The sequence below is a fragment of the Ammospiza nelsoni genome, chromosome 6, assembly GCF_027579445.1.
Source record: "Ammospiza nelsoni isolate bAmmNel1 chromosome 6, bAmmNel1.pri, whole genome shotgun sequence".
NCBI lineage: Eukaryota > Metazoa > Chordata > Aves > Passeriformes > Passerellidae > Ammospiza > Ammospiza nelsoni.
The window spans coordinates 61,180,950-61,252,228 of record NC_080638.1 but is presented as its reverse complement, the minus strand read 5'-3'; the positions used below and the strand labels follow the sequence as shown (position 1 = coordinate 61,252,228).

At 45.5% G+C, this 71,279-nt stretch overlaps 1 protein-coding gene across 1 annotated transcript; it reads left to right on the top strand.

Annotated features, from left to right (window-relative positions):
* The first annotated feature begins 26,244 nt into the window (after nucleotides 1–26,244).
* Nucleotides 26,245–60,961, top strand: TMEM260 (transmembrane protein 260). Its single transcript, XM_059474921.1, has 16 exons — nucleotides 26,245–26,452; nucleotides 31,755–31,786; nucleotides 32,635–32,783; nucleotides 45,172–45,349; nucleotides 47,256–47,369; nucleotides 49,133–49,312; nucleotides 51,609–51,649; nucleotides 52,008–52,094; nucleotides 52,464–52,581; nucleotides 52,822–52,997; nucleotides 54,573–54,744; nucleotides 56,465–56,613; nucleotides 57,507–57,683; nucleotides 58,387–58,440; nucleotides 58,827–58,917; nucleotides 60,016–60,961. The coding sequence occupies exons 1-16, from the start codon at nucleotides 26,245–26,247 to the stop codon at nucleotides 60,286–60,288; spliced, it is 2,199 nt and encodes a 732-aa protein (XP_059330904.1). The 3' UTR covers nucleotides 60,289–60,961.
* The last annotated feature ends 10,318 nt before the right edge of the window (nucleotides 60,962–71,279 follow it).

Genomic DNA, 71,279 nt, shown 5'->3' with positions numbered 1-71,279 from the left:
CTTTCTTACACACTTTCTGTAAATACCTTATTGTTTTGCATTGTTTTTTGGAGGAGGAGAAATTTGATAGACTGTTGGTTTGTCCAGTGTCATTGGAGACGTGGCACTGTCATCCTCCAATCCACTGCTGCTTTTGGAAATGGGGAGGAATAAATGCTGGAGTCAGAAAATAAACTCCCCTTTTTACCTTGAGAACAGCAGCATGTCCATGTTGTGTTGTTTCGTGTCTTATTATATTGACATCCCCTGGTCCTCTCCCTATCTGTCAGGATCTCTAGCTGGTCAGAGTGACCCTGAGAAAAGTTCAAAAGTCTGTTTTCCCAGCCTGGAGCTTGAAGAAGGAGTCAGGGTCTTCATTTCTTGGTCTCAAGGTTGTTTATTGTTCCTTATCTATAAAATATTTTCTCCTGCCCTGCCAAGGTCCATCCAGCAGGACAGTTCCAGGCACTCTACCTGCCCCTGGGGTGGTGTTATGTCTGTATACTAAAAACTACCTGTACAATGTTTACAATTGATTCCCAATACCTATCACTATGTTAGACAGTGAGCTTCTACTCTAAACCAATCCAAAAGTGCCAACATCACAGCAGAAGATGGAGGCCAAGAAGGAGAAAGGCTGGACATGCCCAGATCCCTCCATCTTGCCTCCTGAACCTCCATTCTAGAAACCCCCAAAATCTACTTTTTCACCTTGTGATAAATTCACTGTCATTCTACTTAATTTGTCATGGCTTGCAGATCTTCATCTAAGGTTGGTAACTTGCTCCATGGGTCATAATCAAACCCACAGGGGCATTTTGGGCTCTGTGCCAGGGTCTCTGAGCCCCCTGGCAGGGGTCTTGGCTGCTCAGCACAGCCAGAGGGATGTCCTGGGTCCTGACACCTATCTGCTTGTGTAAAAAGTCAATCTCCATGTTCATCTCCATGCTCATGGTTATATCCATGCCCTTTCCCACATCTGTCCATGGTCAGTCTCAGCAGGAGCAGCTCAGCACGAGCCCCTCCCGTGATTCCAACTCTTCCCTCAGACAGGAACAAGGACTCAAAAGGCCACCTCACCCAGGTGAGATCAGCAGCCTCCAGACTGGAGAGATGTTTGTCACTGGCTCATGAGACCCCACCACATCCCCTGGGCACCCAGCCAGGCTTTGCTGCCCTTCCAAGGACTCTGTCCTTGGCTGTCCTTTGGCTGGACAGTGCTCAGGCACAAAGGGACCGGGTTGACAGCAGGCTGGACATGAGCCAGCAGTGTGCTTTGGTGGCCAAGAAGGCCAGTGGCCTGGTCTGGATCAGGAATGGTGTGGCCAGAAGGACGGGGAGATCATTCTACCCCTGTACTCGGCACTGGTGAGGCCAAACCCTGAGTGCTGTGTCCAGTTCTGGCCCCTCAGTTTGGGAAGGATGTTGAGATCCTTGAGCACATCCAGAGGAGGCAACGAGGCTGGAGAGGGGCTGGGAACACAAACCCTGTGGAGAACCACTGAGGGAGCTGGGGCTGTTTATCCTGGAGAAGAGGAGGCTCAGAGGTGCCCTCATTGCTCTCCACACCTTCCTGAAGGGAGGCTGCAGACAGGTGGGGTCGGTCTCTGACAGAACCAGAGGACACAGACTCCAGCTATGGCAGGGAAGGGATAGGTTGGATATTAGGAAGAAACTTTTTACCAAAAGAATAATAAAGTACTGGAATGCTCTTCCCAGGCAGGTGGTGGAATCACCATCTCTGGATGTGTTTAACAAAAGACTGGACATGGCACTTGGTGTTATGGTCTGGTTGAGGTGTGAGGGCATAGGTTGGACTTGATGATCTTAGAGATCCCTTCCAACCTCATAATTCTGTGATTCTGTGATTCTGTCCTGGCTGTAGCTCCCGTTGGTTGGGTTTTCCCTGGAAGCTGTGTTCAGGGTGTGCTGAGGTCACGGCAGGCAGGAGAGAGGGGCGTTTCTCCTCCCACACCTGACACCCTGATCCAGCAAAGCTCTTAAGAGCCCTCATAAATACAACCAGATAAACACCCCCTTTGAGTCGTGGCATTATTCCTCTGCTTGCCTTAAAGCAGGCGCTTAAGGACTTTGTTGGATTGGATTTGAAATGCTTTAGCCCTCGTCTTTATCTGCCTTAAAATCAGTCTTGGAATAAGGGCTGTCTTGTATTTGTTATTCCTTTCAAGACATCAGCAATCCCATCAATGTTTCCTCCTTTTTGCAGAAATTGAGGAACGCTGTGGCATCACCCAACTGTGAGGAGCTGAGGGTACCATGAGAGATAATTGTGAATTTCACCTGCTGCATCCACCAACTGGAAAGAGATTATTTTTCTCGATGCTGAGCTGACTTTTCTGACCATTTCCATGTAGACCTGGAGCCAAGTGTGGGGTGGCAGGAGGGAAAGGGATGGGTGATTCTTGTTTCACACATCTGAGAGCACAACGTGCCCCAGCTGAGAACTTCAATCCACTTAGTGCCAGATAAAATGGCAGCTGCGTTAGATTGATAAAAAATAATAATCCTGATGAAATAATAGGATTAATATGCCAGCTAGTGCTGTTTAACCAAAAGGTCATTTTGACAGAGGTAACTTTTATCAGGAAGCATCAAAATATCAGATTCATTTTTGCTTTTTTTGAGGAGAGGGCACTGAGAAGACAAAGTGGGGATGTTGAACGTGCCAGGACTTTTCTGGGCTGTGGCATTTGGCTGGAAGCAGCTCCCAGTCTGCAAAGAGCAGGTTCTCAGCTCCAGGGACATTGTGGCCAAAGCTCAGCCATGATCAGCACCAGGCTCTGTGTCCCAGCTGAGAAACTCACCCTCAAACCACATTTCTTAGGGTGAACTCTCAAGGGTTTTATTTTTCTCTAATTTCCTGAAACTGTGGGGTTGTTTCTGATTTCTCCACTAACAAACACCTTCCTGCTTGTCTTGGAAACCCAGTTCAGCATCACTCCAGTTCCCACCTGCCCCTGCTGGCCTGTCTGGTCCTCGTGGGCAGCTTTGGCTCTCCAGGGACTGCTCAGGTTATGCCAGCACTGACAGCTCTGCTTTCCTCCCTCAACTGGCTTAGTGCCCATCCTAAGGATGATGGGGCTAAAAAACATACAAATGAAAAAGAAAAAAAAGGTTGTAAAGCTCTGCTCCTTGCCTGGGGCTGTGGCAGAAGGAGAAAAGTCGATTGGGAGGAATAAATCTAACTTGTGTGTCTCCCTTCTGCTGGTGGCTTTGCTGGACCTCCACCTCTCTGCTTTCCCACCATGCCTGTCCTGCAACCCTGGATTTGCCCAGGGTTGAGTCTCATGTCCCTCCTGGAGGAGGAATCTTGCTGCCAGGGGGCTCTGGGCTCTCCATCTGTCCTTGTTGCACTGTGTTCTGTGTTTTTCCCCTCCTCTGAAGGCCAGGGTGGTGTCCTTGAACCTCCTGTGCCATGGGCACTGTGTCCAGAGATGTCACTGCTGGCTTCCCCACACCATGAGCAGCCTGGTGAGCTGGAGCTGTGTGGTGTTTGTGAGATCCCCAGGATGAGGTGAGAGATGAGAATTTGACTCCTTGTTCTCAGAAGGCTGATATATTATGTTATGTTATGTTATGTTATGTTATGTTATGTTATGTTATGTTATGTTATGTTATATATTATATTATATTATATTATATTATATTATATTATATTATATTATATTATATTATATTATATTATATTATATTATATTATATTATATTATATTATATTATATTATATTATATTATATTATATTATATTATATTATATTATATTATGCTATACTAAAACTATACTAAAAGAAAGAGAAAGGATACACCAGAAGGCTTAACAAGAATGAATAATAAAAGCCTGTGACTCCTCAGAGCCTCGACACAGCTGGACCATGCTTGGTCATTATTTTAAAACAATTCACATGTTCAGATAAACAATCTCCAGACAACATTCCAGAGCACCAAAACCTGTTGAAGCTGAAGCTTCCCAGCTTCCCAGCAGAAGAAATCCTGGTGAAGGGATTTTTCAGAAAATATCATTGTGACAGAGGTGTCCCTCCCCATGGCAGGAGGGCTGCACTGGGTGATCTTTGAAGGTCCTTTTCAACCTAAGCCTTTCTGTGATTATATGATTCCATGCCTAGCTCTGCCAGTCTCAGGCCCCACATTTTTGGGAGCTCCTTGGCAATCCAGGAGCAGAGCTGAGAGGCTGTCTCCTCCTTTCCTGCTACACCTGCCGCCTCCTGCTGCTCAGGGTGCTTTGTGTCTTGTACCCAGTTAAAACCAGAGTACGCCAGTGCAGCAAGCAAGGGGTGGAATTGCTTTATTTTTACCTTTGGAAGCCAGAGGTGGTTTCCAGCAAAATCCAGAAGTGGGTTTTCCCCTGGATTTGGCTGCTGAAGTGTGGGGCTGCACTGTTTCCATCCCAGGAGCTGCTCTCCCACTGCTCCCATATCAAATGCAAACAGGAGCGGTGGGAGGCCAGCCCGTCTCTAACTGCGTGAATCCATCTGAAGGGAAGAGACAAAATCCCCAAATCTCAAAATAATGAAAACAAAGATATCCAAGTAATAAAATCTGCGAGAAGCACAAAGACAACATAACTCAGATCTCAGCTGGCTCAAAGAAAGTGTCCATTAACAAGGGATTAGCAGGAGGGAAGTACACAACCAGTCAATAGGAAGTGAAAACACACCACACAGTCACCCAATATCACAGCCCAGTGCAGGGTTAGGATGAAGGATGTGTTGGTGAAGTCAGAAAAACAGCTACTCCAGAATCTATCAAACAATAAAAACACATAAGTGCTGTCAAACCTGGCTTTGCCGTGGAGCTTGGCTCTTAAAAACCCTTGAAAAAGAGAGATTTGGGGTTTTTTTCTTCTTTTTTTTTTTTTTGGTTGTTGTTGAGGGTTTTTTTGTTTTGTTTTTTTTTTTTTTTTTGTTTTGTTTTTTTTTTTTGGGGTTTTTTTTGCTTGTTTGTTTGTTTTTGGGGTTTTTTGTTCTTTTTTTGGGGGGGGGGGTTGGGTTTGTTTTTTTGTTTTTTTTTTGGGACTATCTCCTCACAAATTTGGACCTTTGGGGCGCCTTCTTCACACAAATAGAAATCAAAAATCAGTGAGATTGATTATGTTCTCCCCACTGCTGTTTTTCAGCTAACCCAAACTCTTCCTTCCCGAAATTGCATTGTAATCACTTGTTTGAAAGGCACTGGTGGCTTGTGGAGTATTTCTTCCAAAGCAGGGCAGGAGCAAGTGCTGTGTAATTAGATATGCAGAGAGCGTAGCGTGTGTGGGTGATCCATTCATTTGGAGTCATTCACACACTTGCACTTCCATCGTTATTTAGAGATTAAAGCAGTTCAGCTCCCTTAGTGCTCACATCTGCCCAACACCCCCGCGGACTGCAGGCACTGGGGTACCTCCTGAAGCCACAAAATATTAAACCCCATCCCAAAATGCTGCTCTGACACGAGTGTTCACAAGCAAAGCCTTATTTTAGTAACTCTGGGTTTCAGCTGCTCTGTGTCAGGAGAGGCTGGGTGGTGCCCAACACCCCTCCCTGGTGCTTCACATCCCACCCTGGGGGGGTCAGCCCAGCTGCATGGGAAACAGGGCCAGGTTCTAAATAGGGGCTTAATCTGAGTTAAAATTAAATGGGCTTGATCTGGTCTTAATCTGAAATAATACCTCCGGTGTTCTGGATGTGTCGGCGGCAGAGGGCTGGCAGGAGCAGGCACCGTCCTTCAGGAGCCCTGGGCACTGCTGCCAGCCTGGCACCCTGCTGCCTCCCAAAATGACCTCTGGGTCTCTGTGGCCACCAGCAGTAGTGGTCATCACACCCTCAACCTGATACCCTCTGTAGAATGGAGACTCCTGAGTGCAAGACAGAAATCTGTTGGGTTTGTAGGATTGTGAATGCCCTCACAGGCCTGCCCTGGAGTCTGTAGAATTCCTGAAGCAGTGCAGGTGCTGCTGATGTCTTAAATATAATTTTTGAAGGAATAAATGTACTAGTTTTGATGAATTAATGGAATTTAGGTGTGCAAAGTTAGCATGAATTAGTTTCACCTATTTCTGTTGTGGCACAGAGCTGTGGGCTCAGCTGTGTGGGTTTGGCACGTGTTGTCAGGGTCCCCTCAAGGCCATGGAATGGGAAATGGAGCCCTGAGATAAAGACTGTGGCTGAGCTGCCCGTCCTGCTGGATGCAGGTGAAAGCATCCACCTGGGCCTGGGAGAAAAGGAAACTGCAATGGGCACAGCAGGGAGGATGGGAAGTGTGACAGGCCTCAGGGACAGGGTCACATTGGTAGGACCTTGGTGGGGCTCAGCCCATCCCTAGATCAGACACCTGCACTTCAAACATGAGCAAAAATAGCAAAAGGTTGCTTCAGGAGCAGATGGGAGGCTCTCCCAGCACCAAAATCCATACATTCATAGGAGATCCTGAGCTGGAAGGGGACCACAGGGATCACTGAGAGCAGCTCCTGGCCCTGCACAGACACCCCAACAATCCCATCCTGTGCCTGGGAGCAGTGTCCAAACACTCCTGGAGCTCTGGCAGCCTTGGGACTGTGCCCATTCCCTGGGGAGCCTGGGCAGTGCCCAGCACCCTCTAAGTGAAGAACCTTTCCTGAAATCCAACCTAAACCTCCCCTGACTCAGCTTGATGCCATTCCCATGGCCAAAACCCAGTGAAAGCAAAAGGGGAGCTTTTAATTTCTTTATTGGAGCCCTTATCCACCCCAAAGCCATCTCAGCACCCATCAGAGGGGCCAGCAGCTCCTGCTAGAAACCTTTCCCAGCTCTTCCGGCATCCCCCAGCGTGGATAGAGTGTGCACCCAAAGCCTTGCAGGCCTTGCCAGAGGATTTGGGCACCTCCAGCTCAGAGGTTTCTGCTCCCTGGGTTTGCAAACTTAAAGCAAAAGTGTTTTTCAAGACGTGTGCCCTGAATCCTGCTCCAGCCTGATGGATTTAGGTGAGCATTGGTGTGAGTGGCATCATCTGACACGAACTGGCACCTCTGGCAACAGCTCCTGGGCTGGGGGAGAAGTTTCTCAGCTTTGCTTTGCTTTTTGCCTGGCAATTGGCATGCAAACACCCTCTCCCCAGAAAATAATGTACATTGTCCTGAGGATTTATGTGTTGCCAGCTGCAATTTATGAGATTCTGCAAGCTCTGCTGGTAGCTTTGTATACTGGAGGTTTCATTTGAGAGTCATCAGCCACAGATTATGACTGCAAGGGGTGCCTGTCTTTAATCTCATTTTTGAAGGAATAAATGTTATTAGTTTTGATGAATTAATGGTATTTAGGTGTGCAAGGTTAGCATGAATTAATGTCCACCTATTTCTGTTGTGTGCCTGACTATTGTAAAAGGACTCTGGTAAGCAATCTTTACACAGTCTCTTTTTTTCCTTCCCCTTCGTTCTTTTCTAATGCTCTTTTAGGAGCTTAAAAATAATGTTTGAGAATTCTTTTTTTCCTCTTTCTTTTTAAGTAAAAAGAAATATTGAAGATTTTCCCCTGGGTAGAGCTGACATTAACTTAGCCACTGCTGAGTCACGGAAGGCTAACAAGCATTTGGGAGCCCAACCAAAAGGCTCTGATTTATGGATGCTGCAGGTGGAGGAATAATTCATGGCACAGCTCAGCTTTCTGGGGAGGGCTGGCATTGCTGAGGGTTGTGGATTTACTGGCTGATGGAAGAGCACCAAGAGAGGCGTTGCAGGGAACCTGCCACCTCCAGAGTGGGTCACAGGAGTGCAGGGCACTGGGATCTGCTGCCCCATGGAGCCAGGGGCCACAATGCCCTTTATGAGCTGCTCACCTGTCTCTTTCTCGGCTGTTTTTATGGCCTGGAAAGGCTCGGGATGGCCTTGGACAGCCCGCGCTCCAAAGGACGAAAAGAGTCTTCAGGTTTTTTCTCGGTCTTCAGTGTTTATTAGTTTTTTATCTACAAGATTTTCTCTCGGCCCGACAGAGGTCCGCACAGCACGCTAGTTATGAGCACACTGTGAGTTCTCGGGGCGGTCACTTATCTTTATACCCAAAACTATGTATACAATATTTACCTATTTTCCCCAATACCTTTCACCCTTATTGACCAGTGCACTTTTAGTAAGAACCAATCCCAAAGTGCCACCACCACCACAGAAGATGGAGGCCAAGAAGTAGAAGAAGAAGGACAGGACACGCCCCAGTTCCTCCATCTTACTTCTCTAGACCCCCCTGTACAGAAATTCTAAACTTTATGTCTCACACTCTAATTAACTTATCCCTTCACCATTTATCCCAGTGAAATCCTCCCATCCTCATACAGGTATCGTCTCCCGTGCAGGATCCAAGTCCAGCCACCAGACACTTCTGGCAACATTCCAGGACCTCCGAGCCCCCCAAGGGTGGTCTCGGTGACTCGGCACATCAGTCCTGAGGTGCTGAGATCCCACACTCACCCTCTGCTAAAACCATTTTGTTTTAATTTTACCTTAGAATTGTTGAGCCACAGAATGGTTTGGGTTGGAAGGAACCCTAGAGACCATCCCATTCCAAACCCCTCCATGGATAGGGATGCCTTCCACTATCCCAGGCTGATCCAAGCCCTGTCCAGCCTGGCCTTGGGCACTTCCAGGGATCCAGGGGCAGCCACAGCTGCTCTGGGCACCCTGTGCCAGGGCCTCACCACCTTCACCCTCAGGCAAGAATTTTTTCTGTATATCTAATCTAAATTTCCCCTTTTTCAGTTTAAACCCATTACATTCTTCTTAAACTCCCATATTTTCTTCTGATCAGAATCAACCAGCCCTGATAATTACAAAATCTCATTTCCTTCATTTCCCCTGGCTGATTCATGATCATTGTAACCTGGATTGTTTGTGCTTCACGCTGTCCATCATACCAAGGCAAGCGCGCTGCTTCTGCTTGTTTGAGATGATTCTCTAGAATAACATCACTTTCATGGTGGGGAACAAAAAAAATCTGTACAAAAATTGGATATATCATGTTCCAAATGGTTGTGACAAGTCATGTTTTGAATTTCTCTGCGTGGGCTGAGAAGGTTTAACTCTGAAATGGGTAGACAGTGTGTTGAAGGTCCTCACTGCCACTCCATCCTTCAAAAGTAAGGACAGAGGGATGTATCTGGCTTTTTCTTTGCCCACCCTGCAGAGAGCTTGGCATGGGCATTCACAAGGTTATGAGGAAAGAACAGACTGGTCTAATAAGTTTGGCCTCTTAGAAGGAGGCTCAGCACAGAGGGTTTTGGTGGCAGCTTTGTACCTGAGAGTGCAAACAGCCTTTCTGAAAACAGGCAGCAATATTCACTTCCAAACCTTGAGGAATAATTCTACCAGAAAAAATAATTTTCTGGCATAAAATCAGCATAAAGTTGGGTTCCAAATCAATGTGCCATGAACACCTAGACCAGATATTTATTTATAGATCCCTGGCAATGCTCAAGGAAGGTTGGAGAGGCTTGGAACAACCTGGTCTCGTGGAAGATGCCCCTGCCCATGGCAGGGGGTTGGAATGAGATGGGCTTTAAGGTCCCTTCCAACCCAAATAATTCTATAATTCAAAGATTGTCAACAACCTGGGCACTGAGAATATTGATCATTAAAAACCCAGAGATTTCTCTGCCTTCCCCTGGTCCCATCAACTGGGGACTTGCTCTGTTAAAAGATAATAAGATATAAGATCTGGCAGTATTATCTGGATGCAAGGAACCTTTAATTGAGGATTTTTTTGCTTTATTAATGAGAGTCTCCAGGAGCAGGCAGGGAATGCCTGTACTGCTGGAAGGATCCAGGTTTTGTCGTGCTTGCCTTTATGAAATTCTGTGTTATCTGATGACAGCTACAGAGCCTTCCCCAAAATTGGGTTTGTTACAGTGCCTTTGCTGAAAAAAATTGCACACAAAAGATCTGAACCCCTTTACAAGGGAAGCACCTGTAGTATGTGATAGGCTTCTTTCTCCCATATAGGTATATTTAGGAATAACAAAAAGTCTGTGTAAAAATGCCTTGAGCTGTTCTTTAAGTTAATTATCACTTCTTTGGGTACTATGAATGGCTGTTCAATGACACTGTCAGCAAGTGGAATGAACCAAATTACTTTAATTATGGAGTAATTGCACAGAGTGATGGTAATTAAATCTTGATCAGTTTAAGTGAGTGAATTAATTGCTCCAGCTTGGAATGCACACGGCAGCAAGAGGAGTTAGTTTTGTTTTGTAGTTTAATTAACACCAACCACTAAATTCTTATCATATCTAAAATGCAGACAATTAATGAGTTTGATTCTGCTCTCACCTTAATAGGAACTAGGACAGAACACATGCTGAGAAAGGTAGCTGTGGTAGCAAAATGACAGAAAACTTAATATTCCTGTCAGCGGTGGAGATACATTAGCTATACTCTGCTTTGCCTTGCAGTGAAATGTGCAAATAGAAATATTTCCATATAATTAGCTCCTGGCCCCATTTTGTTTCAATACTTGCTGATCAGGAGACATTGCCAAATTTGTTCATGTTTCCAGCTTCAGCTGCCTGTGTTTCCAGGTGATTTTTGGCCTTTTCTCTTGGGTGCTGCTCCCAACCTGGATGAACGAGCTGCTCTTCCCTTGTGCCACGTGCCAATGGGCTGCCATGGTTTTGGGTGTGTGATGGTCACACAGACCCCTCCTTAATGCAATGCCCACCCTCTGCCTCACCCGACAGCCTCCCAAAAGTGACTCCTCTCATGGGAAAGTCACTGCTTCTCTTCTTTTCACCATGATAACATCTTCCTGAAGGGTCAGGGGACATAGAGGTTGGGGTGTTGACATGTTGACAAAAGGGAGGAAAGCTGCAAATGCAGCCCACGAGTGCTTGCCATGCTGGTGACACTGCTTAAGGGACACTTAAATGTATAGAAGAAGGGATTTCCCAGCAGATGACATGTCTGTGTGTTCAGAGTATTAATTTTTAGCCTAATCATGCAGATCAGAGGAGAGGGGAAACTCCCTGGATTGATACCAAATGAGGAACTTGGTAAAATCACTTAAAGGTGCTTTTAAATAATAAAATTTCTGTCCTGAACACCTTCCTGGGGCACTTTCACACAGACAAACATACAGCTCCATCTTTCACTAACAAGAAGTGATAATTTACTCTGCAGGGAAGCTGGCGGAGGTGTGACCCTGAGCTGGAGCTGCCATTCATGAGGTGACAGCAACCACCATCCCATTGTGGAGGGCAGGGGCCACAGTGGGAATGCCACAGCTTCGAGGTTCTACTGGTGTCAAGTGTTTAATTGGAATTTGCACCCCTGAAGCCTCTGAATTTGACCAAAACCAGTAAATTTTCCAGCACAGAGAAGCACCCAGCGGTGTGGCCAGGGACAGTGCCCAGCTGGCAGTGCCAGAGCAGCCGCCTCCTCGTTAGCTCTGATTTCTGCCTCCTCTTTAATTGGTGCTCAGAGCCAGCCCTGCCGTGGATCTGCAGCGCTGCTCTGCCCAAGGCCAGCTCTTGATCAAATTTTCCACATCTCGTCCCGACCTTGGTCACATTCCCTCACTCCTTCCACACCCCCACTCAGCTCCATGTCACGGACACAGGCACAGCCCCAGGAGATAATTCCCTGCTGAGTGATCTCTCCTCTGATTTGAATTGCTGTCAGTGGCAGAACACCATCTTTTGGAAGCAAAAGAAAGAACCTGCTGAATTAGAGGTATTTCTCCATCCATTTGCTAGATTTCATGGAGTTAATTTGAATGCATGGCTCCTGTGGCTGCCATGACAAAATCAGAGCCTTAGAGATGGCCAAGGAATTCCCATTTTCAGGGATTTTTGATCCCCTGAGGCAGGCTCAGCTTCTGCTAAGGACTCAAGCCACGTAAAGGGTTTAGATAGCAGCTGCCTTCTCTTCTAACACCGACTCACAAAATATTTATTCATTATTCATTCAAATATTTTTATTCATTTATTTGAAAGCATCTTCCTACTCTTTTCCTAAAATAACATGGTAGCACAATATCTGGGGCTCACTACCCAGCATCCTAGAATTTATTTTTAATTTTTTTCTCTTCCTTCTTTGGTGACTTTGCTTGTGAATTGGTGCACGATATTTGCCTGGGTTATGTCCTGAAGATATTTGAAGGCAAAAGGGTTTTTTCATTCTGAAATCTGAGCCTCTTGAGTGAAAGGCCCTGTTGTTTGATTTTTGTGGTGCTGGAGGCCTTCATCCCCTTTGGGACCTTCATTCCACTTTGCCTTTCCCCACAAAGCACCACCTTCATTTTGGCACTGGAGAAGAAGCCACACTGTGATAATTTATTTGTGGGGAGTTTTGAATAAGTTAGAGATGGGATTTTTGAGTTGTTTTTTATGATGTGGTTTATTTTTTATTTTTTTACAAAGGTAGGAAGGGTGAGTTTGGTTTACATTGTTACAGTATGGTTTAGAAAGTTATCAGACTTTTAGTTATTAGATTTTTAAAGGAGTTATTAACGAATAAAATATTGTTAACAAAGATATTTATGTTTTTAACTTTAAATATTTAGTCTTATAGACTCATACTACAGTGTAAATTTTCTTAATCATGTTATGACACACAAACCTACAGTACTACATTCTAATCTTTTTATTTACCTTTGTAACTACTTTTATTTTTTCTATATCTTAAACTCAAAAACTCTAAACTTTCCTTAACTTAACTCTAAACTTTCCTTAACTTAAATGTGTCTCTACTTTAAACTATAAATCCACATTCTCACTTCTAGCACTTAAGTTTAGAAGCTTTTCCCGAAGTCTCAAATCAAATCTTGTATTTAATTTGAAGCTTTAACTTACAACCCTAAAATTCTAAAAATTCCTTACATTTCAAATTCCAGCACCACAAAACCACTCCACACAGGGTCCCTGTGCCTTTGGGCACCTGCCTGGAAGATCCATCCCAATGTTTGCCTAAAGAAAGAGAAGGAAGGAGGAAATTGCTTGTTTTTACTCTAGGGAGGGTCTGGACCCACTTAGACCTGGATTTCTTCCAGCTGCCCATCCCTATGGATTGTCTGCTACTGTCCTGCACCTCCTGCCTGGGTCTTGCATGGTGCCAACCCTCCCCAGTGCCACTGAGATAAGGATGACCAGGAGTGACTTGCAGTGATGGTGGACTCTTGGGAAGGATGAAAGTTTGACAAGAAAGTCTCACAGATATGTATGCTTAGCAGAAAGATTTTTGAATGTAGAGTCTGATGAAGGAATAGAGATGGAAGCAAGTTTTGATATAGAAGGAAAGAATTGCTGAGCCAGTCTTACTGGATAACCAAGGAGGCAAAGGGTGTGTGAGTTAGAAGGGGTTTTTATGACTTAGAGCAGAGGATAAACCCACCCCAAACAAGATGCTTTTACCAAGCAGAAAGATAGCATGGGCAAACTAGTCAGCATATGTTGCAAGTAGAATAAAGGTCTCAGAATTTTCCATTTTCACTGCAAGAAAATGGAAAAGCAACTTCTAGCTTAAACTGTAATGTATTAACTTTTAGTGATTGGAGAACGGTAACATGAATATGGTAATATGGTAATTATAGTAGTTCTGATAGGCTATAGATAAAAGTTAAGGTATAGATTGGTTCTTAAGATGCTCAGCAAAGAAAAGTATATAATGTATTTGTAACCTAAACTAAGGGTGTCCAGGCCTGCCTGCAGCTGGAGCTGACAGCTGTGGGCACAGCTCTGTTCACCCACAACCCTGGACTGGTGTAACATCTTGGATGGAATAAACTGCATTTTTGAAGAGCCACCTGGAGTCCCACATCCCTCATTCAGGCTCTCAGTGGACAGGTTTGAGCAGCCCCCACTCGCTGTGCCCTCAGCAATCCATCCCTCCTGCAGGACCCTGGCTGTCAGGAAATTCTGCTAATCCCATGCAGCCATGGAGAGCTTTTCTCCCATTTGCTGGATGTACGAAATCCATATGTCATCAATCTCTTTCTGGTGGCTGGAGCCTGCTCATGAAGCTTAAATCTCTGGCATGTGGCTGGGAGCACGAGGGCCAAGTCCTGGTGCCTGCCAGCACAAGCTTCCCCCTCCCACATCTCCTGCTGTCCTCTGCTCTCCCTCCTCTGGCAGCCAGCACCCCCTGCAGCCCCTCTTGGATCCATTTTAGGGGAACCAAATGGTTTCTGCATAAAGCTGGAGGTGGAGCAGCCCAGATGTGCTGTTGGAGCAAGGAGGAGGCAGAGATGGGCATCTGGCTGCGTGCTTTCCCCTGGGAGGGCATCACCAGTGCTCCAAAATCTTCTTCCCAAACCACCTGCCAGCTCTCTAGCTGCCAAAAAAGCAACAAATGAAGTGCAGCAGGGTCAGCTGCCTGGCCTCCACCAGCACTGGGGAGCTGAGGCTGCTTAAAAATGATGGCATTGCCAAATTTGGAGGCAAAAATCAGCCTTTTGTCGATACTGTCTTTGCTTCAGCTCCCGGCTTGGGCTTTCCAAATTCCTCTCCAGAGGCTGGGCAAAGGAAATGGGCAAATCTGGGGAACAACCCAGCCCTCCAGAGTGGGTGGAAGGGGTCCTGCAGTTGGCAGGGAGGAGCTGGCAGAGGCTGGGCGCCGTGGAGAGGTGACAGACCCGCTGGTGGGAACAGGGTGCCAGGAACGCTGCCCCAGCACCGCCAAGCTGCCCCTGAGCCCCAGGCACAGAGCAGATGTGGGAGGATGGGGAATGCTGCCACAGAGAGGTGCACAAGAACAGGGAATGAGGCCCAGGAGCAGCTCAGGGTTGGGATAAGGGGAGAATTCACATGGGGTCAGAGGCCTTCTCCTTTTATCTTTGGGAGATTTGGGTAGCTTACTTTATTTTAGTCCCTTGCAATACATTTACATAAAGCTGCTTTGGGCTGAGTGCTTCTTAGTGCTGGTCTCTGCTCTATTTAAACATAAATGTTTTAAAGTGCACAGATAGGTTTTTAACAGGGGGAAAAATTGCATGTGAATTACATTTATTTCTTGTTTACCCATACGGCTCCAGCCGACACTTATCGACAGATTAACTTTCACTAAACTTTCCATGTAATATGTTTTAAAAACCCACTTCAAGTACAGATTCTATTAGTTCCTGACCTTATGTTTTTAAGAGGAAGAAAGTGGCTTTACACCACATGAAATGTGTTAATGCATGGATAGAAGTCCTCTTATCCTCCTGCTTACATTAGGTCCAATCAGGAGAATGGATTATGTTTTTTAATAATCTGACATTAGTATTAAAAGTAATATTTAAGGCATTAGGAGGATCCATAACTGCTGTGGTGTGTTCAGAGCTTTCTCTTTGTGTGTGTGCACACAGGGCTGGGCTAAAACATATGTTTATGAAACAATGCATTAGCCCAAAACCTCCCCAAATATATGGGGATAAATTGGGGCAGCAGATTACTGTTGACATCACTTTTTCAATTAGAGGCAGAGGGAAGATTTGATGGCCATTTTAAAACTGATTATGGAGGGCAGGGATTAGAGGCTGTTAGGAACAGGAGGTCTTGCTCTCCCCTCAGCCTTGGCCTTCTGTGGACTTCAGGAGTGGGTGCTGCTTTATGGGGTGGAATAAGGCCAGAGGCACTGGTGGCACTGGTTCTATGTACAGGTTATCTGTACATGGGGCTGGGCCTCTCAGCCTGTCTTGGAAACATTCCATAGGACAGGACAAGAAATTTGGAGTCCTTATCCCTAAACTGAATGTTTTAGGGGAAAGCCAAATATTCCCAGCTGGTTTGGGTGGGTAAACACTGAGCCCTGCTAGGCTGAATCTCTTCTCTCTGTCTTCACTCATGGCTGGAGGGACATTCAAGTCATCTCAAGCCCTGATGTCCCCTGCATACCCTGGAAAAGACAAAAGGGAGCTGGAAAAGAAACAGGGAACACCAAGAGGAGAAAATGGTGTGTGTGGCCATCACCATGCAGAGGAGTGGACTAGGATCTGCCATCCCAGCCAGATTTCTGCAGTGTTTAATTCCCTCCACCCAGAACCTCACCTCTAGGTGTAGTTTGTCTAATTGCAGCTTTTAGCACTTCAGGCTCACTTCAGCTTTGTCTGCTCAATTAATCATCCTTCCAGAATCAGAAATCTTCTCCTCATGGGGCACTCACAGCCCATGGCCACACTACTGCCCACCCTCCTCTCTGCTAAGCTGTAGATTGCTCAATGGAATTACAGAGGGTTTTTTTGCACCCCTACTGGTGCTCACAGTGAATTTTAGACCTGTCCTATGTTTTAAGAATCCTCCTTGGGAAGCCTAACCGGAGCCTAATGCTCCGATCAGGGCTGGACGCAGATGTAACTCCACAACTACTGTTGGTAAGAATTGGAGATCAAAATGCTTCAGCTTTCACTCCTCAGCTGCTGGGAGAGCATCCTCCCTTATTTTCATACACACCTTTCTCTCCCACATCTCCTGGACAGCAGGAATTGCAGGGAGCCTCTGCCTTTCCCCCCTTCTGATGGCAAACAAGGCTTTATCTTCCCAACATATGTGCAGTAACTGCTGTTTGGTGGCAGAAGGGAAATCCACAAGCTATCCAGCCACTGCACCTGCCTGCTTGGACCGAATTCCCTTACTTGTGTTTGTTGACTGGAGTTAAGCAGGTCCTGGGCTGGGAGACCAGCTGGGAAATGCAGTGATTACAGGCACAAACAAACGAGCGAGGGGCGGGCACGGGCAGCCGCTCCTGTGTGACCACCACCCAGGGAATTTGGCAACACACCATTCTGACTCTTTATTTTAATTCCAGTCGGGGGAAATTGGAGCCAGCCAAAGGAGGTGGGAGACAGGATGTCCCCCACCCTCCAATCTGGACTGGTGGCATGTTTTGTCTGGGGGAACGCAGCGGTTCGAGGTGGCCACCCTGGGCTCTGCAGACTGTCCTGCCTTCCTCCTGCTCTGCCACGGCCTTTTCTGACACTGAGGGGGTGTCTGAGCAGAGCCTCTTTGTCTGCAGCTTCCAGACACAACAGCTGTTTCAGAGGGCCCTCCTGGCAGCCTCTCACAGGTGTGGTTTTGGCCAGCACAGGGGTATGAAGTGCCAGGTGAAAGGATGGGTTGTGCAGAGCTATTGGTGTTTAGCTGGAAACTTCCTTCCCCAAAAGAGCTGCAGAGCTGGGGCATTTCTGGAGCTGACTTTGGAGCTGCATCAGTTTCCAACTGGAATAAACTGGTCATTTCTGGATAGGTAAGAGATGAGACGCCACAGATATCTCCATGCTTGGAGTGACTCCTTGAACTAACCCCCCAATGGATTTCATCCATATGTAGAGAAATCAAATGAAATTTAAGGTTTTTCTTCGTTTTTCTGGTGTCCTTTCCAGTTGGTCAGCTACAGGGGACAAAAACCCAGCCCAGATAAACTGATATTCATGAATACCAGTGGATATTATTCTGCAAAAGCTTTGTTTGGGAAGGTCAAGTAATACAGCATTATCTCATATTTACCAGTGGAAAAAATCCACAAGGTTCCTAGAAAACAGGAAAAAAGGCTTCAATTGCCTCCTGTATTGCAGAAGAATTATCTGTGCTGATTAAGCTGTTGCTCATTAGCTCACCAGGCTTATCAAGGCCCCAGCCCACAAGGCCTTTGACTCCAGCAGAAATGATAGCACAGAACATTTGGACCACCTTGGGTCATTTTACACCCATTTTGCCTTTTTTTGCTGCTAATATCATGTGTAAATATATGCACAGCTGACCCTGCTGGAGAGTCCCCTGTCCCCTGCAAGAGGCTTCAGTTCCCCTGTGCTTCCTTTAGCAGTGTAAGTTCAGGCAGATTTGTGGAAAGCAGGAGATTTTGTTTGCGCCTAAATCTTTTTGTAGGATTTTCCTTAAAGGCCTTAATGCCATGGAAAAACATCAAGAGGCAAATTCTGCTTTGGGTTACACCAAAAGGGGAGTAAGGCAGCTGAAGGCAGCGAGGGAAGCTGGATTTATCCCAGTGGAGGCAGAAGCAGAGCTCAGCCCCTTGCACTTTGCTATTTTCTGCACCAGCAGTTCTGGCCTTTGAAAAATGAGATGCATTTTTGTCCTTGTGCCTTGAGAGGAGCCTGCAAATGCCAGATGACAGAAAGCAGAGGAGGAGAAGTCTGAGGCTCCTAAATTAGAAGCTGTGGCAACTTCAGGCACTGTCCTATAGAAGCTGCCCTTGGCTTTATGTTAAATGTTGTTTTCTTGTGATTGCCAGCATTTGGTGTTAAAGACATGCTCAGGGAAGGCTCATTTTACCTCAAATCTATGATTGGGCAGTGCCAGATTGGAAGATTTGTCTCTTTATGGGATGGGATTTGGAGCAACTTGGCTTAGTGGGAGGTGTCCCTGTCCATGGCAGGGTGTGGAACGAGATGGGCTTTAAGGTCTCTTCCAACCCAAACCATTCCATGAAGATTTTGGGGTCCTTCCCACAACATCTCCCACAAGGCAGCTGGTTTGGGTATGGATTTCCCATGGAGTGCTCTGGCCACATGGGTGCTGAGCATCTGGTGATGTGAAGGGGCAAAGCCAGGTCTGGGAATACGCCAGGATTTAATCTGGATTTAATGTAATCCATTTAATCTGTTTCCTAGCCTGGCCTTCCACAGGAAATGGGAGATGGAGCCAAAGTATCCTGATTCTGTTTTTGTGCTTCCTGACCTCTAAGGAGAACAGCTGCAGGACCTGTGCAGACCTTGAAACCAGGGCATGGAGACCTTTCAGGAGATTTGATGGATGATTCAGGACTCAGGAGATCCTTGATGCATGGAGGGTAAAATTCCACATGAGCTCTGGGGACGCTGCTGAGCTGGGACATGCTCCTGTCAGCCACCAGCATGCTGAAGGAAACATGCCTGAGGTTTGGGTTGTTTTTTGAGGCTATGGAGAATCCCACTGTCCCAGCCTGAATTTTTGGTGAGGTTTATGCTTAAATGGTTCAGCCAATTATTGTAAGTGTAAAAGAAGAATATTGTGTTCTGCTCCTGTGTAATAAAAACAGCAGCTCTGGGACTGTCACCCCCTGGGACAGGAACTAGGGCTGAGCCAGGGATCAGCCAGGGAAAAACAAATCAGCCCACTCAGCCTAGCTCAAAATCCTGTCCATGGGTTGACTTCCCAAATCTCTTCCCTCCAAAAACTTTATTTATTACATTGGAGCTCTCCGGGAATGTGAGCTATCCACAAAATGGCACATCCTGCATGATGGCACAGCTCCATCAGCAGGGCTGCTTGGATACAGGGAAATGGGAATTACAGAATCCCAGAATGGTTTGGGTAGAAGGGACCTTAAATCCCATCCCATCCCATCCCACCCCTGCCATGGGAAGGGACACCTTCCACTATCCCAAGTTGCTCCAAGCCCTGTCCAAGCTGGCCTTGGACACTTCCAGGGATGGGGCAAGCCCACCATCTCTCCTCCATTCTCACACGACCTGCTGCTCAGCATCTCCACAAGTTCATTTTGGCCACGTATCAACACACCACAGCCCTTGTCTGTGACCTCATCTAGGCAGAACAGCGGGAGGAAAAAAGGTTCCTATCACAATCTTACCAGAATTATTATTACCAGAATATTACCACAATCTTACCAGAGATTAATGCAAAAACCCTGTAGGAGAACACAGGTTTTGGAGCTGGCTCTGGAGCTGCATCAATTTCCAGCTGGAATAAAGTAGCAGCACCAAGGATTTGTTTAATGGAGGAAAACAACAAAGATATGGAGGGGCCAGGCAGGAAAACACAAGTTAAACCCGGTATAGAGAGCAATTTTGGAGGGTACAATTCATGTCCTACTTGGCATCCTTTGTGCAAATTCCCTGAGCATGATCCTCAGCTGACAATATTCTGAGAGAAGCTTAAAGAAATGGGAACAAAACAGAGAGGACTGATGGAATGTGAAAAATTCTTACCTAAATGAGTTCCTTGACGAGTTTCACTGGAGCTGTGAGCACAGATGAAGAAATGAGAGTTTTAAACCCTGAACTGCTGGTACAGATTTTCAACCATGTGCTGTGTGTGGGCATTTCTTGGGCCAGGCTGTGAATTTGGCCACCAGGGTATGGGCTAGAAATTGATGTCCTACACCTGTAATTAAAATATGGATGAAAATGTGTAAATGAGTAAAAAATGTTCCCTTTTCCCAAACACTTACTGAGAGTAATAGGGATGAAGGGAGCAAGGCCCTCAAGTGATGCAGCAGACAGAGAAGATGATCTGGGAGGTGGTGGTGGAGATCAGGCATTTCCAATAAGGCATGGGGATAAATAAATAATATTAGTTCAAGAAAATCAGGTGTGAAAACACAGAGATGACTGTCAGAGTTCTGGGGAAACCAGCTGAGACAAGTGGGATCTGTGACTGCTCAGTGTGACAGAAAATCAGCTGGGAGGCCACTGAAACTGGTGCAGGAAGAGATTGGAGTCTTCTACAAGTCAATAAAGCCTTTCTGACAAAGGTGCAAAACTGTGGGAAACAAGAAATGGGGAAATTAAAATTAAAAATTGAAACAAGAAACATAGGGAAATTTGTTCAGTCAGTTTTTCTATTTGGGGAATAAAATGAAGCTGAGCTTAGAAACAAAGAACAAGCTGTCCTGGCAGCAGTGGAACCAATTCTGTTTTCCTGTGGAACTGAGTCCCTGTTCTTCTCTGACCCCTTCTCACCTGGGAGAGCTTTACCTTTCTTTTGAATTTTGAGGGGTTCACAAGGCACTGAGTGTTTCCTGGTGGATGTGCATGAATCTGGGTCCCTTGGATGGCCAGGGAGAACACAAGGAACCAGCACAGAACTTCCCCAGTGCTCTGGGTGACCAGCCACATCCAGGCATGTCCTTGATGGCTGGATCTACCTTGAAAATGTGATTTTGCAGGATGGGGCAGAGAGAACCCCATGTCTGATGGTTTTTGGTTCTTTTTTCTACCTCTGTCAAGGTCAGGACTGAAGCTCTCAAGATGATATTTTGTGTTCAGGCTCAGACATTTATTATTTCTTATCTGTATTACAAGCTGTGAGTTCTACAGCATTCTACTAACAAGCTACAAAATGGCTATCTTTCTCTACAAGGTCTTTTAAACTATCCAAGTAAGAAATGACACCTAAATTATTTTCACTTTTAACCCAAGAACTAATCACTCCAAGTCCGTAATGCAGGCTTTCATGTCCAATTACAAAATACCACCCAAACCCATGAAGAAAAAGGAAGAAGAAGGTGAAGAAGAACAACCAGCCACTGCCCTAAAATCTCCATGTTGCCCCACATATATTGCTATATTCTAAAACCTTAAACTCTAAGTTTTCCACCCAGTGATATTACACACTTATAATCAAACTCCACATCCATAATCCCAGTGTTATCAATCAATTTTGGAAGCCTTCTCCATGGCCTCAGGTCAAATACAATATTTTCTTGTGGGTCTGTGCCCTTCAGCACAGGAAGTCTAAAATTCCCAGCATCCAAGATTCCAACACATGTCCAAGGACAACAGGATGCTCCCAGGACCGGGTGTGCTTTTATTCCACTTTATTCTCCTTGGAAACTCCTTCTGCACCACGTCCACTGCAGCCACGTTGCTGTAACTGGGGTATGGGAGCCTCGTCTTGCCCCCCTCAACAAACAAGTCATAAAAAGCAGCTTATTCATCAACTCAAGAACAAATAAAAGCAGCATAACCTCCTTCATCGTGCTTTGCAGGCGGCCATACATTGCCTGTGGAAATTCTGCCAAAATTCTTGTTTAAATATAGGAGCTGTTCTTCTTTGTATTGTTGGTGGTCCCCACGAGGACCTGCTCCCCTTGCATGGGGATATTGTTCAGAATGAAGCCTGGGCTGGCTACTTTGCCATTAAAATTCCGTGCCAGCCCAGTGCTGACAATATTCAGGCTTTGCTAAATGTGTGTACGTGTAAGTTCATTAAATGGGTGCTGACTGTTGTTACATGAGTACAGCAGTTGAGTGCTTTCTGTATTAACCTTATCACCTGATGGGCAAAAGAAAAGGTTTAACTAAAGCTTAGGACTAATTGAACGGTATTTCAGTATTTTCTTATGTAAAACTGGTTCTGGTCTATTGTTTTTATTTATTTGCAATAACTGTGCTCATTCAAGTTTGTAATGACACTGCCATGGGTGAATAGAATTTGCTTTAAGTATTATTCTCCCTTTTCCTATCTCCTGCCTCCTCTAAACTGTGTCTCTCAGGAGAAAATCTGCAACAGAGCCTGGTAAAAAGACAACTCTCTAAGTACACAGTAATTTTTGGGAGATACATTCCCAAGCTGTGTTTTTAAAATTACTTCTAGCAGTTCCTGTTTATTTTCTCTGCCTGCCTTGGGTATTTCCTGTCGGGCTGAGCACTGAGCGTGGAGCTGGAGGAGATAGGAGAGGAAAAGCCTCTCGAAGAAAGGTGGGAGGTGTCTTATCATCAGGACACTGCACAAACCAGAGCACTTTCTTTGCTCGGTTGCCACTAGAGTATGCTCTCGTGCTACAAGTTCCAAGGATTTTTTAGAAATAAATCACTCTGTGTAGCACGAGGCCGTCTTTCAAAGCCTTTCCACTTGCCCCAGTGGTTTGGGTGTTTTTTTCTAAGTAATTTTTTTTTTTTAATTTGCTGTTGAGCACACACTCAAAGCTTTGAGAAAGCCTGGAGGGCTGCTCTGTGGTGAGGTGAATCTAACTTGGGTTTGGACAACTCCCAGTTTCCACAGCGTGGGTGAAAACGCCCCAAAATATCTTACCTGTCTCTAAAAAACAACAAAAAAGGGAGGTTTGCATGTCCTTCCTGTCTTGGTCAAACCCCTGGGTCATGGCTGATGAAGAAAGGGGAGGCAAATCTCACGAATTAATAGATTTCTGCTTACAGAAGAAACATGTAAATTCCCCTTTTCAACATAAAGTGTGCCTGTAATCCCAGCCTTTGAAATGGTGGTAGTTATTCAGTAAGATAAAGGCTGCTGTGAGCCTGCCCTACCACATTACAGCAAAGTACTTTGTCACTGGCACCCTAAAACTTCCAGCTTCTGCATGACAAAGATATGAAACAACTTGCAGGACAATTAAAGAACAGTTTGTCCTCACCCTATTATTACCAGCCATTCTTCCACGTTTCGATATTTGCCCGTAAATTGCTACCTCCCCCATCAATATAATTGTAATCAGCCATGGCTCACATTTGTCTTTGGATGCCTTTTCCAAGGGAAACACAAAGAAGGAAAAATACGGCAAAGAAAAAAGCCACGCTCCGGATAAAGAGCCTCGCCACCAGCCTGCTTTCACACACAGGCTGCGCACTTTGCTGCTAAAATTACATTTTAGGAGCCCCAACGGGCACGGGAACAATGACCCCGCTCATTTCCATAGTGACAATGGCTGGAGGAGGATTAGAACGTATCTTTTTCCTCTCCCCGATGGTGCTCAGCCAATGAGGGCAGAAACCTGCCAAGGAGTTGGGTCCTGGAAGTTCTTGGTCACTGCGGAGCTGGGAGATTCCCTTTGGGCCCAGGTGGTGCTCATACCCTCCACCAGTGACTTCTGATTGGGTCAAAACTTCAGCTTTTCTCTACAGCCCAGTTGAGTGCACAAAGCTTGCCCAAATTTATAAAATAACAGGATGGCTTGGGTTGGAAAGGGCCTCAAAACCCATCTCATTCCACCCCTGCCATGGCAGGGACACCTTCCACCATCCCAGGTTGCTCCAAGCCCCATCCAAGCTGGCCTGGAACATTTCCAGGGATGCAGGGGCAGCCACAGCCCCTGGATCCACTCATTTCCATAGTGACAATGGTTGGAGGAGGATTGGAACGTGTCTTTTTCCTCTCCCCGATGGTGCTCAGCCAACGAGGGCAGAAACCTGCCAATGAGTTGGGTCCTGGAAGCTCTGGGTCACCACTGCTTCCCTTTGGGATGGGAGGCAGCTGCTGGGCCCAGGTGGTGCTCACAGCCTTCAACACCAGCTCCTCCAGGCACCCCAGTGATGTCTGAGTGGGTCAAAACTTCATCTTTTCTGTACAGCCCAGTTGAGTGCACAGAACTTGCCTAACTTCATAAAATAACAGGATGGCTTGGGTTGGAAGGAACCTCAAAACCCATCTCATTCCACCCTATGCCATTTCAGGGACACCTTCCACCATCCTAGGTTGCTCCAAGCCCCATCCAAGCTGGCCTGGAACATTTCCAGGGATGCAGGGGCAGCCACAGCCCCTGGATCCACTCATTTCCATAGTGACAATGGCTGGAGGAGGATTGGAACGTGTCTTTATCCCCTCCCCGATGGTGCTCGGCCAATGAGGGCAAAAATCTGCCAAGGAGTTAGGTCCTGGAAGCTCTGGGTCACCACTGCTTCCCTTTGGGATGGGAGGCAGCTGCTGGGCCCAGGTGATTTTCACAGCCTCCAATACCAGTGACTTCAGAGTGTGTCAAATCATCTTTTCTGTACAGCCCGGTTGAGTGCACAGAACTTGCCTAAATTCATAAAATAACAGGATGGCTTGGGTTGGAAGGGGCCTCAAACCCATCTCATTCCACCCCTGCCATGGCAGGGACATCTTCCACCATCCTAGGTTGCTCCAAGAACCATCAAATCTGACCTTGGACACTTCCAGGGATGGGGCAGCCACAGCTTCTCTGGGCACCCTGTGCCAGGGCCTCACCACTCTCACAGGGAACAATTCCTTCCAATATCCCACCTAACCCTGCCCTCTGGCTGTGGGAAGCCATTCCCCCTTGTCCTGTCATTCCAGGGCCTTGTCCAAGTCTCTTCTCATCTCTCTTGGAGCTCTTTTACGTTTTGGAAGAGTCTCTAAGGTCTCCCTGGAATCTTCTCCAGGCTGAACAACTTTCCTAGGAATCTCTTGGGAAAGCCAGGCTGCTGAGCCCACTCTGTGACAGCCCATTTCATGCATGGAGCACTAAGCACTTCTAAAGTACAACAGATGTCAAAAAACTAAATGGGAACATTTCTTCAAGAATTCGTTGCATTCTTGAAGAACATTCAAGGGATCAACACTTCCAGGGATCCAGGGGCAGCCACAGCTTCTGTGGGAACCCTGTGCCAGGGCCTCACCTCCCTCACAGGGAAGAATTCCTTCCCAAGATCCCATCTAAATCTAATCTCTTCTAGTTTGAAGCCATTCCCCCTTGTCTTGGCACTCCATGCTCCTGTGAAAAGTCATTCTCCAGCTCCTTGGAGCCCCTTCAGGTACTGGAAGGCCCCAGTGAGGTCACCCCAAGGCCTCCTCTGAACATCCCCAGCCTTTCCCCACAGTAGAGGGGCTCCATCCCTCAAATCATCTTGGTGGCCTCCTCAGGATTCCCTCCATCAGGTTGATGTCCCTGCTGTGCTGGGGACCCCAGAATTCCCTGAATGCCTCCCTTGGTTTCACTTTCCAGGGTTTTTTTGCTGCTGTTTTAGCAGGACCCTTCTCCATCCCCAGAACACCACACACATTCCCTCCGTTGTGTCAGCCCTTAATCCTTAATAAATGCAAACCTAATTTTCTAACGTCTCCACTTAGATCTAATCCATAAGGCTGTTTATTATCCTCATTACCCTCTCCTATACCTTTTTTCATTTGTATTCAAAAGCCTCTCTTTAATCTGTCTCAATTCTGAAGGTACGGCCTCGCCGCTCTTTGGTACAATCCCATAATGATTTCCACGGATGTGTTTTAGTCCTCCATCGATAGGTCTCGGGATGCTATTTACCTTCCTTAACTGCTTCCCACAGCGGGAATCACCGCTTTTAATAATCTGTGTGCTGACACCTTCAATCTTTCCCTTCACCAGCATCTTGTGCCACCCCAACCAGGGGTTAAATCTTTATTATTTGTGTATGGGCACACTGGGGTTGTGGTGGAGGGGGTGCAGCCAGCACTGTCCGAGGAGGGTTTTGATGTGTGTGAGAGAGGGCAGAAGGAGCTGATCCTTAAAAAACTGATCCTTAAAAAACCTCGTCCTGAAGGGACGATCCCAGGAGCAAGGGACAGGCACGACGCGCACCGGTCCCCTCCTCCCCCCGCATCTCCGCGGTGGTTTCGGCCCGTCCCCCCCCAGCGCGCCATGGTCCCGCCCGGCCGTACTCACCCTCCGCCACGCCCTCTTCGGCTGTACCAACTCTTCTCCGCCGGGGAAGATGGAAGAGAGCGGGAGGCCGCGCTGAATAGCCTCACTGGGTTTTCGGCTTTCTCTGTTCTTTGAGATCTGTATTGAGAGAAGTCCATGAAGGCGCTTTGGGGAGAGCGAGAAGGCGAGCGGGACAGGGATGCTCCCCCGCGGGGCGGTGGATGGTACAGCCCGCCCGAACCCGGAAGGTGGCGGCGCACATGGGCGCGGGGCCCGGGCCCGGGGCCGGCACCGGCACGGGGATCGGAAACGGGATCGGGATCGGGATCGGGAATGGGGCGGGAGGAGCCGCTGCCGGGGCCCTGGGCGCTGCCGTGGCTGCTGTCTACACGGTCACGCTGCCGCCCGCCCTGCCCGGCGGGGATGCGGGTAATGTATCGGGTGGGGACCCTCGGCCCGTAGCGGCCGGTGCATGGCGGTGGGTGGCGGGGGCCGAGCCCTCAGGGACCGGGGCATCCCTGTCACCCCACAGGGCTGCTGTCACCCCACGGGAGCTCGTGCATCAGTGTCACCCGTGTAGGGTTGGTCTGTCCGAAGGAGCCGGTGCGTTGGTGTCACCCCTGGAGGGTCGGTGTCACCCCACTGGGTTGTCACCACAGAGAGCTGCTCACTCCAGAGCGACTGGTGCCTTGATGTCACCCCATCGGCTTGCTGCCATCCCACGGGGATGCTCATCCTATAGGGGCTGGTTCTTCACTGTCACCCCACGAGGATACTCATCCTATAGGCGCTGGTTCTTCACTGTCACCCTATAAAAATGCTCATCCTATAGGGATGGGTGCATTGCTGTCACTCTATAGGGTGACTGGCTCTCGCCCCTATAGGGCTGTTCACCCCAGAGGAGCTGGTGCATTGCTGTCACCCCATTAGGTTGGCTGTCATCCCATAGGTATGCTCATCCTATAGGGGCTGGTACTTCATTGTCACCCCATATGGTTCCTGTTCTTCTACAGGGACTGGGGATCAGTGTCACTCCAGGGGGTTGCTGACATCCCATAGGAATGCTCATCCTATAAGGGCTGGTACTTTACTGTCACCCCATAAGGATGTTTATCCTATAGGGGCTGGTACTTCACCCCACAGGGTGACTGGTGCATGGCTCTCACCCCAGAGGGGCTGGTGCATTGCTGTCACCCCATTAGGTTGGCTGTCATCCCATTGGAATGCTTATCCTGTGGGGTCTGGTATTTCATTGTCACCCCATATGGTTGCTGTTATCCTGTAGGGACTGGAGCATTGCTGTCACCCCATTAGGCTGGTTATCATCCCATAGGAATGCTCATCCTATAGGATATTTCTGTTATTTCGTTGTCCCCCATATGGTTGCTGTTGTCCTACAGGGACTGGGGCATTAGTGTCACTGCAGGGGGTTGCTGTCACCCCATAAGGATGCTCATCCTATAAGGGCTGGCACTTCAATGTCACCCCATAAGGATGCTCATCCTAGAGGGACGGGTGCACTGCTGTCACCCCATGGGGTTGCTGGTCCCATTGGTATATTTTGGGTCCCCATTAGGTCCCTGTAGCCCCGGGTGCAGTGCAGCCACTTTTGGGGTGCTCACCCCATTGGGGTTGGTGCATTTAAAGCTCCCACAGGTGGGTGCAGCAGGGACACCCTGCTTTGGGGTGTGCAATGGCCCAGTGGGCTCAGCACAGCAGGGACCCCCCTGGGCTGGTGCCCTTGAGCCCCCCATAATGGTTTGCCCATATTTGAGCCTTTCAGAGGAGGATTTAGGCAGGGGACAGCTGGTGGCTTTAGGGGACAGCTGTGCCATCCTGCCAGCTGTGCTGTCCTGGGATTGTGCAGCAGGGAAATCTTTGGAGCTGCCTCTCTGCCAGTGCAGCTTCCTGGCAGTGCCAGCCTGTCTGAATTTTGGTGTTTGGCCCTGCTGATCCCACAGGGGGACAGAGTTCTCCTGTTTGGTCCTGCTCTGCTTTTACTGATTTAACCTGTTCTTGTTTTAAAAATGCTTTGGTTTTGCCTGTGTGGGTTGGAGATGGGAGGGCTTGGTTTTTCTTGGGAATATATTGATGATTTTTATTTAATGGAACAAGTGTCCAAGATTCTTTCTTTCTGTGTCATCCCAGAACAGTTCAGTGGTTCTGCTTAATGCTGTGCCTCCTGGTCACCAGTGGTTTCAAATCCAAGCTGTGCATGAAAATCCTTCTAAATAAATGGCATTTTAATGGTTTCAGGTATTTTACAGGCTCAGGATGTGTGGAGAGAGGCACTGGCCAGGCTGGCCATGTGCATCCTGATGCCTTTTGCTTCTGCTCCCAAATTACTGAAAGGGCTGTGTTTGCTCCTTCTGGGTATATTAATTAATGTGTGATGATTGGTATATTTACAGTTGTTACAATTTGGGTTTTTATTATAGTTTTTTGCCTCTTTTTTTGTCTGTGGAAAGCACCCTGTGCTCTGAGCTGTTCATGCTGCATGAAGCCTCAGGAACCTGGTTCTTAATTAAACCTGGTTCTTAAACCTGGTGCTTGAGCCTGGATTCTCCCTCTGGGATGCAAATAAGCATGAGCAGCCTTTGCAGAGGGGGATGCAGGTTCTCCTGGTGATGCCCTGGCTGGATCTGGGATTTGGTTTTTTGTTTGATATGAATTATCCCAGTGGACAGAGCAAGCAGCCAAACAGCACATGGGTTCACCCCACTTTCCCCAGGGTATTGTGGAAAGGAAATCCCTCAGGACAGAGTCCCCTGACCAGCCCTGTGACCTCGCTTCTTGTCTTTCCTTATTTCTTTATTTTTTGAATTTTATTTTGAATTTCCTGCCTGTCTTCCATGTGTTCACTGGGACTGGGCAGACACACTGCTGTCCCCTTGTGCCTGTCCCAGCCAGCATTGTGTCCCATCACAGTCAGGACTTTTTTGGGCATTATTTCCCTGGTTTCTCATGGATTGAGCCTGGAATTCCTCAGCTGGAATATCTGTGCATGGCCCTGCTTGTGGTGTTTGATTTGCCTGTGCCTGAAACTTGTGCCACCAAAAGCACTGAGGCTACTTGTGTGAATAAAGAGCTGCTTAAGGATTTGCTGTATCTGCTTCCAGGCAGGGAGCCTAGTATTTTATTTTATTTTATTTTATTTTATTTTATTTTATTTTATTTTATTTTATTTTATTTTATTTTATTTTATTTTATTTTATTTATTTTTTTTTATTTTAATTTTTTATTTTATTTCATTTTATGTATTTTACTTTATTTTATTTTATTTTATTTTATTTTATTTTATTTTATTTTATTTTTATTATTATTTTATTATCTTCTATTATTTTATTTTTAAACTATCTGTATTTTTAATTGTTCCCCAAGTTTGCAGTAATCCAAAAATATCTAAGGCAGTTGGTATTTTTCTCTCTGGCAGCTTGCTCGTGTTACTTAGTGTTGGAATAAAGAAATGAATGAGAGAATAATAGGGGGAGATGGAATTATAATTCAGAAATATCCACAGATGTTAAAACAGCTTTAAAAGGGATCAAATAAAGTTTAAAAAAATAGAAACCAACCAAATGTTCACTGTGATGTTTCAAACATCAGCTCCCAAACTTGCTGGGTATAAATCAAGAGTTCAGGCAGCATTGGGTTTGTTGCCTGAACACCTTTATGGGGGAATCAGAAACTTGTTTATATCAGGAATCACTGAATATTCTGAATTAAAAGGGACCCACAATGATCATCAAGTCCAGCTCCTGTTCCTGTGGAGTTGGAGGGAATAAACATTTCAGTTTGAGCTGGTGCCTTAAGATGCCAGAGGTCATTCTGTCTCACAGGACATTGAGTTTGGGGGTGTGTTTTGTTATTTAACAAAATAAATGCTCCTCACTCCTCCAGCCCATGGAGGCTGTAAGGGATGCTCAGGTGTGTGGGTGGGAGGTGGAGAATTAACCTTATCCAAAGCAGTGGCTGTTGTGTACTTATTTTGATTTTCCCACTGGAATTCAACAAGCCTGCAGCCTGTGAGCTGATCTTTTGCAGCTATTTTTGGTTTTTTTTCCTTAATTCTTACAAGGCAAAGTTGTGCTGTTGTATTTCAAAGCTTGGTGGTGGCTTCCACCAGTGGTTTATTTATATTATTTCTGCAGCTTCCTGGTTGATTTGTGGCTGTGTTTCTTTGGGGTGATTCTTGCCCTTGATATAAACGTCACAGCAATGTGAACGAAGTTAAATTTTTGCTTTTTTAGATGCACATATTGCTGCATCCCAGGAGGATTTTAGTGGAGCAGCATGCCTGGGATGTGCTGGGTGATGGGCATCACCAGCTGCTGCACACTGGGGAACCCCCCCAGTGCCAAATTTAGGGTTTCCTTTATTGTCACCATCCTTCGCTGTGTGCAGGAGGATTTATCCCTTCCCAGCCCTGGAAGTGTTGGAGCTGCTGAACTCTGAAGGGCTCAGAATTGGGATGGATGGTTTTCCCATTGCATCCATTTTTTGGGGGCTGTTTTGCAGTGTAGAGTGAAATTTTCCTAAAATAAGAATAGCAGGAAACTCCATGTCTGAGAGGTTTTGGTGCAGTAAGTGGCAGGTTTGGCTCCAGTCATTGCCAGCCAACAGCTCTAATTCTGCAGAAGCTGCCACCAGCAGTAATGGGTTGAATCTTCATTTTAAAATGCAGCATTTACTGCATTTTACTTTAAATCCTGGTGTCAGGATTTAAAGGTGCCATTGGTACAATCCCCCCTGCCCCCCTTTGTGTGGTGTGTTGAGGACGTGACTGTACAGAAATTTAAAATATTGTTAATTTAGCATTTAAAGCCACCAGCGTCCTTCATTTGTGTCTTTCCCATCTAACAATGCTTCCATGATCTTGGTGCTTGCAAAATTATTAGGACCAGGAAAATTGGATTATGAAATTTGAGGGAAGGAAGGAAAACCAGCTGTAAATTTTTAATTTTGTGTCTCCCTGAATGCGTTGTTCTCATTGAATATATTTGATGTATGTTGTTCAGTTTGCTGCAAAATGCTCCAGTGTCAAATGCTCTAAAAATGCCAACTATTCTGCTAACGTGGGTCTTTTTGTGGCAGCTATTTGTCCTGGCTTAAAATACAAACAAAATGCAAAATCTTAATGTTGTTTCTATTGGGAGCTGGGTGCAGCATCCACTGACAGGTAAAAGAATTACTTGTGAAGCAGAATTGCTTTAGCATCTAGGGAGAGCAAGCTTCCCAGATAAATGGATGCAGATTTGCACAATCAGTGATTATGTTTTTCCTCTTTAAAAGCTGTAAAGCTCTGGTTTTGTGTTGGTTTCTATAATTTTTTTTATGACAAACAACTGGGTTATTGAACAAACAATGCAGCTTAAGCGTTGCAAAGTGTAGTGCTTGAAAGTTATTGAGTCAGATAGTTTTAAATTAAAAATACACACACACAGATGTCTGCATTTTGAATGTCTCAGGCCATTCTTTGCCCGATCCTACCTATATTTTCACTTATCTTTTCATACAAGTCTCACGAAAAACATACAAAAGATATTTTGTGCAATGACATCAGAGGGAGAAAATATTCTTAGAAAATTTCATGCTGTTAAATCTCCACAGATTTACAGTTTTATCCAGTCAAATTAATGCAAAACCCCAATGCAAGCATTTGGATTTTGAAAACTTTGGAGGAGTGTCATTTCCTAATAGTAATTATTGGTTTTACATTATTTTTTCACAGGGGAGCTGATCACAGCCGCATATGAGCTTGGAGTAAGTATTAGTTTTATTGTTTAATCAATGCTCTCATTAACAGTTTTAGGAATTAAGGAAGTTTAATTAAGCATGGAGTAAAGTAGATTAATTTATTTTCAAACCACAGTTTTTACTAACTTATAAGTACAGCACGCGACAATTTACTTCAAGTTTTAAATCCAATTAAACTAAATTATAAAGCAAAGGCTTTACTGTATATACAGTAGCTGGCTTATTATCAACCCAAATTTTGTATAAGCTGGGGAGAATAAAATAAATCGGGTTAACAATTTTAATAAGTTTTATTATTTAATAAACTTTATTATGGTGCATGATCCCTTTAGGCAAGACCTTAGGACTGTCAGCGCGGTGGTAATCCGATAGCAGTGTGGTCTTTCAACTTGCTAACCAATAAAATAGTTGAGAAGCTGCTTTTTAAAAAAAAAAAAAAACCTAAAAAAAAACCAAAAAAAAGGGGAAAGAAAAAAAAACAACAGCCTTTTGAATGACCCTAATATACTGTGAACCCAAACAAGGAGCCCTTTAAGGCACGCTAATGAAACGTGGCACCTCCTTTTCCTCGCAGCCTCATTATTATGGGCGAGGTGTGGAGCCAGATCCACTGAGGAAAAAAACTTGGTGGGGTTGGGATGGGTACCAGGGTTTGGGATGGGTACCAAGGGTTGGGATGGGTATCAGGGTTTGGGATGGGTACCAGGGTTTGGGATGGGCACTGGGATTTGGGATGGGTACCAAGGGTTGGGATGGGCACTGAGGGTGGCTCGGGGAGCGGAGCTGCTCAGGGCTGCCGTGCTCCCATTCCCAGCCTCTCCCCCCTTTCCAACCCTGTGTCCCTCTGTCCCTAGGTCGCCCACCCTCCTGGCTACCCCCTGTTCACACTGCTGGCCAAAGGGGCCACGGGGCTGCCCGGCAGCTCCCCTGCCTTCCGAGTCAATCTCCTCTGCGGCTTGGTGGGAGCAGCTGCTGCCTCTTTGCTTTTTTGCACGGTTTTCAGGTAAAGTCCTCGGGGGTGCTTTTTCCTTGGCTTCGTGGTGCTTCCCCGGCAGCTCGGGACATTCCCGAAGGCTCCCTCTGCTCCCTGCTGGCCTTCGGACCAGCATTCCCCCCCCTTCCCTAATTAGTTCCTCTGATTAACCTAACAGCAACTTAATCTGAATTTGACCTTCTTTCCCGCACAAAAGCCTCCCCCCTCTTTTTATTTTCCCCCCCACCCTTTTCTTTTCTGTTAAATAATAATAATAGCAATAATAAAAAGTGCGCCCTTTCCCTTGCCCAGCCGTGACAGGTTGTTCAGGCTCATTATCACAAATCACCGCTCGGTTTAACTAACCAGAACTAATGAAGTTTGTCGTTCTCGAAAGATGCAGATGGTCTGTTTAAATTAACAGGATGAGCTTCACCTATCGGGAAACCGTGAACTTGGTTTAATTGCAGCTCCCGGCGGAGGTGGATGGGCAGTTGCCTGCCCGTGGTACCCAAGGAGCAGGGAGAGCATCCCTGCCTTTCCCTGGAGCAGCTCCGGGCTCGGGGGGGATGTCCGGGAGCCTCCTTTCCGCACCTCTAACCTTGGGAGGACAATCGGGATGCTCACGTGGTTGTGGGGTTTTTGTTAACCCTGCTCGTCTTTGATGTGCAAGTTCTGGCTGCTCTTAACCTCAGCCTGACCCATATTTGAGAGGATTATGGCAACCCGTATAAACAATTTCTGATGTTCTTTTTGCAGGGAAAATAGGGCACGTTTTGAGGCTGCAAGTGGTATCGGGGCGCTCCGGGATGAGACGGGGCAATTCCCGACCGGGATTATTTTGACAAAAGCCTTTTTCTCCCACCCGTTTCCAGAGCCACCCCTCAGGGAAACCTTCCCAGCAACCTAGAAATAAAAGCAGGAATAAATGGGGAAGTGGTGGGGAGCAGATTCTGAGATTAAGCAAGCTCTGAGCTCGCTTAAACTTTGTTCCACAGGGTCCATCTTTCTCTGCTGAAGAGGAGTTGCTTTTTTGCACATCACCTCGCACATAGCATCAGCTCCAAAGCACACCTACTGGAATTGCTTGAGTAGTTCCTAAATATTTCTGTAGGCATTTCAAGTGATTGCTTTCACTGGTGGGTAATACATGTAATTAAGTCAGCATTATTTAATTTAATATCCTGTATTTCACAGCCTGTTTGGGAGGCTGGAAGTGGCGCTGCCCTCCCGTCCACAGCGCTCGGTGCAGCATCAGAGCACAACTCCATTCTGTTAAAAACTCCTGCAAGGAGTTGCTAAAGGTTTTCTATATTTGTTTCTGATTTCTTTTTTAATGGTGATTATTCCCATTATTGCAGTTATTTGGAAGGTCTTCCCCAGTTTTTAATTTGTGTGTGACAGTTCCTTGGGTACCCACTTTGTGCTTTGGAAATGGTGCAATCGTTCCTTTAGAGAAATAAGGATATAGGAGAGAAATGGCAGGCTAAATTTGAGAATTATTTTGGGAATTACTTCAGCATTTCTGAAGGTTTAGGTGTTTTGTTGGTGTTTAATTGGATTTGGAAGACGGCGCTTCTGTCAAATTTAGAATTTGCATGAAGGAACAGAAAACGTGCAAGTGAGAGATGATAAAAACTATTAAGACTTACAGAAATTATTTCACAGATACTGATGGGATCAATTATTCAGCCTAACAGTGATTGTTTTGGGGTTTTTTTTAATAATTGTAAGGTGAGTTTTATTTCCAAATTACAGTGTTACATTTTTCATTTCAAGCACCTTAAAATTGGTTTATTTTTTGGAACACTGATCTGGCAAAAAAAAAAAAAAAAAAAAAAAAAAGAAAAGTTACTGCTTTTTAAAAAATTTTTTTTAAAGAAAAATATTAGAAATTATTCACTGGCACTGTCTGCTTGAAGCTGTTGCTGTCTGGGGGTGATGTGGTGTGTTTTAAACTGGGCTTGTCTGTCCTCACAAAGGGACTAAACGGGTCTATCAAATCCCCCCTTATTTTTGTGTTTAAATAAAATTATCTGGTGGGGTGACCCCTACGAGGTACCAATGGCAGAATCAGCACCTGCTCCTCCTGCCGTGTGAAACGTGGATGTTAATATGAAAATATGTAGATGTTAGGAGTACAAATAATTGATGAAGTACACATCCTTCGGGAGCAACACGGTTCAAGTGGCAAATCTGCCTGCTCAAACAATAGCCACCCTCCAGCAGGGAGGAAGCCATCTCTATGGAAATGGGGCTGACGCTGCCCTATTGATCCGGTGAAGAAGACATTATACGATGTCAGTTGGGTTGTTACGATTTCATTTGTCGTCTGACCTGAACTTAACCTCTAAAACCTTTCTTTTCTCCCCGCCAGCCGGGCAGCGCTGCTGTTTACCCTCACACCCCGTGCCTCCCTCCCTCCCTCCCGGCATCCCCATACAGTAAATCTCTCCCTTTTTAAATTTTTTTCTTTTAAATTAATTTCCCCATTGATTCTTTTTGTTTGAGTCATTTCCCGGAGTTTATTCCTCGGCAGGTCGGGATGATTTTATTGCTTAAGGAGAAGAGTCGTGGTTCCTTCCCTCTGTGGTGTTTGGGATGTTGTGGCACGTGTGGGATTAGGGTGGAATTTATTCCTTGAGCAGATTTCTCCTTTGCCAGGTGATGGCTGGTGGGCTGCTCCGCACTGGGGTCAAGAGGAAGCGGCCGCCGCATCACGTCTGTTTATTAATTTTATTGTGTTATAATATATTATATTACTCCTTTAATTACATTATTTTTTTAAGCCTGGATTGTTCTCAAAGTGAAATTATGTGGCAGCACATTGATGCAGAAAGGCTTTTTGTCAGTAATCCAGACTATCGCTGAACGAGCCGTTTCTCCTTTGAGTTACTTCTCAAGTGTGGATTTTTTCACCCGCCTCTGCACAGTCTTAATAAATTGCTTGTAATTATCGTAAAATGCCATTTACAAAGAGTTTTCTCGGACTGCTTGTAACTGAGGCAAATAATTCATCTTTGCTTTGAAGGAGGGGGGAGATGCTTTATGTTTTTAGGACTCAGTGAGTGTGGCTGTAGGATTGTTTCTTTAAACAACTATTTATTTGTTTTACTGTGGGAGGCAAAGCATAGCAAGTTTACAAAGTAAACCAATTATCTTCTTATAATATGATTGCCAAAGTGTCATTTTCTGCACAGGGGATGCATTCTTTGCGTTCTCTGCTGCAAAGAGAAATAGGAAGCTTTCCCCTGCTCTGAGTGCATTTTTTTTTCGGTCTGTACCTTTCATAGTTTGGCTGTTTTGGGGTTTCTGAGCACATAAAGCTGTTTTATTGCAAAGGCAGTAGTAGAGTAGATGGTGTCATTGCCCAGGTATTTGTGGGAAGTTTTTGCTAGCTTTATTTTGGCTGAATTGACAGGGTTTTCAAAAGGGGGAAGATGTTACATTAAATTAAGCAATTCACATGTGTTTGGTGTGCTGTTCTGGGTATCATATTAACTTTGGTACCAATACATTATGCATACATATATTTTTATATGTATATGTGTATTCCCTGCCCGCTAAACCTTCCAGGCAAGGAACTGTATATAAAACCCAGAGCCAGCTCTTTTCCCACTGTCAGCAAAAAGGAGAACTAGGTGTGTTGGATAATGAAATCATCAAAATGATTCCATCATTTTGAAATCATAGGGATGTTTTGGAAGTGCCACTTGACCCTCTTGATGGTACTGAGCTTTCTGGCTCCCAGGGTTTGTGTCCTGGAGCTCTTGTGGGAAGGTCCCTAAGGAGGAGCAGGAGGATCAGTGACCTTCATGGCCATCCCAGAGGGACCCCATGGCTGATGCTCCCTTAAAACTGCCCAGTGCTGGGAAAAGTTGTCTTCTGCCTCTGGTGAGTGAGGAAATGCTTCGTGTCCCTGGGTACATGGGTTTGCCAGAGCAGAATTCATCCCTGAGAACAGTTTGACCCCTTTTTTTGTGGACATGACTTGGGGAAGATGGAGGGATGAGAGAGGAGTCAGTGCCTGCTCAGCCAGAGTGAGAAATGAAGAAATTGGGCTTTGGGCAAGGAGGAATCTCCTTAGAGGGCGTGTTTGGATTTTTCCAGATTACAGATTATCGTAGATTATCTCTGTTGTAGCACAGCAGGAATGTCTTGGGCGTTTGGGAAGCAGCTGTGCTTAGTGAGGAGTAGTTACAAAGTTTTAGGTGGGAGAGAAGAAAGGAATGCACTCAGGTACTAATTTGCTTTTAGAAAATCTGCTGTGACCTCTGGCTAATTGATCACATATCTATTTTTATTTTTTTCCCACTTGTCCCCAGAATAAACCGGCGCTGAGTTCAGTCTGTTTGAAGATGCTGCCAAATCTGTTCATTTGCATTTGGCTCTAAAGTAGGCACACGAGGCTGCAGTAACTTTGTTTCATTTTGAAAAGGGTGGTGGGAGGAAGGGGGGGAAAGAAAAAGCAGGGCAAAAAAACTCTTTTTTTTTTTTTTTTTTTAAAGACTGAAGACTCTTTTCTGACAGCTAGTCAGAGTTAGAATTAGTTCAAGGAAATGTTAATAATGCACTGCCTGGCTTAATCCCTTTGATATCACCAGGTATCCTCCTGTTCATGGGTTAATTGCTTTAAAAGCGGAGGCAATATTCTGAGCGGTGGGCCGCTTCACCTTTTCACAGCTGTTACCATTGAGTGACAACTAAATCCCATGTGTAAGATGAGGAAGAGCTCAATCTCCAATTGGGAGAAAATTTATGTAAACCGCAATCCCTTCAGAATGTGCGGAAGTCACAGACTTTCTTGATTTACTCTGCTTTTCCCAGAAAGCTCCATTGTTCCCTTCCCTAAGTCCCATCAACCCTTTGTAGCAGAATATCACAGCGGCGGCAGATAGCTTGAAATATATAAATGCTATCATAGCTCTGATTAATAGCGGCGCTTATGAGTCAAGTCTGATAACGGAGCAGCTCTCCACTCAATTTCAGATACCGCTAATGGAATCTGTCTCCTGCAATTGTAATGTGAGAAGGGCTAATTTGCCATGGAGCTTGGAGCTGTCACCAGCCGGGGATTGGGGGGTCAGATGGGAGCTGCCAGGTTTTTGCCCTGCAGCTTGTATCTCTCGCTTTGAATAGCGCAGCCCCCTGCCTGCCAGGGAGCTGATAGGCCGCCGGGGGGTTTATGCCACTCGTACAATAGCGAAGGGCTGCATGGGCTGACTTGGTAATTGTGAAGCCAGCTCATTTTTATTTTATTTTATATTTTATTCTACTTTTTTTTCCCCCCCTCAACTCCTTCCTTTTCGTCCCCGCCCCCCCGCTCCTTTTTTTTTCCTTTCTTTTTTATTTTTTTTTTTCTGCGGCTGCATAATTTCTAATAAGGGGTTTTAACAAATGTCAGATTAGGAAAAGTTTCTGCAATTACCCAAAAAAAAAAAAAAAAGCCAACTTATAAAACATTTAAATAGCTCAAGTCGGCTCCTACTGTGGGTTGGGGTTTTTTGGCTGCTGGAAGCAGACACTGGTTATTACAGGAGCCTGGGATAAAGGTGTATCTATTTTCCAAGGATTGTGAATCAAATAATGGGTTGAACTAATACACCCTTTGCACTTGCAAAGACACCAGGAGAGAATTTCTCATTTGTAATGGCTGGAAGCACAGTTTGTACAACTCAAATGTGAGTATGGGGTGATATTTCTTAAAGCAGCGCAGCCCTGTGTGCATTTTATAGATCTGTCATGAGCTGTTCCACTCGTTGAGCTGCTCTGGAATAGCTTGGCATGGAAGTGTTGAATTTAAATACCAAACTTCCTTGGCAAGGGGCTGCTGCAGGCAGGCTCTGCTCCGGTGGTGATGGACATCCTGGAGCATGCAAGGTGTGAGGTTGGAATGTCTCATTCCTTGCTCCCCTGATGAGTTGTCACAGGGGGCTCTTCCCATCCCTGTTGTCCAGTGGACCCATGGAGGTCCTTGCTGCCATCCCAGAGCAGTTTGAGTCTCCCAGCAAGAGGATCCAAGGTGACTTGGCCCCAGGACACAAGGGATGGGATGCAAGATGCCTCTTGCATATGCTGGCGACCTTCACAGGTCCACATTTCCAAAGGGGTGGGCAGAGACAATAACCTTCAGAGGTGGTGTCCCAACTGGACACCTCCAGTCCAGGAGGACATGTGTGAGAGGGTGCAAGGGCCAGCTCCCCTTTGCCAAAATCCTCACTGCCACCCTGGACCATCCCCTGTCCAAACTGTGGTGTTTCAATAAAATAACTACAAGAAAGAAGAGTCAGGAAGTGATGGCGGTCCCTGGTAGGGTGTGAGGCATTCCATGCTTGTGGTGGCAGGTGAGGGTGCTGCCTGCTATCCCAGAAATCATGGATCTATGGGAATGCTGAAGCTGTGGGATGCTGAAGTCCTGTTTCACACCAAGGACAGCAGCTGGTTGTGACCAGACTGGTTTGGTTTTCTTTTATTTCATGGTGGCTCTGCCTCTTTGCTTGGTCTCTTTTCCCTTCACTCCCTGTGACCATGGGACCCAACCAGGAGAGATGAGCCAAGCCCTGCTCTCCTTCCTCCTCCTCCTGCTGCGGGCAGGGCTTAAGTGGCTGTTGAGCTCCAGGTCCTTGAGGAAGAATAAAATCTGGTTTGCTATTCCCTGTAGTACCTGAGCTGGCTCTTCAGCGCTGAGAGCAAGAGAAACCGCCTTTTGTCGTGGAGTGTTTGTGGCTGAGAGGCAGGCAAACCCAGAGGGATTGGGGTTTTGGGGGATAATTATTGTTACTTAAGCCCTAAACTCCTGTTTGGATTTTAATTTTTAAATAATTCTTCTATTTCAGCGCCGATGCTCGTGCACGCTTGAAATTTATCAGTGGGAAGCTTGGTTGTTGAGTCTTCTGCGTCTCTTTCTCTTTAGCCTCATCAAAAAAATAGTTGTTTTTTTTTTAAAGTGATTGATTAACAAGAAAAACCTTAAATTCAAAGTGTTAACTCTTTAGTGCACTGCCTTGAAATAAAAATACATTGAAGGAATGTATCTTTGCTACTGCAAAGAGACAGAGGTTGCTGGTGATGTAGTTGGAGTCTGTGGAAGTGAACAGGGAGCCAGCAACATCAGGGTCATCATCTGCAGGTGCAGGGACAGGCAATTTTATTTTTTTTTTAAATTCCATTATTTAGTTAATTAGTGGAGATTTTAAAAATCAAGAGAGTTTTTCTTATTCTACTGCCTAAAAAAAATAAATGAAAGATGCAAGGCTAAGATCTCCTGCCTATAAAGTTTTGGAGAGAAAAGAAGGCAGAAATAATCAGCTTATTTCACTAGGTACAGATAGGTGTTGCCAGTGTTAAATACATCAGCTTCAAATATAAACCATTCCAATTATCTTACTTTTCTTAATGAATCCAGTGCACCGAAGATTGCATTTAGCAAAAACATTTTAATTAAATTCCAGTTCCCATCCATATGTAGCTTTATGCTGATCATTTAATACATTTTGGGGAATTATTAAATATAGAGTATCTACTGTTATTTTATAAATAAAAAGTAAAAATGCTGGTGGAGTTTTTTTATTAAAGGCATATGACTTGTAATCTTGGCTAAAGGAAAATATTAGCAAACTTAAAGGAAAGGCTAAATTTTAAATTGCAATCTTGCATGTTTTAGTGATTGCCAACAAATGAGAAGCTAAAAACTATACTTGAAAAAAACACCCAGGTTAATATATTAAATTTCAGTTTTCCCAAATGTTCCTGCAAACTCTTAATAAAAACTTGTAGCTAATATAGTCCTGATTAAAGCAAACTCCTCCTGGATGCATCCTTGGAGCTAAGGCCCAAGCACATTCTTTCACTTGCATGCTTCAAAAGGAAAACACAATCATAATTATTTATTTTTAGTCTTTTCCTTTTATGTTTAGGGATGCCATGGGAAAATACTTCTCAGAAAGGACTGTGTGACCTCTCCTTTGCTGACTCTTTCTGTCCCTTCTGAGTGAGTTTTTGGATGATGGTCGTGAAGACTTTCCCAATTTTGCCATGGCTTCAATTATTTTCTTCTTCCATGAGCTGGCTCTGGTGCTGGGGCTGTTTTCTCATACTGGGCCCAAAAAGTGGGGAAACAAGCTGGATTTGGGAGAGCAGCCATCTACCCTCCCTGCTCCCCAAAATATTGGGATAAACTCTCCTAAGGATGTTGCTTTTCCATGAGGCCAGTTGAGGATTGAGCTGCTGGGTGTCTTTGCCATGTTTTGTAGCACCTCAACTCTATTTGAAAAATAAAGACAGTGTTTAAAGTGTTTAAAGACAGAAGCACAAGTAGAAATTGAGTGAAAATAATTTTCTTCTGCTCTCTGCTCTACAGTCCTGATGTACTGTCAAAAGGAAAGACAGTGTTAAACAACTGGAAGGTATTTCCAGGAAAAAACGCAAAATGTTTTTTTCCTTCTCCTAACCATGGTACACGTGGGAAGCCTCCAGCCAGTGCAGGTTGCAGAGTGTGGGGATCCAGGCAAGGTGGCAGAGCCCAAAGGCTCTGTGGTTCCTTCTTGTCCAGCAGGGCTTCACTGCAGGAAATATTTGCATTGTCAGTGCCAGGCCTGGTGTTTGAATTGGTGAGACAAATGATTATGTGCCACGAAAAACTTCTTAACTTCCACACCAGGAGTAACCTCTTCATGTTGTTCCCTCTGTCTCCACATTGGTCACTGCGTTGCTGAGTTCTTGCTGGACTTATGGGAGGTTTCCTTTAGCTCTTGAATTAACCATCTTCCACAAAATACTCTGTCTTAACCACAAGAATTCTCTCTGTGCCTGTAATTAGGGCAGCTATTATCTTCTGGCCCCCTAATGTCCTGCTTCCTTTTGTAACATGTCACCAGCATCTCCAGTTGTGGATTGCACTGTGCTCCTTTGCAATTTTTTCTTGCTTTTTAGAGAATCACAGAATTCCAGGATGGTTTGGGTTGGAAAGGATCTTAAAGCTCATCCCTTTCCAACCTTTCACTAGACCAGGCTGCTCCAACCCCCATCCAACCTGCCATGGAACCTTCCCAGGGATGGGGAAAAAAATAATTCTTGGCTTTAGGCTTCTTGACCTCCGTTTCAAAGCTCTGTCCCATCCCTTTGCTTTTTCAGTTTTTCCCATCTTTATTTCACTCTTGTGCCTATTCTTGAGAGTTCTTTCATCTCACTCTGCCTTGCACCACTGAACACCCATCAGTGTCTTTTCCACCCTGGGGTTGGTCTTTGGTCCAGAGGGGTGTAGGTGGCTGAGCTGTCCATGCCTGAGGTTTTTGTCACCTCCTTGGACAGTGTGTCATTTGAGACCATCTTGGTTCTGAGGCTGGAGAGATGTGGGCACATTGTCACTCTGTGCTGGAGGATTCCAACAGGCTGCAGAGGCAGAGGAGCATGGAGACCCTCATGTTGTCAAAATGAGCTGTATAACCACATTACCCCAGCTGCAGGGCAGAATTGATTTAATATTGCCCCAAAATCATGCTGACAATTGCCTAGGATTCATTTCTACTTGTTCTGCTGGTGCTGCTTTGCACTGTGGATTGATGCATTTCTTCTGCCAGGTGCTCTTCATCCTCCTCTGGAGATACCTGCTCTGATTGCTTCCACTTCTGAGAGTTTCCCTCTGAAGCAGCAAACTCACAAATCCATCACTTCCATTGCTGATAGCAGAACCTGCAGAAAAACTCTTGGTCTCCAGCTTGCACTTCCCAAAGCTGTTTTCTTGATGTTCTTCAAGAATGCAACATGTTCCAGTTTGTTTTTTTTATATCTGTTGTACTTTAGAGGAGCTTAGTGGGCCCCTGGATCCCTGGAAGTGTCCAAGGCCTGGTTGGATGGGGCTTGGAGCAGCCTGGTCTAGAGGAAGGTGTCCCTGCCATGGCTTAGCTGGAACAGGATGATCTTTGAGTTCCCTTCCAACCTGAGCCATTTTATGATTGTTTTTATGATTCTGTGGACAGACATGTCTGTGGTCTCCAGCTTGCACTTCCCAAAGCTGTTTTCTTGATATTCTTCAAAAGTGCAGTGCATTCCTGTTTGGTTTTTTGACATCTGTGGTACTTGGAGGAGCTTAGTGCTCCATGCATGAAATGGGCTGTCCCAGAGTGGGCTCAGCAGCCTGGCTTTCTCATGAATTTCCTGGGAAAGTTGTTCAGCCTGGAGAAGATTCCAGGGAGACCTTAGAGACTCTTCCAAAACGTAAAAGAGCTCCAAGAGAGATGAGAAGAGACTTGGACAAGGCCCTGGAGTGACAGGACAAGGGGGAATGGCTTCCCACAGCCAGAGGGCAGGGTTAGGTGGGATATTGGAAGGAATTCCTGGCTGTGAGGGTGGTGAGGCCCTGGCACAGGGTGCCCAGAGAAGCTGTGGCTGCCCCCGGACCCCTGGAAGTGTCCAAGGCCAGGTTTGACACTAAGCCAAGGTGTCCCCGCCCATGGCTTATGTTGGAACAGGATGATCTTTGAGTTCCCTTCCCACCTAAGCCATTTTATGATTGTTTTTGTAATTCTGTGGACAGACAGATCTGTGGGCTGTGCTTAGTTTGTGCTCCTGACCCTGATCTGCTCGGTGAGCAGACGTGTCCTGTGTCCCACACAGCTGGGATAACTCTTTAAGCTTTGAGTTGAGTGGCTTTTGCTTAAGCTTTGCTTCATAAAACTCAACTTGCAGGTTTGAGACTTTTTGTCAAGAGGATGGGATTTCTTTCGTCTCACTTGAACCCTCATGATATGTTTGAGTCTTTCCTGAGAAAGACAAGGAGAATTGGTGAATGAATGAGACGTTTGCCTAAAGTGCTGGTTTTCTGAAGGTTTTTGGAAAAGTTGTTTCACCTTTTTTTTTTACCTTATTTCCCTGCAAGAATTTCAAAGGGGTTTGTGGAGTTATTTCTTTATAACTAAAAGTTTGAACTGTTTTAATGGTTTAGTCAAAACAGGAACATCATGAAGTGAATTTGTGTATTGGGGATCTGTTGATTTTTCATTATACCTGGTCCTGCTGCCCTTTCCTGGTATCTTTCTTCAGTTTTTTTCCCAATTCTGTTGATTTTTTGAGACTTCTTCCCACAGTTGATGTTGAACTCTCTGTCACCTTCCCACTATCTTGATGTTGAACATGCTGTCACCTTGAGCTTGGCCTGGAACACCTCAGAATTGTTTCCTTTTTTCCCAATGTTAACTCCATACTTCTCACCCTTAGGCTACATCCTGCAGGTGCAAATCTCAAAATACTTCACAAAGGAGATAAAAATCATGAGATCTATTTTCCAGATACCTTCAGATCTCTGCCAAACCAAGCAGAGGAGCCCTTGTAGAGAGGGCTCTATCAGGAGCTTCCTCATGTGGAAATCACATGTGTAGCTCGATGAAGAGGTTGAGTAGTTTATAATTTTTTTTGTTTAAACCTGCTAGAATTGTTAGGATTAAATGGAACTGTGTGTGTCTGGATGGAATCAGAAAAATACCCAATTTTTGGTGGAGACTAGCTGAGTCTTACAGTGGAATGATGAATTTCTGGAGTGTAGCTTTGACCACGGTCACAGCTATTTGTATTTTTGAATAAAGCTTGGTTGAGCATGTTGTGGTGCCCTACACTTCTCCTTTTCAGAGTGACTTCCTAAAGGAGAGAGCTTCCAGACAGGCAGAGCCAGAGCAATGAAGGGAAGAGCCACTGTGGTGGAATGGGTTTCTTAAATTCCACCTCATGGGCTGCCTGTGCTGGCTGCAGCATCCAGCTGAACTGGGCAGGCAGCTCTGTGGGGAATGTGCCATAATCCCATCTGGGAGTCCCAGAGATGGCCAGCTTTGGGCTCACAGCCATCCCAACAGTGGCTGCTTCACCCTCTCCCTCCCTCTTGCTGGAGCTGGCACCAATTTCCCACACTCCTGACCTCTCCCTGACGGGACTGTGGGTGCTGCAATCCCCAGGACACCAAACCCCCCCCCAGAAAAGCCCTGCCAATGCTGTCCATCCTGAATAGCTCTAATCCACTCTTAATTCAGCTCCTGGATGAATTGAAGGCTGCGCCCCTGCTGGCATCTCCTCCAGAGTATCCCATTAAAGCCATGACTCCCTGGCTCCCTGCACCCTCTGGGCCTTCCCTCATCAGGATTTCTGAAGCAAATTCAATCCTGGAAGTTTGCATGGCGAGAAGAAGCAGATTCTTTGGTGTTGGGTGGCTGGCAAAGAGGCTCTGCTCTTCCCAATGGCAATCCTTAGCAGAGAAATTATTAGGGAGATCTTAACCATATAATGTTTTGGCAGGGTGCTGGGTGGCACTCATTGCTGCTGCTGCAGTATGTTTTGTTTTTAAATAAAAAAAAAAAATTAAAAAAAGAAGGACAATAAAGTAGGCTCCTTTTTTTTGTTGGAAAAGAAGATTTCATGTTATCTGTGTTTGCAGGCTTTCTGGCTCATATGCTGGAGGAATCCTTGCTGCGGGGGTGTTTTCATTTTCGCGTCTAACATGGCAGTGGTCCATCACGGCGGAGGTTTTCAGCTTAAACAATCTGTTTGTGGGGCTGCTGATGGCTCTCACTGCTCATTTTGAGGAGGCATCCTCTGCAAAAGAGAGATCAAAGGTAAAACATCTCAAGCAAAGTGAATGGTTCTTTATTTTTTTCGTAATTGGTTAGCACCTGTTTGTTTAATTTCTTGTTCGTTTACTGCTGATTTAGTTTTAAGTAAATAGGCCAAATTTTAGGTCTTGCCTCAGCACTTTGCTGGGTGGGTCCATCCCTGATCTACCTGGGTGTTCAAAAGTGACAAACATTGAAAAAACCCTGCCCACTTTGCTTAAGGATTGAGTTGGGACCTGTTGGATAGGTTTGGAATTGATTTAATACTCACAGAATGGAAGCAGGAAAACCAAAATCATTTCAATCTAAACATTTTAGTTCGTCCTGCATCAAAGACACAAACTAGGCTGTGAGTGTTCAAGGTTTTGTTTTAAGAATTGGTAATTTTCTTGGGGGTAAATGGATGTATTGTACAGGAACCTCCATCTAATCAAAAACCAGGTTCCAGCTCAAAAACAGGAACGAGCAAATTTTCAATGAGTTTTTCTTTTGAAATTAAATGTGCCCCTAAAATAATGGCATTGTTAAACACAGAGACTTTAAATTTCATGCTGTATTTTCTACTTTTTAAACAGACTAGTCAGCCAAATGATATTTTTGCTCAGCAGTCTTGTTCTTTCTTTTTGTTTGCCCGAACATCTGATCTCTTTTCCTCCGACAGACTTGCCTGCTGTGACTCCTGTAAATTGTGTGAATAAAGGGATTTTTGTCAGGCTAGGCTAGAATTTCAGGAGTCTGCAGTGGTAGTTTACTCAGCTTCATGAGTTCTCAAATAACATGTTTTATCAATGGCTACAGAGACCTTGCTTTACCATTGGATTTTTTAAAAATGATTATTATTATTTTCTAATTAGCAACAGTCCCAAGATCCCCACAACCTGAACTCCACAGACATGGAGCTGGGCATTTTCCAGCCTTCTCCCATGTTTCACATGCCTGGTTTCCAATGGGATTTTCAAAATTAGATTTTCAGAAGCAGTTAAGGAGCTTGTTCCAATGGTTTTTTTGAGTGTCTGGCATCCCACGCCTGGAAGAAGCCAGGCTGCCAACAGCAAGCTTGCAGTGCTTTTTATAAATCAGATGGTCATACAGACACATATTGGAGCTCATCCATGTACTTAAAAAATGACTGAGGTGGTTCTGAGCCCTGCCAGGCAGCTCTGAGACCCACAAAGATTTTTCTGAACTTATGGCAAGGTGCTTCCATGGCAGGGCAGTGTCCAGTGTGGAAGGCTGAGCAGTTAATTAAAAATTACAAGGTGATCCCAGCACTACACCAAGGCAATGTTTGCATCTCACACACCACCCTCACCAAGGGCTGGAACAAGCAGGGGAGGTTTAGCTTGGATACCAGGAAAAGGTTCTTTCCCCAGAGGGTGATTGGGCACTGGAACAGGTTTGAGGTTTTAGAATTATGAGGGTTTCACCTATAATTCCCATGGCTTAGGAAGTTTGTGCAGCCCTGACTTTAGCCCTCTGTGCCTAACAAAGAGGAAAAAATAATTTCTGTTAAAAAAAAATTAGATTTCTGTAGATAATGGCTTTATTTTAGGACATTTCTAAAAAATCACACAAAGTGAACTGTTGGGCAGCCTCCCCTGTGCAGCTGGGTTCAGGAATTGGACTCATCCCATCATTATGATGTGATGATGCTGCACAGGATCTCTGTATGCATGGAGGCATGGCTGTTCAGCTGGACACTTCTTAAAGAATGTTTTCTGTTAAACAGTTGGAATCTCCCTGTCAAAAATAAAAAAATCCCCTGAGTTCTGTGTTACAACTGCCCAGTGCTCACTGGTGTATTTGCCTTTCTCCTCCAAGGATGCTGTGCTGATTCTTTTTAATCTCTAGATGTTTTTGCAAACTTGTAAATAGTAATTGTGATTTTTTTTGTTTTTTCCCCTCTCAGATCTCTAAATGGGGTGCCTTTTGCTGTGGGCTCAGTCTGTGCAATCAGCACACCATAGTGCTTTATGTTGCTTGTATTGTGCCCTGGGTTCTCTCACAGCTTTTCAGAAAGAGGGTATGTATATACAGTCACTTACACACTCACACCTCTGGTTTTCTAAGGCTGGGATTGATTCTTCTCCCCCAGAATTTGTGTCACTTCTAAGTTAATGTGATTAATCATGACCCACTGAAGTTACAGTCTGACACCATAGCCACTGATCTCAAGGGGGTCTGATTTAAAGAGGGTCTGCAAGAAGGGCGTGGAGTGATAGGACAAGAGGCTTTAACTGATAGAGGGAAGGGTTAGATTTAGATATTAGGAAGAAATCCTTCCCTGTGAGTGTGTGGGGCCCTGGCACAGGGTGCCCAGAGCAGCTGTGGCTGCCCCTGGATCCCTGGCAGTGCCCAAGGTCAGGCTGGACAGGGCTTGGAGCACCCTGGGATGATGGAAGGTGTCCCTGCCCATGGCAGGGGGTTAAAACAAGATGATATCTGTGTTCCCTTCCAACCCAAACCATTCTGGGGTTCTGTGATCTTTGCTCATGCCAGTGATCTGTGACCCTCTTGCATCCCCTGGCGCAGGACTGCTCTGCCCCAGCTGCTTGCAATTACCCTGTGAGCTAAAATAATACTTGGAACTGAGAACTCAGCCTTCCCCATGCCATCAGCTCCCCTGGAGATGAGTTCTGTGTGTTGGCTCCCTGGTGGAAGCCAGCAGAAGCCACATCCACTCAGGGCATAATTAAGCCTGGGTGAAGCATATGAGCTGCAAGAAATGTGATGCAACTCAGACAAGCTTGATCCAAAATCTCTTCAGCATCCCCAGCAATGCCCTTTTCTGGCCATATATTTCCATGAACACAATCAATAATCACTTCTGCAATATATTTATAGTTTGTTTTGGGTTTCTTTTTTGAGCAGGGAGGTCCAGAGAGACCTCTGTGGTTCCCAGTAAAGGCAGTGCTGTGCCAATATGATAATCCTGGGAAATACTTTGGACAGCCCAGTAGTGCCTGCTGCAGGAAACCACTGAATAAGATGGAAATGGATGGAAAACTGCCTTTTTAAAGTACAAATGAGCCACCTTCCTTCTGGAGGAGCTCTGACCACCATCATTATCAAGCTCCTTTCTCTGCTCCACAGATCATCACTCCCAGTAACCCCAAATGCTGAGGAAGTGCTTTGATTGACAGGGCAGTGGCTAACGACAAAGCAAGCGTGCAATATTCTAGGGTGGGATTTTCCAAAGCACTTAAAGGAGTTAGGCACACAAGTCCCTTTGAAAGTCTTGTCTCCCTGACCCCTTAGGCAGTGTCGAAAATCCCACCCCAAAAGTTGGCCTATCCAATTTAGCCAGCCTAATCACGATCAAGTAAATGGCAAAACTGACTCCTGATGATGGTGATGATGTGTGCAGTTGTACTAGAGCAGCATTTATGTGGTTTTTTTTTTTTTTTTGCCAGATGGAAAACCAGCCAACTCTTAATCGCTGCAAAGTGGGTTATCTCAGCCTTGCAGTGCTTCAGCCATCTATGCATGTCATGCCATGATTTAAATGTGAAAGATGCAATGAGTATGATACTCATGAGTCCTAGCTAATATTATTTGCTTCACTTAAATTTCACCCTGCCATGCAAAGGAGATCAGTTTGATGCAGTTTCCTAGTAATCCACAAAATCATAAGGTTTAACATAGCATTTTGTAGGGACTTACTATAAATTGAGAGATCAGCTCTGTGTAAATATATTTGATGTTTTTTCTTTATCTGTTCTTGAAGTTCCAGCGTGATTAAACTAAAATAAACATTGTTATGCAATATGACATATTTTGGTGCAGGAATTGTCCCTGGGCCATTTGCTGAAGTTGGGTTTATGCTTCTTGGCTGGTTTGCTGCCTTATCTCTATCTGCCGGCTTCGTCCTACGTCAATCGAGCCCGCTGGACATGGGGAGACCAGACGACTTTTCAAGGATTTCTGACCCACTTTCTGAGGGAAGAATATGGGACATTCAATCTGGTAAACAAGGGTCACTGCCTAAATTGCTTCCTCTTCACTTATGCAACAGCAGAGATGTTCTGTTTGTGACGATTAAGGGCTCGCGGGGAAGGAAATTGAAAATGTTTCATTTTTTAAGCATTCATTTTGGATTTCGACCTCCTGACCTGTCAGGTTTTCTGGGAATGGGTCACATGGCTGGGAAAGCAAAGAGATAATTCTCATTGCCTTATGGGGTGAGCCAAATTATCTCCTGGGAGCTGTATGGGTGTCTTATGTGTGTAGGAGCCCAAAGAACAAACTGTGCTAGAGGGAGTTGGTGACATCAATTTTGATGTTTTTAAGATTAATATTGTCTTATTTTTCTATTTTTAACTCAGACATTTAAAGAGGTCACAAGCAGTTTTCATTTAAAAGCTATTCCTCTTTAATTTACTGATGTTGAATTTAAGTGAGTGGTTGTTTTGAGGGCTCTAAATTATTCCTCTTAATTTACTAATGTTGAATTCAAGTGAATGGTTGGTTTGAGGGTTCTCAGGAACCTCTGATCTGAGTTATTGAGGTCTCTGCTCTTGCCAGGAGAGGGAAGAATCCTGGTTGCTTTCAGAATATACGGTTTGCATCTTCCTCCTCCAGCCCTGACTTGGATGTTGGGCTCTGGCCACCCAAGGAAATCACCAGCCCACCACCCCAGGGTCTGTCCTGCTTCCAAGTTTTCAGGGCAGAGGGCTGGGAAGTCACACCACTGGGAGGAAAACAATAAAAAGGTGTGGTCTGCATGTTCTGTCCCTCCCTGGAGTCCTGGAGCTCCACATCCTCAGAAATCACCCTTCACTTGCAGCCAGCGTGACACAGCATCACTGCCACTGTGCCATTCCACCCTTCTCAGAGGGCTCTGAGGCTGCAGGATGTGTGTCAAAAGACATGATAATTCCTGCTGCTGCCACTAAATCTGCCCAAAAACTCCTGCAGAGATCAGGCCCAGCCTCTGAAGGACCTGTGAGACTTCCCCTGTTGTCCTGTTCCCTGCTGTCTCCTGAGAATCAGCCTCCACTGGGCAGAGCAATACCGAGGCATGCAAATCCCTTAACTCCTCTCTCCATCAAATGTGATGAATTCAAGTTGATGTTCAGGAGGCTTAGGGATGGACTGTGTGTAATCCTACACCACAAATCACATTTAGGATGAACTTGTCTGAAGCAGGAGCAATAAATAAGCAAAATCCAAGCGTTTGGTCCTGGTGCCAGTTGGGATAATGCCAGAGCACTGCTGGGTGGACAGACAGCTTTTACATCCCATAGCTCTGTTTTAAGGGCAGACAGGGTCATAAAAAAAAGCCCAGAAAATATTTTGGAGAGGGTTCCACCTGTAAGCCATGGGTCAGAAATGTTATCTCTGTGGTGGATGTGTCCAGGGCCATCAGTTGCCAACAAGGTGGGGCTGCAGGAGCTGTGAGCTGGCTCTCCATCATCTAACACTTATTTTTTAATCAAATCCTGGATGCAATTAGCTATTCCATTTTTATTGAGATTAAATATTCCTTCCAAACCTCCTGAATCTGTTCACCTTATCTTTAATGTGGTAGCCACCACTTTTCCAACAAGCAGCAATGAAGGTAATTCCTCCCCTCCACACAGCATGTCTTTTTCCCAGACATGTGGCATGGATTGCAGATCTCTGCAATAAAAATTCTCATTATCTCATAAAGATTTTGTACAGGTCTGCATTTGTCAGGGCAGAGGAGATGGGCAAGTGTGGTAAGCAAGGAGGAATTGAGCTTGTCTCAGGCTGGGGGGAGATGTCACAGAAAATAATTGCACCATGAAGATACAGAGCATGGCCTCAAGTTGTGGCAGGAGAGGTTTAGGTGGGATATTAGGAAAAAAAAAAAATCACAGAAAGAATGGTCAGGAATTGGAGTAGGCTGAATAGGCAGTGGTGGAATCCTCATCTCTGGAGGGATTTAAGAGATGTGTGGATGTGGCACTTGGGGACAGGGGTTAGTGCTGGGGGAATGGTTGGACTCCATCTCAGAGGGCTTTTCCAACCCAAATGATTCCATGATACAGCAGAGATCATGGTTGAACCATATGCCATGCTCTAATCACAGGATAATGAGTTGCCAGCACCTTGAAGAAATGCTTGTCCAGGGGTGAATCCTTCAGTGGCATCACATGAAACAGGCAGGTGGGAGAACACCTTGCAGTGAAGGTTTGAGCAGAGGTTGCTGCCTTTCTTGCAAACAGAAAATGAGAAGAATTTCCTTCCCCCAATCACTGTGTGGGCTCCTCACTGGTTTCCTTTGTTTTTATTTCAGGCCAAGTCTGAGACAGGATCCAGTATGGGAGAGATGCTGCTGTGAGTGACACCTTGGCTGTGCCTTTCACCTGCTGCTGCTGCTGCTGTCCTTTGGCCCAGAGTGGCTCCTGTCCTTCCTTTCCTCACCTATATCCAGAGCTGGGGCCATGTGTGTCCAGCACCAATCCTGCCCTCTGGCTCCCCCACTGAAGGAAAAACACTGAATCCCCCATCCCAGTGATTTTCCCTTCAAAATTCTACCATATAACCCATCCCTATCCCATTTCTGGTAGACTTAATCCCAGCAGAATGGGAATATATTCTGTTATGCTTATTCCCTGTTTCTCCTGACGCTTTAATTGAGTGCAGGGATGATTTGGGGATGATTTGACACATCCACACTTTAATTTCTCCACAGTTTCCAGCTGGCACAGATGAAGTCAGAGCTCTCCCTTCCTGTCCTTGCCCTGGCACTGGTGACCTGTGTGAGCACAGCACTGCCACTGTAAGTTGAACAATATTTGCTTCAATGTGCTTTTTTTTTTCTCATTTTTCTTACTGCCTGCATGGGCGGCTTGTTTTGCCTTCTGCTTGCTGCTCCAGAAATTGCAGCAATTGGCTGTGGTCATCAATTATTAAGAGCAAAATATCCCTTACTCCTGGTTAACCCTGTGCCTTGGTAGGTGGCAAGTTTAAAACTCCTGAAATACTGATGGCTTTGTGCTTTGAAAACAGAAGTTTCATAAATGGAAAGGTAAAGAAAAACTCATCAGCTCCCTGTGTTAAATGCATTTAGGTATGCAAGTTCAAGCACAAATGATTTTTGCTTTGTTTTTTCATCATGTCTCAGGAGTGATACTTTTTTTGGTAATAGGAAAACGCAGCAGAAATCACCTGTGATCTGGCTCTTCACTGGAATGCTCTGCCTTTATTCCCTTTTCTTTGCTTGGAGAGCAAATTTGGATGTTACAAAGCCTCTGTTTTTAGGCGTGGTAAGTTGCACTCCCAAAGTTGCTCCGGCACGTTAGATTTTTGAGAGAAACATTCATAACCTTAAAACCACCTGACCAGCAGCAGGCAGTTGTCTTAAACTGCAGAAAGTAGCAAAATACAGCTCCAAGGCCAGGTTGGATGGGGCTTGGAGCCACCTGGTCTGGTGGGAGGTGTGGGATGAGGGATGATCTTCATGGTCCCTTGCAGCCCAGCCCCAGTTCTGGGATTCTCTCTCCTAGGTGGAGCGGTTCTGGCTGCAGAGCAGCGCTGTGGTGGCTGTGCTGGCAGGGCTGGGCTTGGCCACACTGGCCAGCCTGGGGAGGGACACTGTGCTGCAGGGCACCTTGCTGCTGCCGTGCCTGGAATGGCTTCCTGCTCTTGCCCTCGTGGCTTCTCAACTTTGGGCAAATTACAGGTGAGAAATTCGGTGCCACCTCACTGGGTGACCTGGCATTTCTGGCCTTGGCTGGGAGTGGGAAAGGCTCTTTTCACACCCCACCTAAGCTTGCATGGTCACAGCCTGCAGAACCCCCTGGTTTGATCTCCCTCAGAGTCACTCCAGGCTGTAAATGGGGATGTCACAGAGGTTGAGGGAAAAAAACTCAGTAGATACGTAAATTTTTAAAAACCCCTTATAAATCTCTGCTTTGTCTCCTAAGGAGGTTTGCAGAATTCCTGTGGCTTAAACTTCTCTTGCTTTCCTTCGCTCTACTGTGACAGTGCTTACAGAGGTTTTAAGGATGAGGGAAGAGATGTAGATCTGACTCCGTATTTCAGAAGGCTTGATTTATTATTTTATGATATATGTATTTTACATTATAACCATACTTAAAAACAGAAGGAAAGGTTTCCTCTCAGAAGGCTAGCTAAGAATAGAATAGAAAAGAATGAAAACAAAAGCAGCTGGCTCAGACAGAGAGAGAGGGCCAACTCTGCCATGACTGGTTACTAAATCTAAACATCTACACGAGACCAATCACAGATCCATCTGTTGCATTCCACAGCAGCAGATTACCAATGTTTACATTTTGTTCCCGAGACCTCAGCTTCTCAATAGGAAAAATCCTAAAGAAAAGGATTTTCACAAAAGATGTTTGCGACACTCTAGCTTATATCCTGAAATTTTTTCTGATTTTTTCCCCATTTTTGAAGATTTAAATCTGTAGTTTGGGGCTTCCCCATCGCATAACTCATGCAGTCACTTGGATAGGAATCAGTGGCCTGGTAGGGATGCTCAGGTACAGGCTGACCAAGGAATGTAGACTTCTTCATCAGGAAACCTTTCTTTGGCACACCTTTTCCAAAGGCTTGTCCATACCTGAGCCAGTCATAGCTCCTGTCCTCAAGTGTCATCTGAATCCATACCTGGAGTATGTGCACACAACTTTGATGAAAATTATCTAATCTCAGATCATGTAAACCAATTTCTGCCTGACACTACAAAAACTTGGGGTTTTCAATCTTAATAGAAACATTAAAGGATGAGGAGGATTTCAAATGCTCTGCAGAACCATTGTTGGACTGGCACTTCCAGCACCAACTAATAAGTTTTTAGATTTAGCCCAAGAAGAAATCAGAATTAAGGTGAAGGTGTGTATTTTGGCTAAACTGTAGTGGGTGGTGTTTGAGAGTGCCTTATCTATAATGCATTTCTTCTGCTTTTCTTTTCTGCATCTCATTTTCTCTGGAAATAGAGATATAAGTTGTAGTGATTAAGTTCTTGACTCCATCCCTGACGTTCCAGGCCCAGGAAGTGGGCCATGGGCTTGGAGCAACCTGGGGCAGTGGAAGCTGTCCCTGCCCATGGCTAGGGGGTGGAGTGAGATGTTCTTCGAAGTCTCAACTCAAACCATTCTGTGACTGTGATGTTTCCATCCTGACCAGGGTGGATTTCCCCTGTGGGTGCCCATTGTATAAAATTCTTCAGAATTTCTGCCAAGCCATGCAAATACTTGGTTTAAACATTCTGTTTTCCATCTGTTCTCTTCAGCACTTGTGATCAGAGCAACAACTACGTTGTTGATAAGTTTGCAAGGAACGTGCTGTCCTCCATGCCAAGGGGGGCAGTGATCCTGCTCAGAGGAGACTTGCCAGGGAATGCTCTTCGTTACCTTCATTATTGTGAGGGGATGAGGCCAGATATCACCTTAGTGGACCAGGAGGTACGTTCAGAAAGTGCTGTTTAGAGAGGCAGATTTAAATATCAGCTGCAAAAGTTCAGTTGTTCCTTTGTCTCCTTAAAACTCATGATGTGGTAATAAATAAAATTGATTTTTTTTTAAGAGTCATGGGTAACCCTGGACTGGAGTGTGGTGTGCACATTCCTTTTTCACTGAGAAATGGGAAAAGGAAAAAAAAAGTTACAGGATGGGTCACCAGCACTTCCACTGCCACATCATCCTCACACCTGGCTTTGCAACTTGTTGGCAAACCCCAAACCCAATTCCTGGTGTTTAACCAAACCAAATCCCTGTTGTGTGTCTTACCAGCAGTGGCTGTTTTGTGGTGGAGTGAGGACCACGTGGCTCTGATCAGAAGGCACTGGTGACCCAGTCTGGTGCTGTGGTATGGCCATGGTGACCCAGTCTGACCTTGGTGACTCAGTCTGGCTGTGGTGACCCAGTCTGATGCTGTGATTTAACCATGGTGACCCAGTCTGGTGGTGTGGTCTGACCATGGTACCCCAGCCTGGCCATGGTGCCCCATTCTGGCCGTGGTGACCCAGTCTGGCTGTGGTGACCCAGTCTGGCTGTGGTGACCCAGTCTGATGCTCTGATTTAACCATGGTGCCCCAATCTGGCTGTGGTGCCCCATTCTGGCCATGGTGCCCCATTCTGGCCACGGTGACCCAGCATGACCATGGTGACCCAGTCTGATGCTGTGATTTAACCATGGTGACCCAATCTGGTGGTGTGGTCTGACCATAGTGACCCAGTCTGGCCACAGTGAGCCAGCCTGACCTTGGTGACCCAGTCTGGCCATGGTGACCCATTCTGGCCATGGTGACCCAGTCTGGTGCTGTGATGTGACCTTGGTGACCCAGCCTGGCCATGGTGACCCCGTTTGACCATGGTGACTCAGTCGGATGCTGTGATTTAACCATGGTGACCCAGTCTGGTGCTGAGGTGTGTCCATGGTGACCCAGTCTGACCTTGGTGACCCAGTCTGACCTTGGTGACCCAGTCTGGTGCTGTGTGTGACCATGGTGACCCAGTCTGGCCATGGTGACTCAGTCTGGCCATGGTGCCCCAGTCTGGCATTGGTGACCCAGCCTGGCCATGGTGACCCAATCTGGTGCTGTGGTGTGGCCATGGTGACCCAGTCTGACCTTGGTGACCCAGTCTGGTCATGGTGACCCAGTCTAGTGCTGTGTGAGACCATGGTGACCCAGTTTGGACATGGTGACCCAGCCTGGCCATGGTGACCCTGTTTGGCCATGGTGACCCAGTCTGGTGCTGTGATTTAACCATGGTGACCCAGTCTGGTGCTGTGATCTGACCATGATTTAACCATGGTGACCCGTTCTGGCCTTGGTGACCCATTCTGGCCTTGGTGACCCAGTTTGGTGCTGTGATCTGACCATGGTGACCCAATCTGACCTTAGTAACCCAGTCTGGTGCTGTCGTGTGACCATGGTGACCCATTCTGGCTGTGGTGACCCAGTTTGGCCATGGTGACCCAGTCACTGCTGTGATTTACCATGGTGACCCATTCTGGCCATGGTGCCCCATTCTGGCCATGGTGCCCAGCCTGGTCTCGTGTCCCTGCTGACGCGGTTGGTGACATCCCTGAGCAAAAGGCCGTTCCTCCTGCAGAAACCATTTCTCCTGGCTGTAAATCTCCTGATTGCTGTTCAGATGGTGCTGACAACTTTCATTGCAGATGATGACTTACGGATGGTATTTACCCAAGCTGGCAAAGCACTTACCGGGCGTTCATTTTCCCGGGAACCGGTGGAATCCTGTGGAAGGAGCATTACCCGACGGGACACTCGCCTTTAATCTCCATCGTTTCCTCCAAGTAAATAAACAGTAAGCATTCCTTTCATATGTAACAGCTTTCCTAAAATCTCTGACCTTTTTTTTTCTTTTTTTTCCCCTCTTGAAATTGTTTATGGAACAGCTTGGTACTGCATCCAAAAGACCAATTTTCTCCACTGACTTCCTCCCCGGTGGCGAGATTATTTTTGCAATTAAAGCAAAATATCTCTGCAGAAGTAACTCCATCCGGATATAATATTGCCTGTTGTTTTGAGGTTGGTTTGGTTTTTACGAAGGAAGGGAAAAAAGGTGATCTGCAGAGTGTTTACTGATGATTTTTTTGTTGTTGTTGTCAATACAATTCATCACAGAGAATAGGAGCGTTCCTGTGTACTCAGAACGACGATGGTTGGAGAGCAAATTGCTGCTGCTTCTCCTTTGTGAACATTGTGGCCAACTGATTAGCATAGAATGAATGTATTCCAGGAATAATCATCATATAAAAATAGCTTAGTAAGAGTGGAGAAAGGATTAGATACTCACACGAATAAGAATAGCATCTGCATTTAGACTAGCTGGGGTGAGCCCTGCGAGGGTGGGGAGGCACAGGAGCACAGCCAGGTGCCAGTGGGCAGAAATGGGCTTCTGCTACAGCTTCTGGCCTGTTTGGGAGGTCCAGGAGAGAGAACAGGATGTGACTGCTCAGGATGGGCAGTGCCAGATGGGGAATTAATTTGTTTTCCACACTGCTCCAAATCATGCCCGTGCTGATGGGAGATGTGCTGGGTGGGTGTGTTTGCTGCACAGTGTGCTGTGGTTTGGTTTGGTTTGGTTTGGTTTGGTTTGGTTTGGTTTGGTTTGGTTTGGTTTGCTCAGGGACATTGGGTAGCCCATGGTCCCTGAGGTGGCTTCACCATTGCTCTCTCTGTTGGTTTTTTTGGCAGTAAGGAAGTGTTTGTCTGCATAGGTCTTCACGAGGGGGACTCAACCTGGAGAAGGAGCCACTCACTGTGGCCCTGGGGGACGTGTGAGAAGTTGGTTCCTTCTGGAGCTGTGTTTGACCCAGGAGAGTGGATTCGTCTCACAAGGAATCTCTATAACTGGACTGAAGACTATGGCAGGTACAAGGCAGAGGAGCCTCTGCTCCTTCCTGCTCGTCATTTTCTGCCAGCAGCATTGCCACACCTGCTGCAGTGTTAGAGGAATCAAACAAGGGCCATAATCTCAATGTATTGTGTTCTGGAGAGATAGCAGGGAGAAATTCTTCCCTGTCAGGGTGGTGAGATGCTGGCACAGCCCCGAGAGCTGGGCTGCCCCATCCCTGGCAGTGTCCCAGGCCAGGCTGGATGGGCTTGGAGCAACCTGGAATAGTGGAAGGTGTCCCTGCTCATGGCAGGGAGCTGGAATGAAATGCTTTTTAATGTCCCTTCCAACCCAAACCATTCCATGATCTGTGATTTTTAATAATGTGAAAACCAGCAAGGACAGCTCTAGCCAAGTATGAGGTCCAATTCTGACCTTAAAACTTAATCAGGATCTAAAATTATTGAGACATCCAGAGGTTTAAATGGCATAGGCTGACCTGTGGTGGTACAAAACATCTCTGGCTCTGAGATCTGGGATGCTGTGAAACACCTGAGGCTCCTTCTGTGGAGAGAGAGGCACAAAGTTTTTTGAATGACAGGGAATCAGCTGAATTCCCTGCTGTCAGAGCCACAGGTTTGCTTCTGCCTGGGAGCTCTGTAGCTGGGCTGGAAGGGTTGTGGTGGGTGAAACCCAGCGACGTGGATCTGATGGCTGAATTTTGTTTCCATTCCCATTTAGTTTCAGCCCCTCTTCCTGGGAAGCTGTTGCCAACGAGGAGATGTGGCAAGCCAGGTAATTTTCCTTTGCTCCCTTCCAACAGCCAGTGGGCACTGCCAGCTCACTGGGGTGGAAACACACACCAAAGCAGGCAGCTTGATGGGCCGTGGCCTTATTGGGTCTGCACGTGCCAGGCTTTAGAAGGAAAAGGCTGGCAGGATGAGATGAAGCTGCCAGCAAAGCCTTCAGCAAAGTGGCTGTTTTGTTCACCAAAAGGTTCTGCTCAAAGTCTCTCAAAGGTAGTTGGGGTGTAGGGTAAGGAAATAGGTTATGGAGAGAAATTTGTCTCACTGATGGCTTTGCTGTCCCACATGTGGACATGTTGAAGCTGTGTACAACCCTGTGATGGGAGCTGGTTGCATTAAGCAGTTACCACATGGAAGTTTTCCTCCTTTTCCTAGGATGAAAACAGCTTTCTTCATCTTTGACCTCGCAGAAAGAGCCAGTGTGACTGCAGAAATGAAAGCACAACTTTACACATTCGCATACACTGTAAGTCCTGGATTTGGATTAGGAGTGCTCCCTGCATCCTAATTTTTTAGCCTCCATAACAATTTTTTTACCCCCTTTTCTTTTAAATATCTAGAGTCCATAGAAACACAGTGTTTCCTGCAATCTGCGTTCCCCCTGTTTATCCAAACTGGGAGCACAGCCGATCCAAAGAGATTTGTTCAGGGATTTTATCCATTGCCCCCTCGGTCACGGAGGATGCCAGCAGCAAACCAGTCAACACCCTGCTTTTGCTATAATTATGTTGTCTGTGCTGGGCTCCAAACCCATGCCAAGAGATTGCTTGTCCTGAAGTCCCCTCTCTGCACTTGTCCCCTCTGTCATTACACAGTCGTGCGGTCTGAGCCAGCGAGTGTAAAATCCGACAGTCTTCTCTCTGCAAATTAATTCTGCTGCATTTCACACCAAAGAATAACACCCATAAGCTGGTGTAGGTATCTCTGGAAATGCTGGACTGCCTGAGATGCCAACAGATGCACCAAGTGATCAGTGTGTGTCAGCAGAGAGGAGCAGTATTTCATACTCCAGCACAGAATCAACAAATGGTTTCCTTAATTCTTGCCCGTTTTGCTGTGATTTTTGCTGTTCTGCAAAGTTCCCAGGCACATGGCTGCTGTTGAGCTTATGAATATTCCCACTCAAGTCAACAGACTGCCTAAGTCCCGTGGAAGACATCCTGATCTCCTGAAATATTGAGTAAATGTCTTGCAGGCGCGGCAGTTAAATCTCTTTTTTCCCCCAGCTTGGTGTAACACCTCTCTGGGGGAAGCACATAATGTGCTGTGGGGTTATCACCATCATCTGTAATGTTTCTAAACAAACAGCTGCTGTTGGAAGGGAAACGTTTCAGCCCCCCTTGGATTTCTGATTCATGCTGCTGAATGGCAAACACAGAGCAAATTACAGAAATACTCCAGCTCTGGACTTGGACATCTAAATAGCATCTGTTTCTTTCTAGGCAGTTTTGAAGCACTGTTAAAAGCTGTTGCTCCCACTTTGTTCAATTAATTTGCTGCCTCTACCTTTTCTTTTCTTTTTTTTTTTTTCTTTTTTTTTTTTTTCTTTTTGTTCCTTTAACAGTCATACAAAGAAATTGTCAGCTCCCATCCCCATCACCCGGTGAACTGGCACAAAAACTTCGCCATCGCCTGCGAGAGGATGCTGCGCCTCGGCCGGGGGGACGTGGACCCTGAACTGCTGCTCTCCCAAACTGTGAAACATTTCCTGCTCTACACCCAGAAGGCAGAGGATGATCCCCAGCGCCAGGACATCCTGCAGGCCGTGCAGCACCTCAGGGAGGAGCTGCAGGGGCTGAGGAGGAGGAAAGCAGAGCTGAGGCGCGGAGCTGGGTAGCTCCTGGTCCTGCTGAAGTGTTAAAGTCGGGACTTAAAATCTGAATTAGTCCTTGGCTGTGTGAAAGTGGTTTGAAAAGGGGACGGAAATGGCAGCAGAGAGGAAATCCAGTGTGATCCCCTCTGCAGGAACATAGTGGTGTTTGATTTCTGTTGCCAAGTGAACATTTTTGGGGGGTAGGGGAGAAGCTGACCACTAAATAACATATCAGGTTTTGAAAAGGAGAGTTTTCTTTTACAAGAAAACTATGAGCTTGTACTGTGAATATATATATATATATATATATATATATATATATATATATATGTATAATTGATTGATTTCTGTTGCCAAATGAACTTTTTTTTGGGGTAGGGGAGAAGCTCACCACTAAATGAAATACCAGGTGTATATATATATATAATATATATATTTATGATTGATTGATTGATTGATTGATTTATGTTGCCAAATGAACTTTTTTGGGGGTAGGGGAGAAGCTCACCACTAAATAAAATATCAGGTTTTGAAAAAGAGAGTTTTCTTTTACAAGAACACTATGAGGTTGTACTGTGAATATACATATATTTTTTTATGAATGCAGTGTCCATTCTAGATGTAAAAATGTATTTAGCATTTTATTGTTTCCTCTGTTGCTGAGCCAAGAGGTTTCCTAAAGGCATTTTTCATTAGCTGTGCTGTGTCTGTGTGTTTTTGTGGTGGGTTTCCAGCAGGACAAGCTGGGGGATGGTGCCCTCCCAGCAGCCTGGTCATTCACTGGTTTGGATGTGCTCTGAGCCCTGGCTGTGCCTGTGCCCAAGGACACTGCAGAACCATAATCACAAAATCCCAGAATGATTTGGGTTGGAAATTACCTTAAAGATCATCTCATTCCACTCCCTGCCATGGCAGGGACACCTCCCACTATCCCAGGTTGCTCCAAGCTCTGTCCAACCTTGGAGACTTTCAGAGATCCAGGGGCAGCCACAGCTTCTCTGGGCACGCTGTGCCAGGGCCTCAGCACCCTCACAGGCAAGAATTCCTTCCCAATATCCCATCTAACCCTGCCTTCCTTCACTTTGAAGCCTTCCCCCCTTGTCCTGTCACTTCATGCCCATGTAAACCGTCCCTTTCCAGCTCTCCCTTTAGGTACTGGAAGGACAGGATGTCCTGCTGGAATGGAGTGGATAGAGACCAAGCCATTTTTTTCTGCCTGCCTTGCTTTTCAGGGATGCCTGCTTTCATTCCTTAGGATTTTATGATGGGATGGTTTTTATTGCTTTGAGTTTGGGATGCTGCTCCCCTGGGATGCTGCTCTCTCCATGGATCATGGTATCCGTGCTGTGGCCTCTATCTGGGCTCTCCTGGGGATGCCAGAACTGCAATTTTGGAGAAACCAGGGCTTTAACCAAAAGAACTGGGTGTGAATCCACCCTGCTTTTCAATCTGCCCCAGCAGCCAAGGGACTTCTGGGGTTAACAAGAACTCCGCTTCTTCTTTTCAATAAAAAGACATAAAATGTGTTTTTCAATATTTTGTCAGTTAACAGTACTTCAGATGCTTAAAACAGACCCAAAACTCTGGGGGTGTTCCTGTAAAGCTCTGTTATCTGAAACTTCATATGTTATTCTGTGGTTTTGTGATATCTCAGCCCAGTGTTTTGCAGGAGACAAAATGCTGCCAGGTCAGGATTTCTTTTAGACTGGTAAAATTGTCAGAGAAGAAAGAAGCACTTCTGTAAAGATCACATTATGAAACAGCATCTCTGGAGCAGATTGGGTTGGGGCAGGAGAGAGGGGTGTTACAGGTGGATGCTCTGCTGGTCTGGAGTTTGAGGTGTGTGTAGGGACACATGGCTGCTATTCCTAATAGATCCTTTTTAAAATGGACCACTTCTCTCTTTCTCTCCAAGTGCTGATTTTTCCAACTTTCACTGAATGTTTCCCATGTAAAAATCAAGTTGCTGTCTGGGAATCTCTAAGTCCAGTTGCAAAATAACATCCTTTATTTTTCACTCTCTCACTCTTGATTTATTTTTGTAATATATGTTTTCCATAGCAATTCCCCGTTCCTGTGAGCCATTCCTTTACAAACAGCAGATGGGAAATGAGCAATAAAAAGATGGAAAACTGTGGCTTCTGGGTTGCAGAGCCACAAAGCAGAGGGGTGAGAGGGAGCAGGAGCAGTTCAGGGGTGTCATTTTAACTCTTTGTGTTGTAATTGACTACATTTCAGGTCGGCTGTGCCTCACTTAAATCTCTTCCCTCCTCTCAATCCCTGCAGAAGTGTTTGTACAGGGAGAGGGAATATCACACATTCCTCCGTGCAGCTTTCTCCTTCCCTTCTCCAAACCAGTCCTCCAGCCCTGGCAGAAAAGCATTAGGAATCCAATTTTTGAATGCTTTTGTTACCTGCATTATTGCAAATCCATTCAAGCAAATATAGTGAGCTGAGGGTTTTCTTTATCTTGATTAGGTGCCCCTCCTTAGCTGCATAGTCTTGAGATAATTGGAAGCTCTTGTGGATGCCACTATCTGCTCTGGGAGAAAAGAGGGGCTGTGCTGGGTAAAGTATCATCCTGTATTGTAATAAACAGGGATGGTGGCTGCAAAAAGGACTTTACACTGGCAAAAGGTGGGAAGAGCAGTGGGATGGTGATGCTTATTTTAGGGAGAAAATCAGAACCGTGCCGTTGATGTGTCCGTGTCCTTGCAAATCCTGAGCACGTGAGATTCAGGGATCTGTGCTGGGTGTTCAGCACAAGATATGCCAGGGAGGGGGGATATATCCAGCACTGATGGAACCTCCAGAATTCCTTCCCCTGAACCTGTTCAAATGAGATTTGCTGGTGCTCGCAGACGGAGCCTATGCGTGGATGTTGCTGAGCCTTGGCTAAAAGGCGGTGCGGAGGGATGCTGGCAGAGTTTAATTTTTATCAGCTCCTCTTAGGTGGCACCCTGAAGTTTATCAAACAAGCAAAGCTGATTTGCTCTTCGTTAGTCTCAGTTGCATGAATCGGTTGCCAAGTAAACAGGATTTTGCATTTTCCTAATTACTTTCATATTTGTGTTTTACCTCTATTTGTTCTCTTGCAAAACGGGTCCTAATAATTAGTCAGGCTCCTGCTGCCTAGACCTGGAAAAAAAAAAAAAAAAAAAAAAAAGGGGGTGGGGGCAGAGGGGAAAAAAGACTTCTGAGGGTTTTTTCTCCCTTATAAATTCATTTTTGTTACAAGCATCTTTTATACATATTACTAAAGGGAGCGCACTAAGAAATGCAAATAATAGTTCTTTATTTTATTATGACAGTTAATTAATAGCAACCTGTTTTAATGAATAAAGTCACTCAGAGTCCTTCAGCACTTCCTAAGTAGAGGCCAGAATCTGTAGGGATTCTTTTTTCCCCCCCATTGTATAGCTCCAAGACTCGGGAGCACTATATAGGGGCTGTATAGAAATGCTCGCTAATGAAGAGGGAGGGTGAGGAACTTGTCTGCATTCAAAGATCACTGGTGAGTCATTCAGCGAGAAAAGGCCCCTTGCTAGGAATAGTCACAGTTCCGCGGCATTGTGCTAGCAAAAGGGTTTGATCAAAGGTCTCCTGCCGAGCTTGCATGGTTTCCTTTCATACGACGACCATAATTAAAACCACTAATTCTCTTTTAAAATGCTGCAGGATGCCATGTAGGCATCTGTCTGGAGTGTCCTTTGTGCTGTCGGGAGCTGTTAAGGACCAGCGCCGAGGGCTTTTCAGCGACATGCCAGTCAGGAAGGTGATTCGACATAAGGGTGCCTCTGAAGGCTTGACAGGGCCTTGACTACACAATTCCAGCTGAATTTGCCCCTTGTCAGCTGCCAGTAAATAAATCTCAAAGAAGAAGGAGGAGGGGGGGAAAAGCTGAAGTTTCATTACCTGATCCCCGGGGCTTTGTTGGTTTTGGCATCGCCCAGGGGGAAGCCCTCGGGAGCTGGAGTTGGCCATTGGAGACCCCGGCGCCCGGCGTTTGAAGACCGTCAATACTTGCAACAGTTCAGCTGTTAGGAAGACAAATAAATGGAAGAGCCCATTAATCCCCTTTGGGTACTCGGTGCCTTTTGCCCTTTTATCACAGCCTTATTAGGTTCCTACTCATCTTGAACCAGGAGGGATGAATTGAAGTTGTTGAGCGCTAATTGGCAAAGACTTTTCATTGCGGGCCAAGAACTTTCACTGACTTGAAAGTAACTTCGCCACGGGGAGGATCAGCAAATTTTTGCCTCGCCATTAAAACAAAACCCCCAAAAATCCCATTGGGATTTGATGTGGTGCTTGGAAAAAAAAATAGAAAAATATATTTAAAAAAAGAGGGAACTGCTAAATTGTTGGGTTTATCCTTCATGAGGATGCTGGCAGCTTTGCTTTTTAAAAGAGGGTGATGGAAGCAGATGTGGCTCACCTTGAAATGCAGTTGGAATTCATGCATCCTACAGGTGTGCATTGGCCAAACCTACTCATGGGACAGGCGTCCCAAAAGCAGTGGGAGATGGTCTCTGGGGGGCACCACTGTTCTGGGCAGTTTGGAATCACTGCAGGGTCAAGCAGAGCAGTGCTGAGGCTCCCACATGCCAGGAGACAATTCTGGCTGGCCTGGAGTCATCCCTGGGTATAGTGATGGGATTTACAGCTGGGAATTATTTCAGTGTGGAGGCACTTGGATGTTCTCATGTAAACTGGTTTTTGATGTTGATTTTGGTAAGGGCTGCATGGATTTGAAGGTACTTATTGACCTCTCTCCCCATGTCCCCCACACTGCGCATTTTAAACAGAGACAAAAACTTTTGCGAAGTTGTGAAAGCATCTTGTGCATGAGAAGTGAGAATGTTGTGGGCAATCTCCCCCTGGAAAATATTGGTGGTTTTAGAGCACAAAATCATGCTGATGTGTCCCCCAAACTCTGCATTTGAGGGACTCATGAACCAAGGTGTCCACACAAAGGATGCCATCTCCCACTGGGTTACCAGTGCTTGTACCCCACATAACCCACACTGTTTTTCCAGGGACTTCCAGGACAGGGAGCTTGGCATGGTGCTACCTGAGCAAATGGGCAGCTGAAGCTCTCCCATCCCACCGTGGGGGATGGAGACATCACTGTCAGCACCCTTGGAAAGGCTGCTTGGATCTGCCTGGTTGGAGCATTGCTCCTGCCTGGGTGTGGGACACTGCCCAGCTCCACGGCCACCAAGGGCCACACAGTACTGGAGGGTGCTGGTGCCACCACACTGTCCCTTCTAAGGAGCACTTGAGTGTTCTTGGTAGTTCTGGAGCTGTAGCACATTTGGTACACATACAGCAGAGGCTTGCTGAAATTTGGGGAAAAAACATGCAAGAGGAGCATGGGCTTGGGTGGTTTGGGCGTCTTTTCTGTCATGTCCTTTGATTTAAGCAGTAAAACCACTTAAAAAAGAAAAAGACATCTGAAGAACTCCTCTGCTTATGAAGGCCAGGGAGGATCTGCTGCCTGCTTCAAGCTTGAAGGATTTGCCTCCCCAAATTTTCCCCAAATTTATTATTTCTCCCTTGCTGCCTCTTGAAGCTCCTGTTACATTTGAAGTTGACTTTTCAAGAAAGGCTTTTTTTGAAACAGAGTGAAAACAAAGAATCAATAGGGAATCACTTTATTCAGATGAGTGGAAGGAATTTGTGCTGGTGGAGGGCTGGTTGGAGAGGGTGCTGTGAATGACAGCATCCATCCATCCATCCATATATCCATCCATCCATCCATCCATCCATCCATCCATCCATCCATCCATCCATCCATCCTTCACAGCCTGCTTCTAACAAACTGGATTTTGCCTTTTGTTGGGCTGAACAAACCCAAGGCAAATGTATTTGTTTCCAGTGAATTTTATCAGTAAATCCTTGATGGTCCCATTCAAAACTGGGCTTTGCTGGTGAGTGAGGAACAGACACAATGGCCTTGAGGAAGATGAAGGTCAACCTGGATACTTAGTGTACATGAGGGTTGCCATTGTTGGAGAAAGAGAAGTTCTTTGGAAGTGATTATTTCCAGCATTTGGGAAAGAACAAGTCGGAATTTACTACTCAGTTACAAGCTGTAAGTGTTGGCATTGAGAAAGCGGGATTTTTTTTAGAAATCCACAATCATAATTTTGATCTTTAAACTTAATTGAACTAATTCAATTAGACCATGCCAGTCTTGCATTTGATTGAAGACAGCAGCTTGGTTTTGCTAGAAGGTAAGAATGAACCATGGATAATTCTGACTAGATATGAAAGAGGATTTTTCTATCTTGTCGGGGCCCAGGAGGGAGGTCGGAGCCTTCTTTGGCTCACTGTATCAGCTCATGTTGATATTTGATCAATACACCCTGCTCACCCATCCCATCCCATTGACTCTCCTCCAAACCTACCAAAACCTATTTTTTGTCACATAAAAATTTGAATTGTGTTGTGACCTGAAGAGGATTCAGCTTCTTCACTTGCTGTTTTATTTAGGACCATTTTGGGCAACAGTCACCTTCAAATAAACTTACTTGCAGAAAACATGAGAAAGGTGGGCAAAATGGGCTACATGTTTTGTCCTCAGTTCCTGAAGGCAGTGTCCTATCAAGGTCCCCAGCACATGGGTGACCTCAAATATCATTGAAAATATTGGGCTTCATTGTGCTTTTAAATTCAGTGACATCACTCACAACACTTTTAATTCTTCCAGTTGTCCCTGGTGCTAAAAACAACCAGTTTGAAGAAACCCTGGGGACCCCTAAATACCCATTTTTTTCCCCCTTTCTCCCAACCAGGATCTAGCTTTTTACCATTTCCTTAACGTTTGCAGCTAGAAATACAGCTTAAGTGGCATTATGCTAAGTAATTATTCTTACAGGATGTGAAATGAAACAAATTTTGCACAGCATGAAATTATTCCTGCCATGGATGGCGTTCGGCGGCAGATTTCTCCGTTTGGACCACAAACAAGGCTCAGTGGCAGCCACACAACGCAAAGCCAGAGGAGGGGGGTGAGCAGGGAGGAAAACACCACCAAAGGTAAGTCCTTGTAGCAAAATAAACATTTTTATTTTTTCCTTTTTTTTTTTTTTTTTAATTTTTTCTATTTTTTTCTTTTTTTTTCTTTTTTGGCTGGATCAAATATTAAACCTGCTACTACAAATTTCACGCTTTGCATTCCTAACACAGATGCCAAGGGATGATGCCAAAAATTAATTGGGAATAATATTCCTTGCCTTTGTGTGCTGCATCCAGCAGAGGGCACAACGGATAAGTGATGGGCCAGACGCTGCTGATAAGGCTGCTCGCAATTATTCCCTGCAAAAATATGTAGCAACATGCTTGGGTGCTTATTTCCACTTGGGGATGTGGTCTGGAATAGAGGGTTTAGATTTATCACCCTTCCTCCTCCACCAGCCCCACAAGGGACTTTAGTGTTTTGCCCACTTTTTATTTTGTTAAATTTCTGGGGTTGGTTTGGTGAAGTGTGGGGAGCAGGTTTGGTCTTGTGGTAGTGTGTTCTTCCAGCAGTGTTTTTACGTGGGTTTCTGTGGGTAAATAAAAATGTTACAGAGTGAAAAAAATCCCTAAGGCAAAAAAACAGGTTGAAGATAATCATAAGGAGGGGAATATTGTCACTTTTATTTATGGAAAAGTGCGAATCATTGGTTTATATACAACAAAACAGTGACTGGGAAGAGAAAGTTTCCCATGAGTTTCACACACTATAGAATAAACCTGTGATGGCACTAGGCAGGGGATAGATAGGGAGAACATGTAAAAGAAGCCTAAAACAACAGATTTTTTAAGAAATTTTCTATTATTTTCATTCAGTGAATTATGCAATTAGAAAAATGGACCGTGGGGGCACGGCAGTGCTTTCACCAGTGCAGAGAGGGCAGATATTCCTAAGTACAGTCAGTATTCAGAAGCACAACCCCAGGAACAAGCACAACCCTTAAATCAGCCTCTCTGATTAGGGGAAAATTGTTTTCATAAATAATACAGATAGAAAAAAAAAAAGCCTTTAATGTGTTCTTCCCACCCATCCTCCTTTGGAAAGTCTGATATTTCAAATTATTCCCACTGCTTCCAGTCCCCTTTGCACAAGTGGGAAGGAAGAAAGAGAGGGAAAAGTGTGTGAGGAGAGATACAACAGCACAGTCTTTTTCAAACAACTGAAAAATGTATTTCACACTGGCTCCTTCCAGATTCACAACACCTAAATAGATGCTGCCCTGGAACAAGTCAACGTTTGATGCAGACAACCTCAGAGCTCAATCTGTGCAAGGAAAAAAAAAATAGTGTGTTTTCATGTTCTAGTCTCTCCCGATCTTGTTTCGGGGTTTTTGTTTCAATCAACACTTTCCAACTGTGTAGATTTTAGCTGGAGGTTTTTTTTTTTGCTTGCTTGTTTGTTTTGGAGAGGAGGGGGGTTGTAATTTCCCAACGTATGGGAGATAAATGAGATGTTTAAAGTGCCTCAGTGGAGTGGCATAAAAGCTGGGAAATCAGAGAGATTGTAAAGCCATGTTTGTTTTAGAAATAAAATAAAATAAATCAAGCAAGAGCAGGTTAGAGCTGCTAATACTGAGCTGATTAAGAGCAGCAGTTACATAAAAAGCAGCTAGAGTCCATATTGTAAGTAAGTATTATTGCAGCCATGAGAAATGTAGCTCCAAAGCTTTTAAGGGCTGGTGTGACCCTTTTTTTTTTTTTTAATGTGAATTAAGTGCTGATGAAAGTTATGGGATTGACAGCTTTGCAAACTCAGTGTTGCTGTTTAATGGCATAACCCAGGGTAGTGCCTGCAAGACCTGCAGGAGCATGTTGTCCCAGACTTCTGTTGTCTCTGATTTTAGGGACAGAGATCACTGAGTCCCCCAGTTCATTCAGGCTAGGAGGATCCAGTATCTATTTGTAGACCTCCAAAAAAAAAAAAAAAAAAAAAAAAAAAAAAAACCCAAAACAAACCAAACCAAACCAAACAAACAAACAAACAAACAAAACAAACCCCAGAAACACCCAAAAACCCCAACCCAACCAAACCAAACCAAACAAAAACAACAAAAAAACCATCCCACAAATTTGCAAAGTCGGGAAGTGGTGGAGTCCCCATTCCCATAGGCATTTAAAAGCTGTGTGGATGTGGCACTTGGGGACACGGGTGGCCTTGGCAGTGCTGGAGAATGGTTGGACTCAGTGATCTGAGAGGGCTTTTCCAGCCTGAATAATCTGTGGTTCCAACTCTCATAATCCCAAGCCATTGTGCAACCAGAGCTGTCCCTCAGACCCCAAATTCCTCCCACCCCAAGCTTAAGGCTGTTGAGATGTGAAAACCTCCAGGTCCAACAAGGCAGGAAAGCAAAGGGTGATGCTGCTCTGAACCAAAACCATCCCCTGGAGCTGGATGTGCAGGGTCTGAGCAGGAGGGAAAGCTGCTCTTGCCCTGGGTTTCACCCAATATGTTGGAAATGTGCAGCAGGTAATTCCTTTTCCCTTTAGAGGGAGTAAAAGCCAAGGGGATTGTCTGAATGCACTGAGGGAGGTTTTGTGTCTTTGCTAAGAGCAGGGTGGTTGCTCCCCACAAGCTCATGGCAGGTTGATTGTAGTGGATATTTCTACAACTCACAAGGCACTGGTAAGCAGGAATTCCCACTGGGAATTATGGAAATTATTGCAAGCCAGTTTAGATTAGTCTAGGTCACTTTTTTCCTGCTGTTGAAACATGGAGTGATGCTCCACTCAGCAGCAGTGGAATAATTTGCCCTGTTTGGAGCATTATTTGAACCTTTTGGTTTCAAAGGCTTCTTCCTTATAAGACCATTTTAGAGTGGAAACTGCTGAAAATGAGAAGTCATACATTTTGTTTAAAACAAACAAAAAAAAAACAACAAAACCCCCCCGCCAAAAAAAAAACCCCAACCAACCAAAAAAAAAGCCCAACAAAATAACCCACATCACCCCTGAATTTTCAAACCTAAATTCTGAAAATATAAAATCATTATAAATATATACTTGGTAGAGGAAAAAAAAATCACATCTCTCCAGGTTCCCTGGAATTTCCTGCAGTTCCCTCTGTTCCCTCAGCTTCACTGATGACTCAGGGCACATATCCTGACCTGGCTGCTGAGTGGTTTTCAAGGCTGGGGCAGCACAGGATGAAGAGACCTCTCCAATTCCCCCTTTGCATCTCAGGTGTCCCAGGGAAGGCTCCCCTGGAAGGGCTGCACAGTGCCAGGGGATCTATCCCATCCCAGGGCAGCAATCCTGGAGGATGGAGATGTTGGGGATCCCCTTCTCTCAGTCCATGCCCAGGTCAGCAGCTCAGGCGTTGGCATTCACAGTGTGGGAAAGCCCACAGAAGGTGGCAAAACATTCTGCAGGTGGAATTTGCATTTTCTGACCACAGCAAACAAGGAAATAACCCCATTTGGCTCTCTTCCTGCTCAAGGTTTTGAAAAAAACCAGGATTTATACAGATGTGTATGAGCTAAATATTGATATGTGACTGAAACAACATTTTAGAGCTCAGGCCCATTGGTATATTACACTCCAAGCAAATGTGCAGCATCAGTTGGCAGCTGCCTGGAAGAAAAGGTATGAATAGAGACAGCAGGAATAAGTTGCAATGGGCCAATTGAGCTGTTTTTAAGAGAAGAAAATAAGGGCAATTGCTGATTTCTTTGGCCTTGTTCTCAAGTGCTCTGTGCCATAGCAAAGACTTGTGATGAATTTGCACAGGCTTAGCTGCTATGTAAGGAAAAGAAAAGGACCTTCCACTCTTTTATTTTGTTTTATTGGCAGGAAAAAAACATCTCTCCTGTGCAAGATGGTGCTAAGGAAGAGAAGAAAGAGGAGAGTGATGTCCCTGAGCACTGCAATGAGCAGCCAGAGCAGGGAGTGAGGGGATTGGAGGGACACAGAGTCCAGGCAGGTAAAGCCTTGTCTAACGCATGGAAAAAATTATGTGTGGTTAGTGGAATTGTATTTGCAGGGAGCTTTGTGGC

Coding starts and splice junctions, on each gene's coding strand:
- TMEM260 (XM_059474921.1), top strand. CDS start 26,245: ATGGTACAGCCCGCCCGAACCCGGAAGGTGGCGGCGCACATGGGCGCG. Junction 32,784..45,171: donor CTTTTTTGCACGGTTTTCAG/GTAAAGTCCTCG, acceptor CTGTGTTTGCAG/GCTTTCTGGCTCATATGCTG. Junction 52,582..52,821: donor AGCCTCTGTTTTTAGGCGTG/GTAAGTTGCACT, acceptor TCTCTCTCCTAG/GTGGAGCGGTTCTGGCTGCA.